The following is a 72,089-nucleotide window of genomic DNA, read 5'->3' on the forward strand; positions in this document are numbered from 1 at the left end:
TTTAAGTTATCTATGGTAATGGGCTGTAATTATTTAATAAATATACTCTTATAAACGCTATTTTGTTCCTTAAATAATAATTCACACCCTATGTAAATAATGCATCTACTATAATATTTTAATTTCTTAAATCATAAAAAACATAACAATTAAACATCTTTAAGCATCATTTTAGCAGGGAATAGAAAATTGTAGGAGATAAGATAACTATGAGCTTGTTTGATAAGCTAAAACCGAGATCACCATGTTCAAGCTAGTACACCTAATATCATGCAAATCAAAGATATGTGAAATCGTTGTAGATTCTTAAAGTCCGACTTAAATTGTATTTTGCTTCGTAGCCGTGAGGCTCAATATGGAGATTAAAACAGCCATAAAAACAATATTTCATGTTTGTCACTTCCTTTCGAATTTCTGCCGCAATAATTTCTAGGTTGTTCATCTGGCAAAAAATGTTGGATGATCTTCTTTGTAGCTTAATCCAAGATTTCAAATGATATATGAAAACATTACAAGAACCTACCCGTAACTTAAAGGGAAGATTTTGGGAATTTGGGCTACGGGTGAATCCACCTGTGAGTACAAGAAGGGAAGTGAAGGAAGTGTGATATACATCATGAATGATATATTCTGCTCATTCCCAAAGGAAGTTGTGCTATTATTGCTTTTTATTGCAATTTTTTCCATAAATTGAGCTATTTTAGGAAGGCATCTTGAATTCTTCAACACTTCCGGTGTCAGAATTAAGTGATAGCAACGAGGTCCTTGTCTCCAAAACATGGAAAACGATATGCAGCACTTTTTACTTCTCGTCGAATTTTGCCATCATATTTGTTTTCATGGTAGTTTGAGCCACTTATGGTGGCCGCATTATAATTTACTGATCAGCAATGGGTTTCTTGAGCCCGAAAACCTAGGAAATGATATATCACACGGCAATATTTGTAGTTATTTTCAAAAATAAATTTATCCAACAGCTATTTTGGCTACCTCTTGGATTTCGGCCATTCTTACGCCCACACATTCTTATGCAGGTCAATCACATTGCCCAACAACTATTTGGCCTACAACTTTCTGCCACTTACACCGGTCCACATGCTTACTTTTCCATCACATCTACTAAAACAGATCCAGAATGGCCATCTCTATAATTCACAACCATCGCCAAACAACTTGTAAAACACTATCAATCTTCATGACAGTCACTTTCCTCTTCCTTAATATCCGATCTCTTCTCACTCACAAAGCAGTTTTTGAACAACTTCTAAAGGAGGAACAAATACAGGCTTTTGCTCTGAACGAAACCTATCTCAAACCTACACACCATGTCTCTTTTCCACAGTTTTAACTACACCGTCATGATTGTTCTCGACCATACCAACGAGCAAATGGAAGCAGTGCAATTGTAATATATCACAATATCCCTGTTCGCACTCATTCTTTTCCAAACCACTTCCCGAATATTCCATAGTCACGCTATGTTTTCGAACCAAAATCATCACTCTATGCACTATCTACATTCGACCAGGCCACCTCATACAATATGATTTTTTTCAATTCATTGACAATACTTTTAGGCATTACATTATCATGGCAGACATAAATATTCATGGTCGCCCGCAGGCTGAGAAACAACAGTTTCACAACTACATTTCTAATATCCTTTCCGCCGATTTTCGTCATCTCCCATCGCCATCTCGCTCCATCAGCAACACCTCCCCAGACATAGCTATCAGTTCTGCATCTCTGAATATTCAAAATCTTAGGGTTCTCCCACCTTCCGGCAGCGATCATGCTCCTATACTACTCGATATTATTCTCCCCTACTCAGCTGAACCACAACCACCACCCATTCACTACTTTGATTATGATCATGCAGAATGGGCTAATTTCCAAGCGGATCTAACCAAAGCGTTGCAACATCTTCAAGAGCCTAACTTGAAGCACGAATTCTATGACCTTGTTGACCAACTCACAGCATCTCTTGACACAGCCACCCACAATAACATACCCTACGTATACGTCATCCACACAAACCTCCGATCCCTCCGCAATATCATTCCATTCTTGCTGCTTCTCGTCGCTCTTTCCGCGACTTTCAACGCACTCATAATCCTATATCCTTAGCACAGCATCGTCGTTGGACTCGCATTCTTCATAATTACCTCACTGTCTATAAAAGAAAACGTTGGATCTCCACCTGCAACTCCCTCTCAACTACATCACATCCTACCAAATTCTTTCAAAAATTCCATCAGTTAACTGGTCAACCTCGACATAAATCATAACCTATCATTTCACATAATCATTCTCTCCAAACCGATACTGATAAAGCAAATGCTTTTGCCTTCTTCTTCCAAGAAATATTTACCCCTACTACAACTGCCACACTCAACTATCACCCGACGTGTCGAACGACTTGCAGATCTGCACTCCTTCCTCCAGAACCCAACATTCACCATCAACTGACCGATTCACCTCTTAATGATCTCATTACTCCTGCAGGTATCTCTTCCTCCATCAAATTGAAACGTACCACGGCGCCTGGCTTTGAGCATATCACTTATAAACTCATAAAAGCCTCTCCTCCCGTCTTATATACACTTCTTGCAGCCATATACAACTTCATTCTGCGCACAGGCTTTTATCCACCACAATGGAAAATCTCAAAAACTCTGCTTTTCACCAAACTCAAAAAAACCTCCTACAGAACTCTCATCTTACCGTCCTATACAATTGACATCAGTACTCAGCAAAATCTTTGAACGCATTCTTGTCAGTCGCCTTCGTACCCATGTTTCTGAACGAAACCTCATTCCTCATCATCAAGCTGGTTTTCACCCAAACATCAGTATTTCCGATCAACTCTTACGCCTCACGACAACCATAACTAATCATTACAATACCTCCAAACCTTTCTGCCTGTTACTGTTCAATCTTGAAAAGGCTTTTGCCAAGTTTGGCATATCGGCCTCATCGCAAAACTTCACTCTTTTCCTCTTCCTTTCTCCTTAGATGTATCCATTTTTTTCCTTTCTAATCGTATGACTTACATTATCATCAACCAATCACTTTCACATCCTATCTTTCTTCACTGTGGGGTTCCTCAAGGCTCTGTTCTTTCCCCTTTCTTTATATATTATACGTAGCAGACATGCTTCCTCTACCACAAAATGTCTCTTTATATCAATATGCCGACTTTACAACTTTTTTCACCACTTCCAACACTGTTCAACACATAAATCGAACACTACAACAAGCAATAGATGCCTTTACCTCCTGGTGTGACAAGTGGCGTCTAACCATAAATCCACTCAAAACACAGGCTATCATTTTTCTTCCACCTCGCTGCCGATCACGAATTTATTGCAATCCTGCTCTTCTTCATATTCACGTCAATGGCACTTTTATACGCCTATCATCACAAGTAACATACTTCGGAATCATCTTTGACTCAAAACTCAGCTGGAAACCCCACTTACAGAAAATCCGATCACAGGTTACAAATCGATTAAACCTTCTCCGGCGGCTAGTGGGCACCACTTGGGGCTTACATACTGACACTGTTATTAAGACTTATAAGGTTTTCCTTCGACCTGCTCTCACACATGGCCATATATGCTGGATCTCTGCCCCTGATGCACTATACACTACACTTGCAATATCCGAACGTCATACTCTAAGCCGTCTTGCTTATTGCATAAGACTATCAGCACCAACTGCCGATCTATATCGTCGTATCAACTTTCCCACCATTTTACAACACTCGGAAACATTCCACACAAAATACATTACAAAAGTCATTGCCGAAGGTAATTCGTTCTTCCTCGACACCTTTTTCACCAGGACATCATTCATGTTACCCCTCCTCATCATCAAGCCACACCTCTTCAACATCTTCTTACTCTTTACCATAACACTTTAGACGATAATGACCCCCACAAGGCCGATTTTGCTATATACCATCCACCTCATCTTAGTCCATGCATTTATCCATCTCTGCACTAGTGTTTCATTAATGTTGTTAGCAGCGGGCTTCATCTGTCATCATCAGCCCTGTGGCGCCCCAGAGCAGAAGATAACCTTTCATTCGTCTACACTAACCATATCCCTGTGTTTGTTGTGGTGTCTATCAGTAGTTCACCTCATCCCTCATTCCACAACCATAGCCCGGCCTCCTTGATGCAATAGTGAATAATAAATGGAACCTACGTAAATTGATGCCTCTCTTATGCCAACTAATGCCTCCAAAGCCATATTGAAGAAAATTAAATAAATGATTACCACAAAGGAATAAAATAAATTAATGCTCCTCAAACTCTCAATGCCCAACTAGCAATAAAAGTAAAACCCTATACCTAGAATTCCTCCTGCCGAAGAAAGGGCGTAACCCTTTGATCGGGTTACCTAAAAAAAAGCGCTATTGTTCTCCGAATCAACTCCACTAAAACACAGGCACTTGTCATCATAAAAAATATCACATAAGTATATACAATTGTACAATAAACTTAGACAGTTGTTACCTATTTTAATATTGCATTTTTTTATTTTAACGTATAATCAGAGATGTGATTGGGAGATTAATACCATTTAGTCCAATTAAGTGAATATATTATATTAATCAAAATACGTGGAAAGGAAGTTGATGCACCCTGCTTTGTTAACCGAGCAGTCTGTTCTCACATCCTAACTAGGTTACCGGATACAGGCTACGATTGGTAGTGGTACCTACGTGATCGGTTAGCGTACCCCTATGAGTTATTACATTGTAACCTAGCAATATTAAACTGTAACACAAGGTTGCGATCACCTTCTCACGTTAACCTTTCTTGCTTGGTTGCTGGAACACATGATTTTGTTGTCCATATATTAACAAACTGGTTACTGTCTACCTTTTCTACCTTTTCCTTGTTTACTAGTAAACTTTCTTTTTTTTTTTTTTTAGCATGTAGTACGATCTCGATGAACTTCCATGTATTTAATTTTCTTAGCTTTTACTTCTAGACCCATATCCCTAGAAGCGTTCAAGACATACCTATGCTTTTCTTTCTTTTGTTCTTCTATTATCCTCTATTATATTTACATTATCAGCAAATGCTATAACCTGGTGATTAGCTTCAGCCCTTGTTGCAGTCTTTGGTTTTTCTTATAACGTATTCCAGAACAAAGTTGAATAATCTTTAAAATCATTTTTAAAAGCAAAACAGATACAATACTCTTTTATGATAATTATTGTATATAGTAAACAGGGGTAAAAGTGGATCTGAAAAGGTAGGGGGACGGTATGTAGCGGCATGATGTCACGCCGTCCCCCTGCTTATCTTCGCCCATTGTAGGTTTTTAGGAACTGGGAGAGCGCCGTACATATTTTTTGAATTTGGGGTCGGCGTTCCCCCTCAGTTTTACCCCTTATAGTAAAATTTTACATCATGATAGAAGGGTACAAAAGATATATGTATGAATTTATATTTTTCTCTTCAATAGCAGAAGATTAAAAAAAAAAGCGTTCTATTTCTAAGACGATCTTCTCATCTCGAATGATTAAAAACGTAAGAAACGAGGCAGCAGGAGACAGAGGGGTATGGGATGCTGGAGATCATGGGAAGAACGAAGGGAAGAAGAGGAAAGGGAACAAACGACATATCAAGTGAGCAGTGAAAAACGGACTCCATTTTTCTTCCCTCATTGAATTAAGAGAAAGATTAACTGCTACGCACACCATTTCTCATCGGAGCCAGTCTCGACAGAAAATGAATGGCCAATATCGAATTAAACAATTAAGAATTCAGATATCAATGAAAAATTGTCTCGACCGTGATGGCAGAAATTTTAATTAAGAAAACGCGTCTCCAATTGCGGTGAACTTACTTATAGGAGTAAGTTCATTTTTTAATATGTATAGCCACTGGGTATATCAATGGCAAATCGTGATTACAAAAAGCTAAATGCAATCTGAGTAATGAGTTGTGTATAAGGATAGAATCTAAAATATACTTTATAGTAAAAAACAATAGAATTCGTAACAAGGATGATAGTCGACATTGCAAAGGAGACAGATGGAACAATTTCCCGTTGAATTTTCACTGAGTAGGGTTAGCCCCGAGACGAGATGTGACATATACACTTTCTGAGACGAGATATCTTTCACTTTTTTCTCGTAACCCTTTTCCTGAGATTTTCAGAGTTTATACAAATACACAAACAAAAACAATTTTTAAACAATAAATTTGTAGTACCACCTATGTATCCTTTCTGGTTGATAGCTTGGTCCCGAGTAGATTTCATGGTCCCCCAGAGAAATTTTATTTTAGTCCCCTCGCCTAAAGTAGGTATATCTACACAAGACAAGAAGCATAGAATTTGTAGGCTAAATTTTCACCAAAACAACAACTTGTACATTGTGGTCACTCATCAATATTAATTGAATTAACGTAAGCATAGCACCTCAGTCTCCAAGTCACGCTATATATATATATATATATATATATATATATATATATATATATATATATATATATATATATATATATATATATATATCGATCATCGATTGTGATAACTGATTATCAGTGTCGCCAACTTAAACAATAAGTTGGTATATCTAACATTTTTGCCATGTTTGTCAGCGACAAAATAATTATAACTTTTCTAGGGACTAAATTAAATAAATTTAGATTTAATTAAACTAAAGAAATTAAACTAAAAAAAAAGATTTAATGAATTATAAACACCCTTTGGTGACAAGAAGAACGTTCAGTTCATAGATAATAGAGGAATTTCGCAACTTTTTAATTGTTACTGGGCTATTTATATAAAGACGAAGTTGGCAAAAATCTGACCATCATTGACGACGCTTGGCCATAGAAGTAGCCTTGTTAGATCCTCTTTAAAATTTCACCAAACCGATGACGTTATTAGCCATAACCAATAGTAATTTACTTCTACTCGCGATAGCTTAAATTTATCAATGTGTTTATATATATTTGTCAATGTGTTTATATATAAATAAATAATCGGCATGGATTGTTGCCTTCGATAGGTTATGAAGTTCCTTCTCTTAAAATTTGAAATCTCTAGCTTGAAATATGTAAGAGAAATCGTGAATTTTCGTGAAAAATAAACAATACATGAGAGATGTGGAGTTTGTATCTGGCAACATTGTGAAAAGTTTAAAAACATTTGACTGTAATGAGACGTAGTAGTTCTGCAGAAGCTAGAGAAAAGGTTGAAGTCATGTGTACCGGTAACATTTGTAATTTTTGAAGACATTCAGTCAATTTGTATGGTTTTGGTCTTGTTTGTAGAATGATATAGTAATGTGTGACGTTTAATGGAAAATAGACAAAAGATAGAAAGTTGTGGTTTGATTCTTAAACAGAAATTGCTTTTATAGACTGTAACATTTTGGCACACCAGCGTGAGGCGGGAAAAAAGGACGAATCATGGGTAAATTAGTAAAGGCTAGGAAACCGGTGCAGATATCGTTTTCAAAGGCTTATAATAGCTTAGTGGCTGAATGTGAAAAAGACAATGTAAATGTGGAAAGTGTCAAGTTATATTTTACGAAGTTGGATAGACTTATAACCGAATTGTCAACCTATGATGAAAATATTCTTGAACTGTTGCTTAGTGATACAAGCAAAAAAAAAGTAAAGCACGTTACAATGAAGAGTACAACAATGTGGAAAGTTACCGGGAAATGTTCGACGAAGCGCGTGTAAAACATGAGAACATTTTGAAAAAAGTAGCTCCTTCTAGCAGTTCAGGTGGTCATACAGGTAAAAAGAAACTTAAATTACCGAAAATTGAGTTGAAAACTTTCAGTGGGGAAATAAGTGAGTGGATAAGTTTCTGGAGCCAGTTCAAGCGAATTCATAACAATGATGAAATCGAGAAAGAGGACAAGTTCCAATACCTGCTACAAGCAATTAGTACCGGTAACAGAGCATGGGACGTAGTGAACAGTTATCCACCCACAACCGATAATTACGATAAAGCTATAGAAAGTTTATGCAATCATTTTGGTCGAGAAGAATTGTTGATAGAGTACTACATACGTGAACTGTTAGGACTTGTTATACAGAATGTTTCGAATGACAAAAATAAGTTAAAATGGTATTCATTATATGATAAACTTGAGTCATATTTACGTGCGCTAGAATCAATAGGTATGACTAGTGAAAAACGTGCAGCTATGTTATTCCCCTTGGTAGAATCTTGTTTGCCTGATGAAATTTTGAGGGTTTGGTTAAGGCATACAGCCAGTGTAAGTGACAATAACGCAAATACGTATAGTGAGAAACTAAAACAGTTGTTACAGTTTCTGAGAAATGAAGTGGAGGGAGAAGAACGCATTGCGTTAGCTCAAGCAGGGTTTAAAGTGAAACAAACTTTCATGGTGAATTTTAAAAAGAATAAAGAAGAAAAAAGGGTGCCTACTGTTAATAATCTGTTTTCTGGACAAAATCAGGTAAAAGAGGACAAACAGTGTGTTTTTTGTGAAGCGTATCATTTACCACAAAAGTGTGAAAAGGCCAAAAGTATGAACCTAGAAGAGAAAAAGAAACTTTTAATGCAGCAAAAATGTTGTTTTCGGTATTTTAAACCTCAAAAACACACTGTCAAGAGCTGTACGTTTAATGTTGTTTGTTTTTTGTGTAAGGGAAAACATTTTTCAGTTTTGTGCTCGGAAAAATTAGAAAACAAAACAAAACAAAATTCAGAACAGCATAACGTAACACTTACGAATCAAAATGGTAGGGATGAGTTTCTTCTACAAACACTTAAGTTAAAATTGAAAACAAACGGGAAAGAATGTGTAGTGCGTGCACTTTATGACAGTGGTTCACAGAGATCATATGTCTCTAAGCGAGTAGCGGAAGTACTGGGTTGTCAACCAATATGTACTGAAACTTTAGAACATAGTTTGTTTGGTGGTGTCAAAACACAAAAGGAGTTCCTTAACAAATATAGTATAGGCTACTTGTAGCTGATGTTAATGACAATCATTCGTGTAGGATGGAAGTTTTAGAGAAACCAGTGATTTGCGGTGAGATACCTTCTCTTAAACGTGGACCGTGGTTAAAAGAAATGAAGAAGAAAAAAAGTTGGCTGTCCGATTTAGATAGTACGGGAGAAATAGAACTGTTAATCGGTGCGGATATGGCTAGTGAATTTTTAACAGTAGATATGTTAAAGTTAGAGTCAGGACTATTTGCTGTTAGAACAATGTTTGGATGGACGATAATGGGTAAGTTACCGTCCAAAAGATGTTATGGTATGTCTGCCAATGTTGTGATCACTTTATTGTCAATTAGTGACCGTATTACGGATTTGTGGAAATTAGATACGTTAGGCATCACTGACCCAATAAAGTTAAGACTAAGAACGAAAACCATGAAGTAATTTTAAGACATTTTGAAGAAACTTTGTGCGTGAATTCAGATGGTCGTTACGAAGTTAAATTGCCGTGGAAGGAAGAACCTATGGAACTACATGACAACAAGGAAATAGCTGAAAAGAGATGTGTGAAGATGATCGAGAAGCTGTGGCAAGAAGGAAGATACGAAGACTATGATAACGTTTTTCGAAACTGGTTGGAAGAAGGAATCATAGAAGAAGTACCGGAGGAGGAGCTGGACAATCGAAGTTACTATTTACCACATAGGGCAGTGATAAAAGAGAATTCCACTACCCCAATCAGGCCAGTTTTTGATGCGTCTTCGAAAACAAAGGGTGCATATTCATTGAATGACTGTTTAGAGAAGGGTCCAAACTTAACTGAAGAAATTCCGGCACTTATGCATAGGTTTAGAGAGAAAAAGATAGGGATTATATCGGACATTAGAAAAGCTTTCCTGCAAATTTCGGTAAATAAAAACGATCGTGATTATTTAAGATTTCTTTGGTGGGAGAATTTTGACGAAAGGAAGTTTAAAACTTTTAGACATATGCGAGTTGTTTTTGGTGGGAATTGCAGTCCCTTTCTGTTGGGGGCCGTGCTTAATTACCATTTAGAAAATGCTCCCCGTTAATATGAAGAAATAGCTAGTTTATTGAAACAATCCCTTTATGTCGATAATTGTGTCACGTCTGTTGACAATGAAGACGAAATGTTTGCTTTGATCGAAAAATCAAAGTCGCTGCTCAGTGAAGGTAAATTCGATTTACGAGGATGGGTATATTGTGGTTCTTCTATAGGCAGTAATGATGTTTACACTCCAGTTCTAGGTATGTTATGGGACACATGTACAGACACTTTATTGTGTGATACAAAGAATTTAGGCAGAGTAGAGGGACCAGTGTCAAAACGAGTTATTTTATCTACTGCTCATAAGTTATTTGACCCTCTAGGATTTCTGTCACCAGTGACGTTGATTCCAAAATTGTTACTTCAAGAAAGCTGGGAAAATAACAACTCTTGGGACACACCAGTTTCTTCAGAAATTTCCAGGAAATTCGACAGGTGGTATAAAAAATTGGCATTCTTGAATCTAGTGATAATATAGTGAATTCATTCCCTATTTTTTGTATCCCGAAAGGAGATAATCAAAGTGTACGTGTCATATATGACTGCTCCCAGTGGACTAAATATTACCGTACAGTTTCACACGTTACGCTTCCAAAAGTGACCCAACTTTCCTCTATGGTGCAACCCACTGACTACCTCATGAAGATTGACCTCCAACAAGGTTTTTATCACATATCTCTGAGTCTCAATACTCGTAAATATTTTGGTGTTCGCTGTGATGGACGTAATTATCGGTTCACACGGCTGCCCATGGGGTGGGCCTTGAGCCCCCTCATTATGCAGCGTTTCGTACTACAAGAACTACAGTTCCACGTCTCTCATTTGGTAAAATACATGGTGTACTATGATGACATTTTACTTATTGGTTCTCCAACTAATTTACGACAAGCCTTGGAAGTGTTGGGACAAACCACCTGGGCAATCAATGTGGAAAAATCAGTTTTAGTGCCTTCTCGTCAGTTACTCTACCTGGGAATCCAAGTCGACCTGGACGCCAATACTTTACAAGTCGACTCCCGATATCTCAACATTATTCGTAATTGCCCTTGGCAATTAATATTACATTCTCACCGCGCTCGCCAGATCCTGGCTGGATATATTGTTTGGGTGGCTCCTGTCTCCACTTTAACATACCCAATGGCATATGCGGTTCTCCATCAGAAGTTTTTCAAGTTTGTAGTGCAAGTTATTCACAATGTGCAATCTCGTCCATTACCTGTTTGGCAAGAATTTGTACCTCATATGCATTGGTATACAGATGCTACTCCCACAAGTTTAGCAGTGGTGGACCAAGAGGGACGTCCAGTGTTCCAGTGGACAGCATTACGCTCGTTTCCCATCTTTGTGATGGAATTTTTGGCTGTGGCTTTTGCCATCCCGGGACTCCATATCCAGATGCCGCAGCAGCCCTTTCGGCAGCCGCCGAAGGCGACGTCCAAGAAAAAGAAGACTCCGAATCCAGCGTCTGCAACCAAGCAGGAATGATACTGCCTTCTCTCCGCCGCCAGTGGACTTCTGGACACCTTTGCCTATTAAGGGAGCACCGGCCAACCCTCTGGAGGAACTTCCACACCAACCGATGCAGCTTCCAGACCCTCTTGCGGACTTGGTCGTTGCTCTGGATCTTCAACCACAAGACATCCAATGGCCTCCACAGGATCCACGCCTCCTATTCTTGTTTTTGGCCGAACAAGAACGCAATATTGATGTGGTACAACATCTCCGCATCCAGGAGCCCTTTTTCGTTCTCCCGGATGACTGGGACTTCTGGCGGGAAGCCATCGAAGCCCTCTCCGCAATGCCCTGGCAGCGAGACCAGCAAGACGACGAACAATCTTCGAGTTTGGACAGTGACACTTCTTCGCTTAGTGATAGTGATAGTGATGATCTTAGTGAAAGTGAAACGGAGGAGGACGAGCCTCCACAATCAGAATCTCTCTTTGCAAATTTTGGTGTGCACCGTGTGTTCCCGCAGTGTATCCATTTCGATACCCCGGGTACTTTCTGTTGCGTCTCGGAGGTTACCCATACTCCACCCCTCCAAGGACAACGACAAATTCGCCGCACACACCACAAATATCGTTCAGTGATCAGTGCTCTTGAAGATGCTGGCATTCTTGAATCTAGTGATAATATAGTGAATTCATTCCCTATTTTTTGTATCCCGAAAGGAGATAATCAAAGTGTACGTGTCATATATGACTGCTCCCAGTGGACTAAATATTACCGTACAGTTTCACACGTTACGCTTCCAAAAGTGACCCAACTTTCCTCTATGGTGCAACCCACTGACTACCTCATGAAGATTGACCTCCAACAAGGTTTTTATCACATATCTCTGAGTCTCAATACTCGTAAATATTTTGGTGTTCGCTGTGATGGACGTAATTATCGGTTCACACGGCTGCCCATGGGGTGGGCCTTGAGCCCCCTCATTATGCAGCGTTTCGTACTACAAGAACTACAGTTCCACGTCTCTCATTTGGTAAAATACATGGTGTACTATGATGACATTTTACTTATTGGTTCTCCAACTAATTTACGACAAGCCTTGGAAGTGTTGGGACAAACCACCTGGGCAATCAATGTGGAAAAATCAGTTTTAGTGCCTTCTCGTCAGTTACTCTACCTGGGAATCCAAGTCGACCTGGACGAGTATTGAGACTCAGAGATATGTGATAAAAACCTTGTTGGAGGTCAATCTTCATGAGGTAGTCAGTGGGTTGCACCATAGAGGAAAGTTGGGTCACTTTTGGAAGCGTAACGTGTGAAACTGTACGGTAATATTTAGTCCACTGGGAGCAGTCATATATGACACGTACACTTTGATTATCTCCTTTCGGGATACAAAAAATAGGGAATGAATTCACTATATTATCACTAGATTCAAGAATGCCAGCATCTTCAAGAGCACTGATCACTGAACGATATTTGTGGTGTGTGCGGCGAATTTGTCGTTGTCCTTGGAGGGGTGGAGTATGGGTAACCTCCGAGACGCAACAGAAAGTACCCGGGGTATCGAAATGGATACACTGCGGGAACACACGGTGCACACCAAAATTTGCAAAGAGAGATTCTGATTGTGGAGGCTCGTCCTCCTCCGTTTCACTTTCACTAAGATCATCACTATCACTATCACTAAGCGAAGAAGTGTCACTGTCCAAACTCGAAGATTGTTCGTCGTCTTGCTGGTCTCGCTGCCAGGGCATTGCGGAGAGGGCTTCGATGGCTTCCCGCCAGAAGTCCCAGTCATCCGGGAGAACGAAAAAGGGCTCCTGGATGCGGAGATGTTGTACCACATCAATATTGCGTTCTTGTTCGGCCAAAAACAAGAATAGGAGGCGTGGATCCTGTGGAGGCCATTGGATGTCTTGTGGTTGAAGATCCAGAGCAACGACCAAGTCCGCAAGAGGGTCTACTAGAAAAGGAAATTATCCAGTTTTGCAGGAAACGATGCTAGGATACGTTGTCGTCGGAAATATGCCTTCAATACCCGAAGAAGCCAACCAGTCGGTAATTTCATGTTTTGTTCAGATGGAGACAGACTTGGATACACAATTGAGAAAATTCTGGGAACTCGAAGATCTTCAGACTAAGATTTACACGCCGGAAGATGAAAATTGTGAGAAGCATTTTTTAAAAAATTCAACCAGAAATGGAGATGGAAGATTTATTGTCAAATTACCAAAGAAGGAAGAGAATGCAGCTTTAGGAGAGTCTTAAAACATGGCACTACAAAGATTTAAGCAGCTTGAAAGAAGATTGCTACAAAATCCGAGTTTCATAAACAATATGCCGCTTTCATGGATGAGTATTTAAGTTTGGGTCACATGCGAAAAGTTACAGAAGAAGACGTGAACAGCAGCAGCAGTTGTTATCTTCCACATCATCCTGTATTCAAGATGGACAGTACAACAACTAAATTAAAAGAGTTTTTGATGCAAGTGCAAAAACGTCTAATGGCAAATCATTGAATGACATTCTTCAAGTTGGGCCAATTGTTCAAGATGACTTGTACTCCATTATTTTAAGGTTTCGGTTGTATCCAGTTGCATTTACAGCAGACTTAGAGAAAATGTACCGCCAAATATTAATTCATGATGAGGACAAGTGTTTACAACGCATCCTTTGGAGAAATACAGTAGAAGAGCCGATCCAGTCGTATGAGTTACAAACAGTGACGTACGGGACTTCGTCAGCATCCTTCTTGGCAACAAGATGTCAGAAGCAAATAGCGGAGGAAAATTCCAAGGAATTTCCAGAAGCAGCAGAAGTAATAAAACACAATTTCTACATTGATGATGTGTTAAAATCGGTACCAAACGTGTCAAAGGCCTTAGAACTACAAAAGGATCTTATTAATATTTTAAGCAGAGCAGGTTTCAAGCTTTGTAAATGGAGTTCTAACAAAGAAGAAGTACTTCAAGGAGTTCCTGAAGACTTCAGGGAAAAACAACAGCCAATCATACTTGGTCAGCAAGACGGTGTTAAGGCTTTAGGAATAGCATGGATTCCATTAACAGACAAACTTATAATTTCGAACAAAATTTGTAAACATGGAACTGCACCAGAAAGTAATGTTGCAATGACAAAAAGACAAGTCGTCAGCATAGTGTCATCTATCTTCGATCCATTAGGTCTAATCGCTCCAATTGTCATCAAATACAAGAATTTCTTACAGAAGTTGTGGAAGACAGGGATGGATTGGAATGACCCATTAGACACAGTCCTACAAGTTGAGTGGAATCAATTAATGTCTTGGTTACCTGCGATGGCGAAGATACAAATTACAAGAAACGTAATGTCTTCGGAGAACGTTAAGGAAATTCAATTACATGGTTTTTGCGATGCAAGTGAAGAAAATTTTGGAGCAGTAGTGTACATCAGGGCTACAGACGAACAAGGAAACATTGAAGTCAATTTACTTTGTTCAAAGTCGAAGGTTGCACCACTGAAGAAGCAAACTTTGCCTAGATTGGAATTATGTGGAGCACTGTTACTTTCGAAGCTAATAGACAAAACGCTATCCATATTGAATATAGAGGTCAGTGGTATACACCTGTGGACAGACTCGACGATAGTTTTGTCATGGATCAAATCACCTCCCAATCGTTGGAAGACATTTGTATCCAACAGGGTGGCTCAAATTCAGAGAATCACATCAATCAATCAATGGCACCACATGCCTAGTAAAGAAAATGCGGCAGACATAGTTAGTCGAGGAGCGGATCCCAATACTCTTATTCAGTCTCGAGAATGGTGGCATGGTCCAGAGTTTCTTCACACAGCAGAATGGCCATGTCAAGAACAAAATGAGCCAGCTAATATTCCAGAAGAGAAGAAAGTCATGATAAGTTTGGTGGCAGTTCATGAAACAAGCTTTATGAAAAGGTATTCATCGTTAAACAAAATGTTGAGAGTAGTAGCATATTGTTTGCGATTCAAACATAATTGTCTTTCCAAGAAATTAGAAAGAAAAATCGATAGTCTTGACGCTTCGGAACTTCGTTTAGCGTTACACAGATGTATCAAGATGGTACAACATACTACCTATCATCAAGAAATATTGAACTTGCAGCAACAAATGGAAGTTTCAACAAAGAGCCCAATCAAGGATCTTTTTCCATTTCTGGACACGGAAGGAATGCTAAGAGTAGGAGGAAGATTGGAACATTCAAACTTGGAGTACGACAACAAGCATCAATTCATCGTACCTGCAGAACATCATTTCACCCATCTGATAGTCAAAGAAGAACATAAAAGGTTGCTTCATGCAGGACCACAGCTTCTTATTGCATCTTTGCGTACCAGATATTGGATTCCAAGAGCTAAGAAGATGGTCAAGGCAATAGTACACAATTGTTTGGTTTGTTTCAAGTGGAGATCAACAAGTTCATCACAGTTAATGGGACACTTACCCAAGGAGAGAGTAAATGAAGCAAGACCATTTGTACACGTGGGAGTTGACTATGCAGGATTCTTTTATGTCAAGCCCACGAGTCGCAGCAAAATTCAAATGAAAGTCTATGCAGCGTTGTTCATCTGTTTAGCCACTAGAGCAGTTCACATAGAAATAGTTTCAGACTTAAGTTCTCAAGCCTTCATCGCAGCATTGAAGAGATTTATTGCTAGGCGAGGAAAATGCTTATCTATCTGTAGCGACAATGGTTCAAACTTTGTTGGCGCCAATCGAGAATTGCAACAATTTTTTGAATCCAAGACTAACAGAAAGGACATCCTTGAACACTCAGCTCAAGAAGGTTTAGAATGGAAATTCATTCCTGCCAGATCTCCTCACATGGGGTCATGGGAAAGTTCAATAAAATCCATGAAGTACCACCTACAGCGTGCAGCAGGAACAGCAAGTCTGACATACGAAGAGTTGAATACGTTACTTATTCAAATTGAAGCCATTCTAAATTCAAGACCATTGACAGCCATTTTCAACGATCCTACAGATCCAATGTATCTCAGTCCAGGACATTTTTTGATGGGAGCTACACTTCTCAGCCTTCCGGAACCAGATCTACTGGACGCACCTATCAACAGACTAGGCAGATGGCAACGGATTCAACAAATGAAGCAGCATATTTGGAAACGTTGGTCAAGGGATTACCTCAACCAGTTACAACAAAGAAGAAAATGGAAGTCAGCTCAGCCTAAACTACAACCGGGCATGGTCGTATTGTTAAAAGAAGACAATGTTCCTCCTCAAGTGTGGAAGTTAGGTGTGATTGAAGAAGTTCATCCGGGCAGTGATAATTTAGTGCGAGTGGCTACTGTGAAGTGTAAAAGTGGCATTTTTCGGCGCAGTGTTGCTAAATTAATTCCTTTACCACTAGAATATTAATTGATTGTGTCCAATCAAGGAGGGGGAGGATGGATAAGCTTGCATATGTGCATTATTTTTATTCATATTCGTTTCATTTTTTTGTATATAGTTTAGTGGTTTAGTGAATTCTTTGTGATTCTTTTAGTGTTTTTTTTCTGGTGAGTTTTAGTGAGTTGTGTTTGCATTGGCTGGCAACAGTGCCTTCAGTGTTCTATTCAAGTTGTGTCTGTGCATTCGACAATGTGTTGTGAAGTGCAACTAGGCAAGCATATTCATTAATAGTTTCAGAAAAGCATATTTATTCATAGGTTTTAGAGAAACACTCATGTTCATTAATATACAAGATTCACATGTTCTTAACGGTGTTTTAGAGTGCTACTCAGTTTATGTGTGATCGAAGACAAAGTATGATGGTTAGCAAGCAACATGTGGTTTAGCTAGCAGCAAGCAACGATTACTGCAGAAAGATGTTAAGATAAGTAATTCATTGTACTAATATTTAAGTATTATATCAGTATATTAACATATGAACAAAGCATGTTATATTTATCATATTAACACATGTACCTTTAAATAAGAATTGAAGCAAGTAACATCTAAAATATTCGTCAAGTCTTACTTCTCGTTCCTTCATGATATCTGGGTGAATCATACAGTTCATTAGCTTTGGATGTGATATGTGTGATTTGTAAATAAAGTACATAAACATATCACCCCTTCATACATCATCACTACCCTCAAGAGGCTGCAATGCTGCAGCGTTACTGAAGAGTAAATGGTGGGAAGGACCTGACTGGTTACGGCAGACGGAAGAATTCTGGCCGAAAACTGATATGAAACAAAATGCGCTTGAAGTAAATAATGAAAAACTGAAAACAGTTGTTTCATTATGTGTTGCAAATGAGCCAAAGTGGTATATGCAATATTTTTCAAATTATGAGAAATTAATACGTATGGTTGCATTGATCTTGCGTTTTATCCATAATTGTCGTTCAAAGGAAAGTGAAAGGTTAACGGGTGAGCTATTGGTATTTGAAATAGAATCAGCTGAGAAGGTTATAATGAGAACTATCCAGAAAGAACGTTTTGTTAGTGAACCAGATCGTTTGAAACAATTGTGCACTTTTGTTGATGGTGAAGGTTTGATTAGGTTAAAGACTAAAATTGCACGTAGACTCAATGAAGATGATTTTCGGAGTCCTATTGTATTACCACCTGAGCATGAAGTTGTGAAGATGTTGATATTGAAGAAACATTTGAAATCATCTCATGCTGGAGTTCAAGTATTATTGACAAAGTTGCGTGAAAGGTTTTGGATTCTTCGTGGGAGAAAAACTATAAGTTCTGTTGTTCAAAGATGTGTTAAATGTAAACGGTACGATGCAAAAAATATTAATGTTACACCAGCTTCCTTGCCAGAAGACAGAGTTAAAGATGCATTAGTTTTCGAAATAACCGGAGTAGATTTAGCTGGGCCTCTCTTCCTTCAAGATGGGAAAAGAAGTTGGATTGTCTTGTTTACTTGTGCCGTTTATCGTGCAGTGCCTTTAGAACTGGTACTGTCTTTATCGACCTCTAGTTTTTTGTCAGCTTTTAGGAGATTTATTGACAGGCGCGGAAGGCCGAAGGTAATTTATTCTGATAATGGAACGAATTTTGTCGGTGCAGATAATCTCTTTAAGTTAATCGACTGGGAACACATTTCTTTGTACTCATCAGTAGAAAGATTCAGTGGAAATTCATTCCACCTACCGCTGCCTGGTGGGGTGGATGGTGGGAGCGAATTATACAAATGATCAAGAAGCTTCTTCGTAGAACGTTGGGTAGAGCGTCTTTAAGTTATGAAGAATTGAGTACAGTGTTGTGTGACATAGAAGCAGTTATCAATGCACGTCCGTTGACTTATTTGTCAGAAGATTCAAATGATCTCACACCCATTACTCCAGCTATGTTTTTACAAGATAATTTGGAGATAGGAGTACCTGATCTGGATCATATAGAGACAGTTGACAAGTCAAAAAGTTTTAGAAGATTGCAGCACATAAGAACACAATTGAGAGATAGATTTCGTAGTGAGTATTTAAGTCAGTTAGTACTGAAGCAAACCGGAAAGAAAATCTGTCAAGAAATAAAAGAAGGAGACGTTGTAGTTGTTGGAAGTGACAATAAGAGAAGACTAGACTGGCCTTTAGGAAAAATTACAAAGGTGTTCCCTGGGAAGGATAATATTGTAAGAGTAGCTAGGATTAAGACTGAGAGTGGAGAAATTATCAGACCTGTTCAGCGGTTGTATCCCTTGGAAGTGAGTTTTGTTCAAACTGAAGAAAGTGTTGTGCAAGCGAAAGATGAAGAGGAATGTCCGTCTAAAAACTTGACTTCAGGTAAAATTGAAGAAAAGGGTGAACGTGTTGTCACAAGAAAAGGTCGAAAGGTGAAGATACCTGTACGATACTTAGTTTGATTTTGTTTTGATTTATAAATCAAAAGGTGAGAGGATGTGGAGTTTGTATCTGGCAACATTGTGAAAAGTTGAAAAACATTTGACTGTAATGAGACGTAGTAGTTCTGCAGAGGCTAGAGAAAAGGTTGAAGTCATGTGTACCGGTAACATTTGTAATTTTTGAAGACATTCAGTCAATTTGTATGTTTTTGGTCTTGTTTGTAGAATGATATAGTAATGTGTGACGTTTAATGGAAAATAGACAAAAGATAGAAAGTTGTGGTTTGATTCTTAAACAGAAATTGCTTTTATAGACTGTAACAGGAGAGATACGAAGACTGTAGTGACATCTATCGATAAAACTTGTCCCTTTAAACTAACCTTAATAATAAACAGCAGTGGTAGAAATATTTAGAAAAGTCATTTGCACTGTACATGGTGATTTTCCTCTGCACTCGCTCAGCCCTGAATAAAAATGTAGACACATGTGTAAAATTATACTTTTATTTCTTCTGTATTTTTACTTTTTTCTTTCTTTTTTTTGTCTTGTTTCTAGCTTTCAGTTCCTAGTAACATGTTTCTATTAGTACGTATTATACTTTTTCTTTAAAGCAATCATTGTAGTCAAAGAGAACCTCTCTCTTTTTCTCTCTCTGCTTGTATTGAATCTTTTCTTTATGTCATCTAGCAGTGGAACTTAACCCATGTTGGTCATTTACCTCCCTTGTGGATTTTCAGTGAAAAAAAAAAAGTACGACAGGCAGCAAATGGTTTCACTTCTACTTTTTTTTTAAAGAAAAAAATACTTTTTTTAACGTTTCAAGCTGCCTTTTTTTGAGGGTAGGGGGTAATAGCCGAAACAGATCACTCGTCGAGGAACAAGTTGGGTTCCCCTGGAAGACTGATGACGCCATACTATGCCATCTGACTTCCGTCTGCTCTAATTAATACTTGTTGTGGACCCAGCGCTTAATTAGCTCAGTGACTGACTGTGTTGAGGAAAAGAGAAAGAAAGGAGAAAAAACTTTCCATTTTACTTTCACTCTATCTATTGCAATTTTTATTAAGCTTCCACCCCCTTTAATCTCATTATTATTTTTTTTAATTCTTTTCCCGTAATTTGATGCAGATTGTGGACTTTGCAGAAAGAAAGAATAGTATGTATAGTCTATTTAATTTTAGTGAATAATTAAAAAGAAAGTTGGTTTTAAAAATTCTACTTTTAACTTTTTCACTTTAATTTTCAGTATACGCCCTCTCTTCCATAGTGAAATTTTTCATACTGTGTATTACCTTTCAAAATATAAAATGCATATTATTCGTAGGTCTATATATTCTGGCCCTTCAGTGGAAGAGCGTTCGCCTCTGGTGCCTGGGGTCCCGGGTTCAATCCCAGCCCCCGCCAAGTGAACTTAGAAATCGGCATTAATTTTCGCGTTTCTAAATAGCTGCAAACGGAAAGTTACTAGGTGACTCGTGAGAACGGTATCTCGTGCAAAATAATATTTTCTAGGGCGCTCTTGTTCTACATTTCGATTATCTTTTATGTATTTGAAGATATCACATAATTACTGTAAAATTAGCGGTATTTTAATTTCACAGTGATTAGGCCCCTTAAGGTGGATCACTAAGTGTTCTCGGTGCTATGCTAAACGCTGCTTGAATAGTGCGGCGTTGCCAGGTAGTGTCGAGTATTTACTGTTGCCAGATAATAAAGGAAGTAATCATGGAATTCTGCTTGAATACTTACTGGAGAAATTAATTTTCGACTCTTACCGCAATTCCGCTTCTCGAACTGCAACGTTAAAATCCAGGAATTAAACGTACATATTTGGCAACAACGTATTATGGCGTTCTGCGCAAGTTTCTTCTCAAAATGTATTTCCTTAAATGTAAATTAATATTTAAATAAAAAGTGAAACATAACACAAAAATCGGTGGAACAATATATCTATTTCGTAATAAGATCGTTACCTTGAAGTACTCTACACATTCAAATAAACATTTCATAAAATTGAGCACCTCTAGTAAGATCTAACAGCAAATGTCATCTTGTGTGCTCATTGTAAAACGAATCAAATATTTTCTTTCATTTGTTACATTTTTCGATATCAGAAGACACAACCAAATAAATTAGTGTCTTGTGTTGTAGCTGAAACATAACTTTATCTTATACTTCAATATTTATAATATGTAACGATTCATTGCACAGTAAATAAGGGAATGAGCTAAAATATGTACTGACTTCCGGGTGATGATCCACCTTACCTGTGCGAATGAAATATCGATACGCGTACCTTTCTACCACTTCTCGATTTAACTAAATGTTTTAAAGATTTTTACAGACCTAATCCTTAACAAAATTGATAAATGCGTTGTCCTTCTCTTTGAAGTTCACACAAGACACTCTAAAAGTATCATAAAATTAGTGGTCGAAGTGAGACGGTATGCGGTGGAATGCCATACCGCCTCTTGTTTTTCAGTGATCAAGACACACCGTCACTGGAAGTGGATACTAAATACCTTCAATAAATCCATTTTTATACACGGTAATTGACGAATAGCTTTGCACGTATAAAAAAGATTTTATTTCTTATGAAGAAATAATTTCTAAGTTGACAACACGGACAAAAATCACGACTCCCGCCAAAATACAAATGACTCCCAAAGAACCATAACTCAGCAGAGAGCAGAAGGAGCCGCAGAGCCTCAATGGTAGCGCTTTCACCTCCGGTGCGTGGGGTTACTGGTTCGATTTTAGCTTGGGCCAAGTGAGCTTTGTGGTGGACAAACACCGTGTGCGTGGATTTTCTCGGGATTGTTTCCTTTCCTCTCACTTTCTTCATTCCAACATTTCATTCATATTTTATCATCACTGTTTCCCTTAACCTCTATGCATAATCGTGGGATCTTAAACTAAATATTTCATTTCATTTCAGTAGAGATGGGTCACAACTCACTTACTCCGGCTCCTTCACGAGCAACACATCACTATCTTGACTGTTAATAACGTGAAAAATGTAATGTATTGTTCACCACATAAAACATCACTCACTTTTTATATCAAGAAATAACTTATGCACAGGGGCGGACTGGCCCACCCTGCTACCCTGCAAATGCAGGGTGGGCCCCCCAAATAGGTGGCCCCCCTCCACCAAATGTAAAAAGATGTGCTCAATTAAACCTACCAGCATCAAAAATATGGCAGGGTAACTCCCGCAAACTTGTGTTTTGCATAAAAAAAGACGTAAAGTTAAACTTTCATGAACAGACCTTATTCTTCTTCACGTTTATCGATTTGAAAATGTTCCGTCTATGAGACAATCAGGCCCTAAAACATTGCGGAGTTTGTGATACAGCAGCTGCTAAAAACGAGCACGTTAACTACTACATTTTTTAATATAAGGAAAACAGTAGATTTCAGGCTGTTATTGAATTTGGATACCATTGCCTACTCCGGTCCTTTTACAAGCCGGTGAGTGGCGATGTTTTAAAGAAACAATAGTTTCGTAGATATTGTTATTGTGGAAAGTGGAGGTGGAGCCGGAACGCTTTTGAACTGCATTGTCCTCAGACCAAGCTTCGAAGAAAGAAATCGGACCAGGCTTTTTTTTTTCAACGCGGTAAAGGGAAAAGAAATTAGTCGCCACTATCAACGATTGTTTTATACAAACCACGAACAATTACTATGAAGTTGCTGCCCTCGGCTCGTGTTTTATTTGTATATTACATCGAAGAGCAAATCCGATAGCCGCAATTCAATTATTGGAACACCAGTTACGTGTCGTTTGTCGTGGAAGATAGATGTGGTTGTGTCAGTATGGATGGTAGGAGTGATTGTAAGATTACTGTAAAGAAAAAATATAAAAGTGGTGCTAAAAAGCGAGAACACAAACGAAGATGTGATTTACAAAAAGCTGCATCTGACCCAAAACAACGTAGGCTATTTGAATCTGTGAAGCCCCAAGAAACAAATGAGCGTGATGTGACTCATTCGGGTACTGCAGGACAGTTGCCAGGTATTTTTTTGTTTTTCTGTCTAAGGTGTTTATAAATTATAATGTATACACCACGTCTTTGGATGATTTCAGTCAATTGTAGCTTATCTTTTATGGCTATTTTTACTTGAAATTGCACAACTTTAACAGGCGAACACGAAATTAACTGAACTGTTTGCTGCTGCGTAGTGCTTTCAAACGGGTCAGATCAGGCTTGATATGATAATGCCAATAAAAAATGATAATGCCAATTACACACTGTATGAGTTACTATTAAAATGTTCCTACTTCAGACTTTTTGTAATTAATGTTTTGCTTTTGTATGAATATATGGGATACTATTTATGGGTTCGAAGATGGACTTTTATATGTAATACATATGAAGAATGCCAAGTACATATTTTACATTTTTATACAGTGGGCCCTCATTTCAGTTTAGCAGGGTGGGCCCTATGGTTGCCAGTCCGCCCCTGCTTATGCATGCAGAACAGCACCAATATTATTACTCTATATCTACTGTATATTATACAAATGAATTTTGTAATATTTTAGTGTTACGTAATTCATAGTATAAAAACTATAAACTGATAAAGTGATTGTGTGAAACATACTGAAGAGCATGTATCAACGTTTGAAGATATGGAAAGCATTACGGTTACACAATATACTCCAATAAGTTTGTTTATTTTATACGTATAGTTCCAAATACAACGTGTTAGCCATTTTTCATTGAAACAGGTATTAATAATAACAGTTGGCTTGAGTACTGTTATGTCACACTCTTCGTGAATCTCTCGTGAAGCGAAAGAATTCTAATAACGTCCAGATGAAATTAAGGAAACAATTCAGGCATAATTTTGTACATACATTTGTATAACGAGAATAGACGGGAAATTATTTGCAAGAATCGAGATAAGAGTAGAAATAATTAATGGAAAATCGACACTAGACGAAACTTCTAGAAAAAATTACAAAAGGAGACGAGAAAACCTAATATCCCGTCTCGCGGTGCAACGCTAAGTGCAGATACTCAACACCATTTAAAGAAACCACGTTTCTCAAGACACGGAATACAGAATCGCTGATGCTGGGATTTACTTCCTTGAGAGATTTATCTAAATAAGTAAAATACATAAAAAGCCTGTATAATCACTCTTAATGTATTCTTACGTAAGAATAAGGATACTTTTTAGAGTTTTGTTTTAGCCTGTCAGTCTTACTTTACAATATTTGGTTGATATAGGCCTTCATGGGAACAGGCTGTTTGAGTTTTAAACTTGAAATAGCGTAAATGTTTGAATTACTCTATTTACAAATACAGTATTATGCAAACTATTTTTAAAAAATCATGATTGACAGTTCTACTTTTGTAATATAAACTACGATAGATTATGGAGTTTTCTTTTTCCTCTTTTTTCTCAATTTTTTTTCATCGAAACTACAAATATTTTAGGTTGATCCGTAGCCAGAAGCCTAAATAGCTGGGCAATGTAAACATAAACAATGGTTCATAAGCCAAACATTAAAAATTATATATGGGAAGGCTTGTTCTACTCAGGTATTTTTAGCGGTGCTTTTTAATTTGGATTACGTTTTTACTTATCATTTTTTCTTTCTATCGAATTGCTTACATTTCAGAATTTGAAGAGTGCTTATTGTTATTCATTGATAAGCAAATTCTGTTATGCTTTTAACGTTTCAACAGTATAATTAAAATTATTGTTATATAAGCGTTTTTTGAGGTGCTAATTAGTACAGCACTTTAAGACATTTTTCCAAGTAATCTAAGAAACTATTCCACCGCACATCTATTAGAAAAACAAGTTTAGGTTCCCCAGCTTCTCTATATAGGCCTACCGCACTCAAAAAGTGATTGTACTTGAAGTATTTTTCGATATTGACTATTTGTTACTTTACATGAGCAGACAATGACAGCATATATAATGAGCAGGTACCGTAAATTATACACATGAGCTGAACAAACGTATAAAATAATATAGATAATTATGCCTTATCATTCTTTTCTATTTCTTTTCGCATCTCATAATATATATGTGTATGTGTGTTACTGTACTTTAAAATGTTAATTAATAATAAGTAACCTTAAATTCAGAACTTTCATTCATTAAGAAATTAAGTAATTATTGTAATTTCAAACATATTTTGTAGCCAAACTACTATTTTGGATTTTAAATACAAACATTGAACACATTCTTCATCTCTAATATTGAGAAATTCGCAAACAAGGCTCCAGAATTTCCGTCACATTTTAGAATTTACCATAAAATAATCGAAATTAAAATGCTATTTGTGTGACCACATACAGAATAGAACTTCAAAAGTTTTTGATTATTACTGGAAATTAATTCTGTCATCCATTTCGAACATGTTAAAAGCACATAGTTTCTAATGTATTGAAATTTCATTTCTTATCGATAGTAATAAAATGTTCTGAATAGTTGTAAATTTCCGTAACTGTTCTCCAAGTGGAACTGTATATCAACAGAAGATAGTTTGGTCAAGCTTAACAAGAAGTCCAAAATAAGCGTGTTGAAAACAGCCTTTATTTGTAAAAGAATGTATAATGATCGCTTTTGGCTGCGGCAATGGTCTGTCCAATCAGCTAGATAAGATAATAATAATAATAATAATAATAATAATAATAATAATAATAATAATAATAATAATAATAATAATAATAATAATAATAATAATAATAATAAATAAATAAAACAGCGTAGCATAACAACAAAAGCTGCTTCTCTTATATCTTAAAAAAAAAAGAGCAAAAGCTTAGTGAGATGAGTATGGGGGGTACCGAATCCTACTTCACCCCGGGCCCCGAAATCTTTAGCTACGGCTGTGTTTCGTTGTCATTATAATGCTTCTTCCACAGTACTACAATAAAACGTTAGCGTTGTTAGGTCTCACAATTTGGTTCAGTTATTTCAGTTGTGGTCTCGGTTCTACAATGGAACACGTTGAATGTTTCCTAGCATGAACTGAGCCGAAGTTTGGCCCATGGCAACGGTCGCCACCCTCGCGCATAATGGCTTGGGAAATCAATCAGAATAAACAGGATATAGGCGACATTGATTATGAAGCAACATTATGGGAACTTATCCGAAATGCACATAATATGGAACCAGAATATAGATTTGATATATATATATAACTAAATTTGCAATACTACCATCGATTGAAGTTTGCATTAACCTTTTGGAATTCAAGAACATTTAATGCACACAGTACATACAGAATGCTACAATAACCATAGGTAAGTAATTAGTTTTACTACATTAAATTTCCATATTAATAGGTTCTTCGTAGTATTTATACATTTTTCTTCATTTGATTTGGCCATTTGACGAATAGGCTAGCATCTTAGTTGATTAGTATGTAGATCTTGTGTAAATATGTATATAGATACTTCTGTAGATATATATATTATGTTCTTTCTATTTCAGGTTTGGCGTAATTATATTTACAGCACTCGCTCAGGAAACCATATTAAAAACAGCGGGGTAAGTATTTACTTAACCTTCATTTCTTCTAATAATCATAATAATATTTCCTACATTTATTCGTATCTCTTTTTTGTATCTTGTATATAACTAAATTCTTTTCTCTTCTACTTTCCTTTATACGATATTAAATTACGTTATTTATTTTTACAGGTACACCAAGCCTCCGCTGCAATGATTAGGCCTACTATTATTTGTTTCTGATTAACACCAAGCGTCAAGCTGTTCTTTGAACCATCTCAGAAGTTGACATCTACAATGGTATTACTACATAGCAAATTCAAGCATTCATTCAACAAGCAATCAAATGTTCGAGATCATATTATATATGAATTTAGATTAGATTCCATGGTTATTCAAATTGTATTCTGCATAGCAAAAGTTAAAGAGGTTAATATATATCATAAAATTTTGACGATTCTAAGTATGTTTTATTTTAGCTCATATCATCTTAAAATAGTGGCAGACATTATAATAAGGGGAGAGAGAACAGAAATCTCTCCCGAACAAACGTAAAACTAGCTCTTCATTATTTATTTTCTCACCTTTAATAACTTCCGACATTTTTATCTTTATTATTTATTTTCGATTCGAAAACATTATTTACTTTTATAAATTTATATATTTTTTTCGATATGATGGAAATGCATTTACACATACGATCAACTTAAACTAATTCATAATGATCATAAGCTCTTAACAGAATTAATAGAAAAACAAATACTATCAAGATAAGACGAAGGCAAAATAACAAGAAATGCTAAAAGAACAAGAAATTATGGTAAAAGAAATATATACATTAGAATCAAATTGGGATAGTAAACGGGAAAATGAAAATGTATCTTTCAATGACGATGACAGCTATGATGAGATAAATTCTTAAGTACCGGTACATATTGTTTAAAATATCTTTCCGTCGTTGGTACTCAGAAACCAAGTCGGTTTTTTCTTCCTTATATGAGAAAGATCTCCTCTAATTCTTTACCTGTGGGTAACATACCCAAAATGGCTGACACGTTCCCACGTTGAACTGCAACACTGATCCGTTAAATAAGGAAAGATTTACATCGTTTATCTCCCGATATAAGCGAAATACGATGGTCGATTTCCTTGATAAAATTAGCTCCTTCTTGACCCCAAGTACCACTTGACTCGATGGCAATTGGAACAAACCAGTATTTATCAACGTGATTAATATATTTATTCCTCTTGTCAGTCTCCTTACGAGCAGCTACGAGACCTGCGCGTGATGATGAATGTGGAAGATTGGAGGGAGCGTAAGTATCTGTGCAGGTGAAGTCCCAAACTAGAGCTTTCTCTTTTTTCCAGGACACTAAAGTCATTCCACTCCATCTGGTCTTTTTCCGTCTGAACGACTGCATCCGTTTGGTTCTCGTACTGATGGGACACCTGCAGATGTGAGAGCTCTCAAAATGATATCGTTCACACTCGAGTGCCGTGATTGTCTTTTTGCGCTGCTTTTGCATGATAAGCCGTGTAAGCCTCTCTTATCGACGAGAGCATTACAAGCACGACAACGGTGTGGTTCGCAAATATCTGCTCCTAACCGTAGAGCTGTAGCTATGCGAAAACTTTCGTTGCTGAGATGTAGACCAACAGAAGATGACGGTAGAGCTTGAAGCCATGCACCGTTTTCAGGGGACGAAATAGCGAGGAATCTGGCCTTGTCTTAGATCTTATGAGTTGATTGTGTTAATGAGGAAAGATGATGTTTTACTATGAGTTCGTCCCAGGCTGATTGAAGATTTCTTTACTCGTTAGCCAGAGGAGCACACCCCACTAAATTAGACCAATTGTCGTTAATTCAGAAACAAATATCAATTTCGATTTCGGCTTTAAATTGGTTGGTTGGATTGGACCCAGCTTCCCTTTCAACGCTGTGGCTATATGATACATGGACTTCTAGTTTAATGTGGAATCCAAACCACATGGAATCCTACCAAAATTGAACCCGAGTCTAACAATTTAGCCGCAAGAGAGCTCCAATTTTTACTCTTCTTTACACAGAGTCAGCGGTGACTCAGTGACAGAGCGCTCACCTCTGATGTATGGAATACTGGGTTCAATCTTGAGCTCTCGCCAAGTTGGTTTTGAGGTGGACGGTGGACAAACACTGTGTGCATGGGTTTTCTGAGAGTTCTTCCATCTCATCTCATTTTATCCTCTTAACCACTACGTTCATTATGAACATAATCGATTTAGCCTCGGAACATAACGTGGGATGTGAAATTAAAACAAAAATTAATATTGACATGGACTTCTATTACTATCATGGTTAGTAGGATCACAACGTTAATTATAAGAATTTTAAAACGTCCTGTATAAATATTCAAAATATCCTAATTTGGATTCTTAACGTCACTTGAAGACAACAGATATTGTTTTTACAAGAGACTTTGCCTAGCCTTTATATTAGTAGCGTAGTTTTTGTTGTAACAAGGAACGTGATTGAAAAAAAAATAACAACTATTTGTGTGCATCTGTAAAAAATAACAAAAACTATTGAATTGTTAGAACAGCATCTTTATTTTAAAATAAAGCTAACTTAATTTCCTGTAACGTATGTAAATTTAGACTACTAGTTCCCTTTAACTGCATTCTAAACGAATGAGAACATTCTGTATCTCATGATAGTGTAATGAAGGCAGTTCCTCATCTTCAGTTCACATAAACAGAAGCCTTTTCAACTTCACCAACAGTTTTTTTTCCTTTTACTTTCTTTTTCTCTATTTGTATTCACAGGAATCCGGAGAGTCGAGGCTCATTCGACTTCATGTAAATTTCAGATTGTGGTGCCTAGACATCGCAGTGCTTTCAAGATGGAGATCGTAGTTTCTCACGAGACTCTTCTCCCGCATTACACATGAATTTGACATTTTCCGTGGCTAAACATTTGCTATCCACCATCAAAAACTTTCTCTTCTTTTCTCGGTTATATTTATATATGCATCTTTTAGTTATCCTGTCATATATGTCATAGCTCATAGTAGGCAGACTTCGTTTAGATAAAAAGATATAAGATTAGTACGAAAAATGGGGAGGATGGATACGGCGACTAATTCTATGAAGCTCAGTGGTTTTCACGTTAGATGATGTAATATTAAAACACTGGATTATCCATGGCCGTACTCTCTTTACACCTGTGTGTGTGTGTGTAAAAAAGAAACATTATGACAAAGTTTTCTCATATTTTCACTCATTTTGCAATATTTCATCTTAGTTTTGCCATCACACTCGAGTCGCTCGCGGTCTCCATTCACTTCTTATTCTGGTAAAAGTTTGTTATTTTCTTTTTAATGATCTAACTACTCAAATATTACAATGTAACAATTCTGAATTGACCAAAAGCTATCATTTTGAAATTTAGTAAAATTATTATTGTGTTTAAACAAAATTGACTAATATTCTTAAAATGAAAAAAGAAAAAATATACTATACAAAATTGGTTAGTTACACGATTTAGGGCATGCCTGTGCCAGATGAGGTTTTACTGCCGAGGTATACCATCATTAAACAGTACAGTGCAATTAGGTTTGAATCCGGACATTCAAAAAAACAAGCTGAAACCTTTTCTAAAATGATCATGATACTCTATTCAGTAACTCAAAGAAAGTCCCAAAAATCCCGCGCCGGGTTTGGTCACTATGGCCGCCATATTGGATAGCCTATTTCCAACGCCAAAAGTTTTCGTGGAAACCATAGAATTCAATTTAACTGGCTATAATATAAGTTGTAAACACAGCAGAGATATAAACCATACACCATTGAAATGATACTTAATTAGTTGTTCTTATTGTGTAAAAAATTGAGGAAATATACATTTTTCCGAAAGGGAAAAAAGGGAAATTCTACAAAATATATCAGAACAGTAGTGAAAAATTGAGTTTTTGGATTTTTATTACAACATTGTAGGGAGAAGAAACAAGAAAACAATCTAAAACCTTTTCTAAAATGATCATGATACCCTATTCAGTAACTCAGAGAAAGTTCCAAAAAATCCCGCGTCGGGTTTGGTCACTATGTCCGCCATATTGGGTAGCCTATTTCCAAAAGTTTTTTTGGAAACCATAACATTCACTTTAACTAACTATAATACAGGTTGTAAACACAGCAGAGATATAAACTATACCTCATTGAAAAGATATTTAACTAAACTAGTTGTTCTTATTGTATGAAAATGGAGGAAATTTTCCCTTTTCGTAGAGGGAAAAAAGGGAAATTCCACGAACTCTCAGAACAGAAGTGAAAAGTTTTGTTTGTTTTTTAATCCTTATTACAATATTGTAGGGAGAAGAAACATAAAATATGTGCAAATTGTTGGATAAACCTTTGTCAGTAAAACGTTTCAAATACACAATGCTGGGATTTTAAACTTAGATTCGCGTAATGCATTAAATTCCCTCTTGTCCAAATATCGTAAAATTTCCACCTGTGCATCCACAAGTTTTGAGTGAAGTTATGAATGGATAGCATTTTAAAAGGCTGCAATATCTCTTACAAACCCCGATGTTGACTGTTTTTGGGAAGGAAAAAGTCCCAAAATTTTAGGGATGTTTGAAAACAATGTTCTATTCTTAGCGAGCCAGATTTGTCGGAGGAATTTGAAATGTGTATATATAATTGTTGAAAAAAAAATCATGTTTGGTAACGTATAAGAATTTTGTAATGTTTGAGCTAGGAAAAGGTCTAAAAAGTACTTCTTTATTATGTAAAGGTTTCAAACTTAGATAATTTTGATTTGAAAGTAACTTACGTTTACCTGAATCTATTCCAGATGAGGATGTTTGGCATCTTGGAATGTCTCTTCTTCGATATCCTTTTCGGGAACTAGCAAATCTTCATACACTTCCACTTCATCTTCTATATTCCTGTTGGTACGTCCATGTCATAGGCAGTACATACACATGATTGAGCACTTTAACATACTTCTCCAGCACTCAGAACTTCCTTCACAGTTGTCGGTACAGGAACAAGAGATAAGATGTAGTAAGTCTTCATGAGCAGCGGAGTTGGTATGGGACGTAGATAACTATTGACTATCTTCAAACCCTAGCGTAAATTTTCTATGTTAACAGCACGCCATTATTGCACTTAATAAAAGACTCGGAGTAAATGCTCACGAGCGGCTCCTGATGTAAGAGGAAGTATAACTAAGTTAAACTGCAAATGTATAGGCTGTTTGGCAATTGTTTTCTCATATAGTTGGTTACATAAAATGTCCAAGTTTCCGATATCTTTTGACCCATACAGGAGAGAAAGATTCACCAGTTTAAGCCACAGCTTCAGTTGACACTCGAGAATTATTAAAAATACTTAGTTTCTCTAGGTTCCTTATTACTCTAACTATTTGTAAGCAGAGATTTTGCCTTTTCGATAAATTGACGAAATTGAATCGCATCTGTGAAGACGTGTACAATTAGAAGAAAGTCCTTCACATCACCTATATCATCTCGAATAGTTCCAAATGGTGAATCTTGCCTGGGCAAATTTTCACTGGACTAGCGTAATTATTTTCAAAGATGTGTCTGGTGGAGCAAGGGCAACTAGAAGAACTAATAAATCTTTGTCTTCACCAATCAAAATAACTCTGAGGCCTTTCTTGGCCTCTGTAATAACCGTGGTTGCAATCAGCATATCAACATCTACCTTGGCCTGGAGTACCTTGTATCCTGATTTGTAGCGATGTTTACTCCAAAGATGGCTGAATCTTATTTTGTTGCTGTGATATAGGAGAAATTCAGTCTGCCCTTCAATAACAGTAATATTGTCTTCTAATTCCATGTCTACGCGGCAAGTGTTTTCTGCACGTCGCAGAGGCTCCTCATCTTCTTCCTTATACCTTCGTTATTTCCATCAAAAACGACGAGACTTTTTCCGTAATGTGTAACAACGTATGCAGTATCTTGCTGACATATTTCTTTGAACGTGGCTGGACGCTGCCATACAACACGATGCAAGAGATGCCCACCATCAACTATGTCGGATACACCCTGTTTTGCGGCACTATTTGTTGTTTTCTGGGTTGAAGTTCAGGACAAAACGGGTATTGTCGATGATTTTGTACCTTTCCTCATTAGACTTCCATCAAATAAGGAGGGAAGATAAGCAGATATTTCATATTTGAAGATCTCAGACAACTGTTCTTCAGAGCTAACTGTGCATATCATGCAATGCAGAAGCTCGTTTGGGTTTACACAGATTGCTTGATTACACACAGTTACTGATCTTGTTAAGCTCTCAAAGACTTGACACTTGGCCCGCGTTTCAGATGAATTTCACTGAATTGCTTTCCCTCACTCTTCCTCATCACAGCAAGTCTAACTTCTAATGCTTTATCATAATTTACATTTTCATCAGCTAGCAAATCAGTACATATTGATGTAAGTTGGGATGATCTCTCGAATGGTTTATGTTCTCGGAGCCAGTTGATGAAACAGAGACCTCTTCGGCGTCACGAGTTTGCCAAAGAGTCTCGCAAGTCAACTTGTTGTTCGGAGGAGGCGGAGATAACATCAGTGGATTTCTCCACAGCTTCCACTATTCTTGAATATGCAGGCATGGAATGAAATCATGTAATAATAGTTGAAGCAAGATTCCTCGTCCCCACGTAAGGCTACCACTATTTTTCATAGCTCTCATCAAATTCTGTTCAATTGTCAGATCATTCCGAATTCCGAACCAAAAGTTCTCAGTTTGTCTAACTATGAAGTAGCTTTGTTTTACAAACTTCGGGAATTTGTTTTAATAAAAGAAATTCTACTTTTAGAGGATCATTAGCTGAATTCATGATAATAATGATGTAGTGTTCTGCCTGAATGCAGGTCTTTAACCCGAAGGTTCTAGAGAAAAGTAAACCCAGGGTGGTTTGCCATTGTTTTCCATAGGATGATAATGACTAAGTGGATGAATAAGTATGCGCTTATTTAAAATTTAGTCAATATTACAACCACTAGAAAAAGTATCAACCTAGGAATTGGATTGACTTTCTGACTAAGAATTAACCAATGCTTGCGGATACATGTTAATTTCTTCCGACTATTCCTACATTCAAGGACTATTACGTATATATATATATATATATATATATATATATATATATATATATAGAGAGAGAGAGAGAGAGAGAGAGAGAGAGAGGTTGGACAAAAAATCTAAAACTTTTGCAAAAGTGTGAAAATCATACCTAGTACAATATGGGGCCTCCTTTTGTGTCCAAAACAGCTTGAATCCGACGTGGAATGGACGTATAAGGCTCCTGAATCACGGTGTGTGGAATTTTGTACCATTATTCCTCCAAAACATGCTCCAGTTCCTTAAGGGATGCTGGTGGAAGGTAATGAGACCGAACACGCCTTTCTAACTCAGACCACAATGGCCGAATGATGTTCAGATCTGGTGATTGTGGGACCCAGGGGAGGTGTGATAGCTCCTGGTCATGCTACTCAAACCATGATTTCACCGTTTTTGCAGCGTGACAGGGTGCCAAATCATCTTGGTAGATGCCATCGCCATCAGGAAACAATATTTGGGCTATGGGTAGAACCTGATCCCCAAAAATGGCCTCATGCGCCTTAGCATTCATCATTCCATGGAGGGCTATGATGGGACCTGCAGAAAACCACGATATCACTGCCCATACTGTCACAGAACCACCCCCATGCTTTACAGTTGGGAGCAGACAATCTGTATCATAGGCCTGTGACGGTGTTCTCCATACGTAAACACAACCGGTTGTTGGAAACAAGGTGAAGGTCGATTCATCGGACCACATTACGTGCTCCCACTGCTCATGAGTCCACGCCTTGTAGTCCTTGCACCACTGGATACGCCTCTTCGCATATACTGCTGTGATCAAAGGTGTAGCGATAGCGGCTCTGGCATGACTTTTCATTTTATGAAGTTCCCGTCGCACTGTTTTCGATGAAACCGGGTTCTGTAGGCCGGAATGAGTTCGGACGTAATTTTTATTGCAGTGGTCTTCTTTTTAGCTGCTACAATCCATTTTAATGCCCTCCTGTTCCTATCTGACACGATTGTCTTTCGACCACTGTTGTGCTTTATAGACGTCGTTTGCCCACGAATTGTGTATGCCCTCGTGACATTGGACACAATGCCTTTCGATACCCCCACAATGTTCGACAATGTTGCCACTGAAGCTCCAACCAGACGGGCACCAACGATCATGCCTCTTTGGAAGTCTGTCAGGTCGCCCATTTTACCACACCACTTTCACACCACGACACTCACAGGTGACGGTTTACTGCTGACGGAAGAGGAAGGTCAGTAGGATAGTTTCCAATCTTCGCCTTTTTTAATCCTTGGGACATGTATACAGGTATATACGGGCTTACGATAGTTTTTATATGGTTAGAGGTACTTTTTTACCTGTTTGTGGACCGATAATGACGTAATTTTACCCATAATTCACCTGATTTTTCATTAAACAAACACAATTCATTTTTTATTTTCCCTGTTCATTTTTTATTAGTCCACAGAAACCCCTATTCATTTTTTATTAGTCCACAGAAAGCCCTGCTCATTTTTTATTAGGCATTAGAAATCCCTATTCATTTTTTATCAGCCCACAAAAGCCCTGTTCATTTTTTATTAGTCCGCAGAAAGCCCTGTTCATTTTTTATTAGTCCACAGAAAGCCCTGTTCATTTTTTATTAGTCCACAGAAAGCCCTGGTCATTTTTTATTAGTCCACAGAAACCCTCTATTCATTTTTATTAGTCCACAGAAAGCCCTGTTTATTTTTTAGCAACCCTTAGAAGGCTCTGTTTATTTTTTATTAGTCCACAGAAAGCCCTGTTATTTTTTTACCAGCGGCCAATGTTTATTTTTATTGCGCATTAGAAAGCTCTATTTATTTTAACAGTACTCAGAAAGCACTGTTTGTTTTTTTATTTACCTTATGACGCGTGTAAGATGTTTCCGCTGGCGCCATTACTGTATAGTTTTGTTACAGATTTTTTTATACATTAGTAATTGTTTGTATGATTACGTGATTACTTATAGCCATACCCGTTTGGATGGCTTTATGGACTTGGAATTACACGACGTGGCGCATATATACGCGGGAACTACGTATTGCTTTACATTGATATATTTATATAATTGAAAATGGTTAATATTAATTAACCTATAATACTTACCATACGTATATACTTACGTATGAAGAATTGAGCTTTGTCACTTGTGGTTTTTGATGGACGGATTTGGTTTTCCAATATAGCGGCGTTGCGTGATCGTTGAATAGAGGTTTCTCCATAGTAGGAGTGTGAAATGCGAATACGCGCGTTTTGCTTGCATTTCCGTATAGATTGATGCTAATTAAATTTGTGAAGAATTTGGATGGGCGAAGTTGCATAGTTTATTACATTATTACAATATATGTTTAATTTATATTAAATTTTGTTTTATCGTGTGTTTAATTATTATAAAGTTGAAACAATAATAATAGATAACGATACATTTTGATAAAGAAAGCGAAACCCCACAGTACTACGATATGTACAACTGTGCTGCCATCTATTGGCAATAATTGCAACACCATTAACAGGCACGTTATATGGGAGACTGATACAGAATGGAAGGAGACTTAAGGTGAATTACATGAGATTTTGATGTACAAGGAAGAGAACAGAATAAAATAAATAGAGAAAATATTATTGTTTATTGAATTGAAGCAACATTTAAGCGTAATATAGTAGTTTGCAATGAGGTTATTAAATTAGGTTTAACTGGATACGTATGCATTCTGTAGGGTAGTTTATTATTTATTTAGGATCTTTTTATTTAATAATATGGTGTGTAGAAGTATACTGAATCATTATACAGTAGAACAAACTTATATTTTATTTTATAGATGCACCTATGTTTATACAAGTTTACAGTTTAGTATTGGTTTGCGTTAGCGTATTTGAATGTGCGGAACGACACGTGATGGATTTGGAGCGGGCGGAGTATTACAACTTTGTATCTGTTGGAGGATTTTGGTACTACGGTTTTGCATTGATGAATATATATGTCGCACAGATTGACGAGATGGTGAAGATTGTCTTTATGCTAATTGGCGCCTACGAATTTCTTTTGAAAGAATTAGATAAATAATAGCTTGAAAATATTTTAAATTGGATTACGGTATGAAGCATAATATTTAAGTATATTGTATTTGCTATGATTGAGAACCGGAAAATATATATGTAATTGCTACTATGGAATTAACAAGTACCAGAGATAAATACATTAGCTACCATTTATTGGGTGCTGGATTATAAGAATATAGTACTTATAATGTTTGGTTTACGTGCTGAGAAGTGTTATATGTTGAATGATTTACTGCAGGAATTGGTTTAACTTTGAAACAACAACAAATACATTTGACAGATATTTGATGTATTTACAACAATTTAAATTCGTACAGAGTGCTTTTATGTAAGTAAAAATAATTATTTTTGTAAAATAGAATTGTTATATATGAATGTAGGCCCCATAGCGTCTTATTACAGACCCTGCGATTTTCAGAAAGAATTAACGATTACATAAAGACGTTACGGAATAGATGCTTTATGTTACATACGGAAACACGACAAGGACTATTTGATAAATTTTGCTAATTAGGAAATAATATTTTACACAAGAAGGTGTTTTTGGATATATCCTACAAGAGAAACAACCAATGTGCTGTAATTATATGACAGAATAGGGCAAACTGCGTACCACTTTGAATGATATGTGTATTTAAGGGGTATGAAATTACTTGCAGTACTTTTTATTGAACTTAGGGGTGATTATAGAGAGCTAAATCTTATAGGTATGGTCGCGTGTCTTATTAGGATATATTTTTCATAACTGTGCATGTACAATGCTTGTTTATTACAAAATTTGTTACATTTTACTGAATTAAAATTGTGCCGCATTTTTAGCAGGTATAACGTTTCCTACCATGGTGCTGATTAAGATAATGGAAAGCTTGCATTTTTTCGTATTTTTTTTTGGAATAATATTGTATACAAGAAGATGCTATTAGATATATTCTACAAGGAAAACAAATAATATGCTGTAATTGTATGACAGAATAGGACAATGTGCGTACTACTTTGAATATTATGTGCATTTAAGTGGTATGGAATTAGTTGCAGTAATTTTTATTGAACTTAGGCGATAATATAGAGCTAAAATCTTACAGGTAAGGTTTGTGCGTTTTACTAGGATATATTTGTCGTAACTGTGCATGTACTATACTTGTTTATTACAGAACTTCGATACATTTTACTGAATTAAAATTGTGCCGCATTTTTATCAGGTATAAGGTTTCTTACCATGGTGCTGATTAAGATAATGGAAAGCTTGCATTTTTTCGTATTTTTGGAATAATATTGTATACAAGAAGATGCTATTGGATATATTCTACAAGGAAAACAAATAATGTGCTGTAATTGTATGACAGAATAGGCCAATGTGTGTACCACTTTGAATATTATGTGCATTTAACCGGTATGGAATTAGTTGCAGTAATTTTTATTGAACTTAGGGTAATAATATAGAGCTAAAATTTTACAGGTAAGATCGTATGTCTTATTAGGATATATTTTTATAACCGTGCATGTACTATACTCGTTTATTACAAAATTTGATACATTTTACTGAATTAAAATTGTACCACATTTTTAGCAGGTATAACGTTTCTTACCATGGTGCTGCTTAAGATAATGGAAAGCTTGCATTTTTTCGTATTTTTTGGAATAATATTGTATACAAGTAGATGCTATTGGATATATTGTACAAGGAAAACAAATAATGTGCTGTAATTGTATGATAGTATAGGACAATGTGCGTACCACTTTGAATATTATGTGCATTTAAGCGGTATTGAATTAGCTGCAGTAATTTTTATTGAACTTAGGGTAATAATATAGAGCTAAAATTTTACAGATACGGTTTGTATGGCTTACTAGGATATATTTTTCATGGTTGTACATGTACTATACTTGATTATTACAAATCTTTGATACATTTTACTGAATTAAAATTGTGCCGCATTTTGGCAGATATAAGATTTTTTCACCATTTGTACGGTTTAAACATGAGAATACATACAGACTTTAGTATTTATAATTTATGTAATACGTTACTATATATTAATTATAGATATAGTGTATGAAGTGTAATGCTGAAGAGGTCTACAACGAAATAATATTAGGATTAGAACTTGTTGAACTGGTGAATAGAAAATGATCAGATATATCTATGTATATATTACATGTATTATACTTATTTGGAAACACATACCGAATTGATTTAAATAATGCTGGCGCATGTATTGCAACGTGAAAGTACATAAGATTTACATTTTTTTATTAGGATATATGTGTACATATTTTAGTTTAATAATAATACAGACTGAATTATTTTTATTTTTTTATATGTCAAAGAGAAGAACCTTACACATGGTTTAGTTGTGGAAAAAACAGAAATGTACGATCGTAGGAAAACTTGCATCAGTATTTTGAACGGATTTACACAATATAGATTTTAATGTTGGACATACTTGGAGATACTTAAAATATGAGATCTATGAGAACGTAGCGCGAAAAATATTGTAGACAGAACTATTTTTTACTTATTTAAAATTGCTGTATAGTTACAAGAGAGAATTTCTGATACCATTTTTATTTTGCTTATGAATTACTAGATATAATATTTTAATTATTTGTGGTGAAACGATAGTAATAACGGTTTTTATGTAAATATGTGGAGCTATTTATTGTACAATATGAAATACATGGTTTGCAATATAGATACAATGCTTATTTTACTTATTTACAGAGAATATACATATGTATTTGGTTATAGTATTATGTTTATATAGAAATACTTTACACTAGAAATAAGCATTTAATTGAACCACCACATTTTTTATTTGGATTTAAATGAACATCGAATGTCTATATAGGTGTACAGAATGTAAGAATTTCGCATTGATTTTTTTACAGACATTTGGTTTTAGCCATATTATTTTATATAAAAACTATGAGTTACTCATTATTTCCATTATATATTAAACTAAACTAAATTAACGGATATATATAATTACGGATCACAATTATGATATAAGAATTCGCGAAATTTATAAGATTTCGATAATAGCTGAAAATATTACAACTACTGGTGACAGTATTTTGTTTAATACACAACTATATATAGTGTACATGTAGCTGGCACACAATAACAGTAATATCTATGGATAATGAACTCTGGATATTTACAATGATATGATTTAGGCGATATTTTTATTAACAACTATCAAATAATTGTTTAGATTTCAAAGCATCACATATTTCAGGCACATATATTTATGAAACTATAATTATGCCTTTAATTTGACTAGTAATATAATGAAGAAACCTTGAAATTATTTGAAGATGTCTATTAAACTAATATAACTTATTATATATAGAAATTTTATTTACTCAGTTTTATTTGATTAGACATATTGAAGATTTAATACTGACGTGTTACTTGGGTAACATTGCTCATTATTTGAAACCACACTTAACATTAATAACTATGAACATGATGCAAACATTGATTTTACTGTGAAATTGTGTATATATATTATTTTCTGGGAGGACTATTACAGTACAACAGGTGATTTTACAATAGTTATTATTTTATGAACAGACTAACCCCTATTTATACATTTTCTGTTTTGTTAATATTATCTAAGCACTTTGACTTGTAAATACTTTGAGTACTGCCATGGGTTGTTTTTTTGACACTTTTATACCTAGTTATGAGACATTGATAGCAAGTACCCACTACTGTTTGCATTATATTTAGTTTACTAAGTAGGGTAAATTTTGGAATGACATTAATTTGATTATGGTAGGTAGTGGAGAGTTTAATGAATGCTGTTATGAACCTTTGAGGATTTATACCACATAGAATTGACTAGTTAAACTTATTTTACACACATTTTACATAAAAAATGTATTGAGATATATTTTATCAACATACAATAAACAGAACTAATGAATGTTGATTATCATTACGAACAAATACCCTTTAGTAACATGACAGTGTATTTCAGTACTTTTTGGCAAGGGCATTAAGTAAGAAATTAGACACAATAGCTCCTAATTGAAGAATGGAACACATATGTTTGAATAGCGTCTTGCAGCGCAAGACATACTACGGATACACTGTTTCAACAGTATATATCGTGGTGGTACCGAACATATTATGGATACACTGTTTAAACAATTTATACCTTGGGTGGTACAGGACATATTATGGATATACTGTTTAAGCAAATTATAGCGTTTGCAGCACAGAGCGTATTATTGATTTGATGTTTTATTACATTGCATATACCTGTTGATACTTCTATTATATAGCCATGTTACAAACTAAAAACAACCAATTTTGTGCAACATGATATAGGGAAAGTATACTTAGTTAGACAAGAGATGCATTTAGACAGTACATGAATTTACTTTATATAGGAAATTGGGAACTGTCATGGTTGGTGGATATGGATATAGAGTTGACTCATTTTAGTAATAAAGATTTGTTATATTTAATGTTGAATATAGTATTTGGTAGTACAGATGCATATATTGCTAAAGCACACAGAACTTTTTTTTATTGAATATATATATATATATATATACATAGCTTGGTCATATTTTAATTATTAAACTTTATATTTACAACAGAGAATGCATTACAGAATGTGCGATAGATATATGAACACAACTTTAATTTATTATGATTAACAATAGTTTAAATTTATTTATTTTGGTTGCATGAAATTAACATTAACAAATTTTTTATTGACAAACGTATATAGATGCACCTTTGAAAAACTAATTTCGTTTATTTATTTATTTATTTTGGTTGTATGAAATTAACATTAACAAATTTCTTATCGACAAACCTATATAGATGTACCTTTGAAAAACTAATTTCGTTTATTTATATAGGGAAATTTTATATATTTATGACTATTTGAAAAGTTTGATACTATACAGAGCAGAATAATTGATTATTGTAGGACAGTTATTGTTTATTCTAGTAAAACGTTTTAAATGATTATAAAAGTACTCAAGCATATGTAATACAATACTGGTAAGTATAATAAGAATAAATATTCAAGTAATGTGCACAGCTAATAATCGTAAAACTAATAAATCTTGTCATACTTATGAAGATGTTTAAATATCCTTGATATATTAATTCGTAATTGTGGCAATGTTGTCATCCTCAATAAGCTATAACCACAAACCTTTCTATAAATTCAATGGCTATTATATATGTCTAAAATAATAATCATACTACCGTAATCATTCTAAGTTTAAAGTCCAATTATTATAATTAGTTCCACAGCTCAGTCTATCATATAAAGTGGATAAGTTTCCGCTATACAATTACACTGCCTAATAAATTTAGTAACAGTAATTATAAATGGCTGATTCTGTTCAATATCACATTAATAACTGAAAATACATAAGGTTTCCATCATATACAATATCAATGAAATGATAAATTGTAAAACAGTTGTGATGTCATAAAATAGTATAAATATGTCATATTTATAGACATGTGTATCTTCCATGAAAAGTTCCTGTTAAAGAATGACCCTTCATAAGACACCGTTCTAAAGGAATTTGCAATATTTTGTTTCCTGCAAAAGTAGTTCGGACTGTATGGGTCACATACCTAGTCTTCAAACGTATAATAAAGGTTTTCAGGGAACAGGCATGCTGGTAACTACAAAGTGTCCAATATCATAATACAAAACGCTGAGTTATTAAAATGTCCTATGTTATTGAAATTATACTTCATTCAATGACAGTTCAATTAGTTCTTTCACAAGTTAGAGTTAATGGGTAGTAACCAAGGAAATTATGCCGTCAACAGAGTTTATAAAATGACTTAGCAGTATCTAAATGAAAACTTTACCATTGCCAGGGAGCGATGTTCTTGGATTTTCTAGGAAAAACAATGTATAAAAAATAATGCTTGTTTGTCAAAAAATGTTCAAAGTACATGTTATGATACAAGCTTACTGTGTTCTCTCCAATGTCTGGTCCCATGTATACATATTCGCAATACGACATTCCGTAAATAGTAACACTGGTTGTACTAATACTAGTGCATTTTGTGTTTAGTAGTATTTCATAAAGTTTCTTATTTTCATAATATTTAAACAATCTGTATCGTCAAAAAATGCACCATAGTCAAAACATTTTGATTACAATAACAGAATCTTGAGGGAAATATCTAAAATTACCGTCAATGTAATTTCTATCCATCCAAATAAAAATGATAAATACTATTATCACTAGTTTCTCACTGAATTCTTTTCAGCAGTTGGAACTCTCTATTCTTACTTATAATTGGCTGGTAAGCACTCGATTCGGCTGCATATGTGGTCCCTAATTCAATGTTAGTTCCGAAGTTAATTTGAAGCTGACAATATTATGATTATTTATTTTTTTCATTTCAACACTTATTCCATCATCATTCACCTCCGTTTTGCCTAAACATGTTCCTATAACGCTAAACTCAATAATTTTATTAATTGATCAACTCTAGTACTGATACATTAAATTCAATCTTTAATTCTTGACGAAGCTATCTGCAAGTAAATATTTTTGTAAAAGTGATTTATTCCTTCTGTGCTGGTATACTATTCAGCTATCAAACAATAACTGTCCTACAATAATCAATTATTCTGCTCTGTATAGTATCAAACTTTTCAAATAGTCATAAATATATAAAATTTCCCTATATAAATAAACGAAATTAGTTTTTCAAAGGTACAACTATATAGGTTTGTCGATAAGAAATTTGTTAATGTTAATTTCATACAACCAAAATAAATAAATAAATAAACGAAATTAGTTTTTCAAAGGTGCATCTATATACGTTTGTCAATAAAAAAATTTGTTAATGTTAATTTCATGCAACCAAAATAAATAAATTTAAACTATTGTTAATCATAATAAATTAAAGTTGTGTTCATATATCTATCGCACATTCTGTAATGCATTCTCTGTTGTAAATATAAAGTTTAATAATTAAAATATGACCAAGCTATGTATATATATATATATATATATATATATATATATATATATATATATATATATATATATATTCAATAAAAAAAGTTCTGTGTGCTTTAGCAATATATGCATCTGTACTACCAAATACTATATTCAACATTAAATATAACAAATCTTTATTACTAAAATGAGTCATAACTCTATATCCATATCCACCAACCATGACAGTTCCCAATTTCCTATATAAAGTAAATTCATGTACTGTCTAAATGCATCTCTTGTCTAACTAAGTATACTTTCCCTATATCATGTTGCACAAAATTGGTTGTTTTTAGTTTGTAACATGGCTATATAATAGAAGTATCAACAGGTATATGCAATGTAATAAAACATCAAATCAATAATACGCTCTGTGCTGCAAACGCTATAATTTGCTTAAACAGTATATCCATAATATGTCCTGTACCACCCAAGGTATAAATTGTTTAAACAGTGTATCCATAATATGTTCGGTACCACCACGATATATACTGTTGAAACAGTGTATCCGTAGTATGTCTTGCGCTGCAAGACGCTATTCAAACATATGTGTTCCATTCTTCAATTAGGAGCTATTGTGTCTAATTTCTTACTTAATGCCCTTGCCAAAAGGTACTGAAATACACTGTCATGTTACTAAAGGGTATTTGTTCGTAATGATAATCAACATTCATTAGTTCTGTTTATTGTATGTTGATAAAATATATCTCAATACATTTTTATGTAAAATGTGTGTAAAATAAGTTTAACTAGTCAATTCTATGTGGTATAAACCCTCAAAGGTTCATAACAGCATTCATTAAACTCTCCACTACCTACCATAATCAAATTAATGTCATTCCAAAATTTACCCTACTTAGTAAACTAAATATAATGCAAACAGTAGTGGGTACTTGCTATCAATGTCTCATAACTAGGTATAAAAGTGTCAAAAAACAACCCATGGCAGTACTCAAAGTATTTACAAGTCAAAGTGCTTAGATAATATTAACAAAACAGAAAATGTATAAATAGGGGTTAGTCTGTTCATAAAATAATAACTATTGTAAAATCACCTGTTGTACTGTAATAGCCCTCCCAGAAAATAATATATATACACAATTTCACAGTAAAATCAATGTTTGCATCATGTTCATAGTTATTAATGTTAAGTGTGGTTTCAAATAATGAGCAATGTTACCCAAGTAACACGTCAGTATTAAATCTTCAATATGTCTAATCAAATAAAACTGAGTAAATAAAATTTCTATATATAATAAGTTATATTAGTTTAATAGACATCTTCAAATAATTTCAAGGTTTCTTCATTATATTACTAGTCAAATTAAAGGCATAATTATAGTTTCATAAATATATGTGCCTGAAATATGTGATGCTTTGAAATCTAAACAATTATTTGATAGTTGTTAATAAAAATATCGCCTAAATCATATCATTGTAAATATCCAGAGTTCATTATCCATAGATATTACTGTTATTGTGTGCCAGCTACATGTACACTATATATAGTTGTGTATTAAACAAAATACTGTCACCAGTAGTTGTAATATTTTCAGCTATTATCGAAATCTTATAAATTTCGCGAATTCTTATATCATAATTGTGATCCGTAATTATATATATCCGTTAATTTAGTTTAGTTTAATATATAATGGAAATAATGAGTAACTCATAGTTTTTATATAAAATAATATGGCTAAAACCAAATGTCTGTAAAAAAATCAATGCGAAATTCTTACATTCTGTACACCTATATAGACATTCGATGTTCATTTAAATCCAAATAAAAAATGTGGTGGTTCAATTAAATGCTTATTTCTAGTGTAAAGTATTTCTATATAAACATAATACTATAACCAAATACATATGTATATTCTCTGTAAATAAGTAAAATAAGCATTGTATCTATATTGCAAACCATGTATTTCATATTGTACAATAAATAGCTCCACATATTTACATAAAAACCGTTATTACTATCGTTTCACCACAAATAATTAAAATATTATATCTAGTAATTCATAAGCAAAATAAAAAATGGTATCAGAAATTCTCTCTTGTAACTATACAGCAATTTTAAATAAGTAAAAAATAGTTCTGTCTACAATATTTTTCGCGCTACGTTCTCATAGATCTCATATTTTAAGTATCTCCAAGTATGTCCAACATTAAAATCTATATTGTGTAAATCCGTTCAAAATACTGATGCAAGTTTTCCTACGATCGTACATTTCTGTTTTTTCCACAACTAAACCATGTGTAAGGTTCTTCTCTTTGACATATAAAAAAATAAAAATAATTCAGTCTGTATTATTATTAAACTAAAATATGTACACATATATCCTAATAAAAAAATGTAAATCTTATGTACTTTCACGTTGCAATACATGCGCCAGCATTATTTAAATCAATTCGGTATGTGTTTCCAAATAAATATAATACATGTAATATATACATAGATATATCTGATCATTTTCTATTCACCAGTTCAACAAGTTCTAATCCTAATATTATTTCGTTGTAGACCTCTTCAGCATTACACTTCATACACTATATCTATAATTAATATATAGTAACGTATTACATAAATTATAAATACTAAAGTCTGTATGTATTCTCATGTTTAAACCGTACAAATGGTGAAAAAATCTTATATCTGCCAAAATGCGGCACAATTTTAATTCAGTAAAATGTATCAAAGATTTATAATAATCAAGTATAGTACATGTACAACCATGAAAAATATATCCTAGTAAGCCATACAAACCGTATCTGTAAAATTTTAGCTCTATATTATTACCCTAAGTTCAATAAAAATTACTGCAGCTAATTCAATACCGCTTAAATGCACATAATATTCAAAGTGGTACGCACATTGTCCTATACTATCATACAATTACAGCACATTATTTGTTTTCCTTGTACAATATATCCAATAGCATCTTCTTGTATACAATATTATTCCAAAAAATACGAAAAAATGCAAGCTTTCCATTATCTTAAGCAGCACCATGGTAAGAAACCTTATACCTGCTAAAAATGTGGTACAATTTTAATTCAGTAAAATGTATCAAATTTTGTAATAAACGAGTATAGTACATGCACGGTTATAAAAATATATCCTAATAAGACACACGATCTTACCTGTAAAATTTTAGCTCTATATTATTACCCTAAGTTCAATAAAAATTACTGCAACTAATTCCATACCGGTTAAATGCACATAATATTCAAAGTGGTACACACATTGGCCTATTCTGTCATACAATTACAGCACATTATTTGTTTTCCTTGTAGAATATATCCAATAGCATCTTCTTGTATACAATATTATTCCAAAAATACGAAAAAATGCAAGCTTTCCATTATCTTAATCAGCACCATGGTAAGAAACCTTATACCTGATAAAAATGCGGCACAATTTTAATTCAGTAAAATGTGTCGAAGTTCTGTAATAAACAAGTATAGTACATGCACAGTTACGACAAATATATCCTAGTAAAACGCACAAACCTTACCTGTAAGATTTTAGCTCTATATTATCGCCTAAGTTCAATAAAAATTACTGCAACTAATTCCATACCACTTAAATGCACATAATATTCAAAGTAGTACGCACATTGTCCTATTCTGTCATACAATTACAGCACATTATTTGTTTTCCTTGTAGAATATATCTAATAGCATCTTCTTGTATACAATATTATTCCAAAAAAAATACGAAAAAATGCAAGCTTTCCATTATCTTAATCAGCACCATGGTAGGAAACCTTATACCTGCTAAAAATGCGGCACAATTTTAATTCAGTAAAATGTAACAAATTTTGTAATAAACAAGCATTGTACATGCACAGTTATGAAAAATATATCCTAATAAGACACGCGACCATACCTATAAGATTTAGCTCTATATAATCACCCCTAAGTTTAATAAAAAGTACTGCAAGTAATTTCATACCCCTTAAATACACATATCATTCAAAGTGGTACGCAGTTTGCCCTATTCTGTCATATAATTACAGCACATTGGTTGTTTCTCTTGTAGGATATATCCAAAAACACCTTCTTGTGTAAAATATTATTTCCTAATTAGCAAAATTTATCAAATAGTCCTTGTCGTGTTTCCGTATGTAACATAAAGCATCTATTCCGTAACGTCTTTGTGTAATCGTTAATTCTTTCTGAAAATCGCAGGGTCTGTAATAAGACGCTATGGGGCCTACATTCATATATAACAATTCTATTTTACAAAAATAAATATTTTTACTTACATAAAAGCACTCTGTACGAATTTAAATTGTTGTAAATACATCAAATATCTGTCAAATGTATTTGTTGTTGTTTCAAAGTTAAACCAATTCCTGCAGTAAATCATTCAACATATAACACTTCTCAGCACGTAAACCAAACATTATAAGTACTATATTCTTATAATCCAGCACCCAATAAATGGTAGCTAATGTATTTATCTCTGGTACTTGTTAATTCCATAGTAGCAATTACATATATATTTTCCGGTTCTCAATCATAGCAAATACAATATACTTAAATATTATGCTTCATACCGTAATCCAATTTAAAATATTTTCAAGCTATTATTTATCTAATTCTTTCAAAAGAAATTCGTAGGCGCCAATTAGCATAAAGACAATCTTCACCGTCTCGTCAATCTGTGCGACATATATATTCATCAATGCAAAACCGTAGTACCAAAATCCTCCAACAGATACAAAGTTGTAATACTCCGCCCGCTCCAAATCCATCACGTGTCGTTCCGCACATTCAAATACGCTAACGCAAACCAATACTAAACTGTAAACTTGTATAAACATAGGTGCATCTATAAAATAAAATATAAGTTTGTTCTACTGTATAATGATTCAGTATACTTCTACACCATATTATTAAATAAAAAGATCCTAAATAAATAATAAACTACCCTACAGAATGCATACGTATCCAGTTAAACCTAATTTAATAACCTCATTGCAAACTACTATATTACGCTTAAATGTTGCTTCAATTCAATAAACAATAATATTTTCTCTATTTATTTTATTCTGTTCTCTTCCTTGTACATCAAAATCTCATGTAATTCACCTTAAGTCTCCCTTCATTCTGTATCAGTCTCCCATATAACGTGCCTGTTAATGGTGTTGCAATTATTGCCAATAGATGGCAGCACAGTTGTACATATCGTAGTACTGTGGGGTTTCGCTTTCTTTATCAAAATGTATCGTTATCTATTATTATTGTTTCAACTTTATAATAATTAAACACACGATAAAACAAAATTTAATATAAATTAAACATATATTGTAATAATGTAATAAACTATGCAACTTCGCCCATCCAAATTCTTCACAAATTTAATTAGCATCAATCTATACGGAAATGCAAGCATACCTTACCAAGAAACCTAACCTCTCTTGTGTCAGTTACTGTGCCAGCGAGGACCAAGTATTGCATACGTACTTGCGAGCATAGCGCAAATACAGCACTTAGGGGTCTGACGAAAGTTTTCGCTTTCGGAGGGTGTCTTGTTTTTTGAACTTCATCTTACATCTTTTCATCTTATTCATTATCATTTGGGCTTCGGCCCTCGGCTCTTCCATCACGATGACAGACTTTGGCGAAGATACCGGAATTTCGAATCTCGGTCATGATTTAGGATCACTACCTCTTAACATCGGGCCTAACGGTCGCCAGAAAACGCAGCCACGTATTGTTACGGGAACATCTCGTTCAGACCGTAACACTATTTCTCCATCTACCTACGCTGACTGCGTAACTAAAGGACATCGGATACGTTCTCGATCTCTCTCTGATGGCGAACAAACCCTCGATCCCAAGAAGTAACGAATTACTCCCAACGTTAGCCAGACTACACCTCCAACTGCTAGCCATACTATGGATTGGACATCCACTTCAGCCGATAATCAACAGCAACCACGTCAATCAGAACCTGTATACAACTTCTTACTAACAGACTATGATCCGAAGTATGACACTGTTCGTGCTGTTTTCCAGCAATTAACAAAGTATGTCCCTCGTCCTGAGATTCGTGAAATTGTTAAAACACGCCGTGGCATCATTTTGAAATCTAGTAACCCGAATTTCGCCACGCATGTCCGTAACAAGGCAACGTATGAAATTTTTGGGACGAAAGCAAAGATTTCCACTTTGCAACCGAGTACCCATAAAACTCCTCCTCCACCACGGCGACCTCCTATGTTGTCTGTAGTGATTCGTGGTGTAGAACCCGATCTTACTGATGACGAAATTCTTGCTGAACTTCATCAGGAAGGGCTACATATAAAACGCTGTATTAGGATCAAGAACAACCAGGGACCAACCTATCTCGTTCGAGTGCTAACAGATCAACAACAGTTGATTGATCAACTTCTCTCCAAGGGCGCCTATATATATCGACGCCGATATAAGGTCGAGCCATCTCGCACGCCAGCACCTATGCCTGTTCGATGCGAGAAGTGTCAACAGTATAACTCACACCCAACAGCAGAGTGCACAAACACCATCAAATGTGGTTATTGTTCCCGCGAACATCCTACTAAAAGCTGCCCAAACCTTCAAGAACCACCACGTTGTGATCGCTGTTCTGAGCGTCACCCAACATACAGCTATAAATGTAAAGCTAAGCCTCAGCCTGATCCAGCTAAGCCTGAACTTGTTGTTCCTATACGTTCGGTCGATACACCAACTCCACCAGCAAATTCATTACGTCATCCAGTTACTGTAGAAGATCTACTCCGTTTTCTCACTATTTCATTACAGAACATTCATCCATTTCTTCGAAACCATATTCTAACTCAAATAATGCACGCAGCCAAACTATTGTTTAATTTACAACTACATGCAACTTATTCGGGACCAACAGTGCACTTTCAAATCCAACCACTTGAGGTTTATGTTTAATATGGATAATTCAACCTATTCACTTATATTCTTTCTCATTATGAGTTACAACTTACTTTTTCTTAATATACGATCTCTGTTGACACATCAAGTACTCTTCACCCAGCTCCTTCAGGAAGAACAAATTGCCGCATTTGCACTAAATGAGACTTACCTTGCACCATATCTAACGTGTTATATACCAAAGTATCATCTACTTCGCCACGACGCTCCAACAGGCCCACGTCTCTACGGAGGCACAGCTATTGGTATTCGGCACAATCTTCCTTTTCGTGCAGTTACGGTTCCACCTGCATTTCACCTTCCCGAACACAACATCACGACGGTCTATTTTCGAGGCCGCACAGTTACCCTTGTCACCATTTACTATCGTCCAGGACGAGCTATTAATTATGATTTCTTCCGCCACATTGATTCCAATTTCCGGCATTACATTATCATGGCCGATCTAAATTTTCATAGTCGCTCACAACGTGACAAGGACAACTTTTTAGATTTTGTTCGGAATGAAACAGGAGCTGAATTCCATAATTTACCGAAACCTACGCGTCCTATCAGTAACACTACTCCTGATGTAATCATAACCTCATCTTCCCTCTCTCAGTCCATCCATATAACTGTGCTTGACTCCATAGGTAGCGACCATGTTCCCATCAAAGTTGAACTTCACTGTTCTCCTAGCACTCAGCCTAAGCCCTCTCCTCAGAAGGTCTACTGCTACCGTAGGGCAAATTGGGAGCAATATCGTTCCGACTTAGACGCTGCAGTAACTTCATTCACTACGCCTAGCACACAACACGAACTCGATAGGACAATAACTGATCTAACTACAGCCCTTCAGGACGCAGCACAACGTTCAATTCCAACAATTGAAGTTCAGTTACATAAACCTAAGCTACCTCCGCAATACCTACCATTTATTACAGCCTCACGCAGAGCTTTCCGTGAATATCTAACTACGGGCAACCTAGAAGCACTTCGTCTGCATCGCCAATACTTAAGGATAACTCATAACTATATCGTTGCGTTTAAGAAACGTCACTGGATCGAAACTTGCAACACACTTGCTAATGAAGCACATCCTACAAAATATTGGCGCAAATTTCATCAACTAACTGGTAGAGTTTCTCGTACGCCATACTCCATTGTTCATAACCACCAAGCAGTTCTTACGGATACGGACAAGGCCAACATATTTGCTTCCTATTTTCAAGGCATTTTTACACCACTACCTGGTTGGTATACACCCGACCGCCTACAGTCAGCTATCAACCGACGTACTGATGCAACATCTGCTTCCTTTCGCCCATCTGCTGATCATACTTTAGAACCAAATAATCCTCTAACCATGGAAATTCACCCCGAAACTATTAGTAATGCACTTCCAGGCAAACGGAATACTGCACCAGGCTTTGACTCTGTTACATATGTTCTCGTCAGACAGGCGTCTCATTCTTTCCTCCTCTTTCTTAGCAGCATTTATAACTTTATTCTACGAACAGGATTTTTTCCGCTCGACTGGAAGTACTCCAAAGTTCTTCTTTTCCCTAAACCAAAGAAACCTCCATCAGAAGTCACATCGTACCGTCCTATTCACCTCACAAGTTGTCTATGCAAAATCTTGGAACGAATCCTTGTACGTCGCATGCACGACCATCTCAATTCACATAACCTTATTCCAATTCATCAAGCTGGATTTAGGCCACATTTTAGCACTCTCGATCAATTATTCCGTCTCACCACAGCAATTTATAATCAGTTTAATACAGGATATCCTTCTTGCCTTGTAACCTTTGATTTAGAAAAAGCTTTCGACAAGGTTTGGCACCCTGGTTTACTATACAAACTTCGTAACTACCTCCTACCAACCTCTTACATCAGATTCGTACATTCCTTCTTAATGGGGCGAATAGCTTATATCTCGATCAATGGAACGTTATCTCATCCCATCTTCTTACAATCTGGGGTACCGCAAGGCTCATCTTTGTCTCCTTTATTATACTTATTGTACGTCGCGGACCTAGTCGTTCCTAATACTACCACAATATTTCAGTTTGCGGACGACACTGCATTTTTCACAACTGCCCGTACTGTACGATCTCTTAATAAAACCATGCAAGTAGCTATTGACGCATTCGTGCGTTGGTGTCATATATGGAGGTTGAACATTAACTCTTCAAAAACACAAGCCATAGTTTTCTTGCCACGTAGACGCCGCTCTCGAATACATCGAAATCCGAATCTACTTCGTCTTCAGGTTGATCTTACGCCTGTACCCGTGTCAACCACTATTACGTATCTCGGTGTCATTTTTGACACTCATCTTACATGGATTCCACATCTTACCAAACTCGTAGGCCAAGCACAAAACCGACTTAATCTCCTGAAACGACTAGTTGGCACAACCTGGGGGCTTCGAGCACGTACCGTAATCAATACATATAAAACATTCATGCGGAGTACGTTAACATATGGACATACAGCTTGGATATCTGCACCGTTAAAATTCTACCAAAAACTTGCTATCCTCGAGCGTCATGCTATACGCCTAGCATATCGTATAAGACTGCCGCATCCAACGAGATTACTTTATGAGATGATAGACTTTCCGCCATTACTAAATCATCTTGAACAACTTCGTATACGTTATATCTGCAAACGATTTGCTCAGCACCATCCCCTGACGCTTGAAATCCTCCGCTACGACCGTGATAACGATGCACTGCCCAATTTCGTTGATACTCCTCTTCAGCACTTCATGACACTATATCATTTACAGTTAGATAACGATATGCTGGACCCCGAAATCTTTGCAATTTATCGCCCGCATGAATTTTCATCTCATATCTATCCATCATACGCACCGTAAGAACCTACTAACAAGGGCCTCCTCTGTCAATCATCAGTTCCTGAATCGCCCCAGGAACAGAAGATAACCTCATTCGTCTAAACTAACATAACCTAGTGTTGTGACGTCTAGAGCACTTCATTTCATCTATTTCATCAACTCCATTTGCACCTTTATTATTATTATTTTTTTTGAGTCAAATTTACCCTTTATTCCATGCTTTGTGTTAATGTAATACCTGACAATGCTAACATGTTCATTTGTAGCACTTAAAATATTCCTGTTCATGTACGTGTTTTTCAATTTCTGAATAACTTCACTTAATCCATGTTAATATAATGAATGAATGAATGAATAAAGAAATAATAAATATGAAACCTCTTAGACCACCTATATTTCCTTCAAATCAATAAATCAAATTGAAGCACTTACCCGAAGAAAGGGCACAACCCTTTAACCGGGATGACGGACAAAAACAAAAAAAGAAATGCAAGCGATACCTTACCAACAAACCTATCCTCTCTTGTGTCAGTTACTGTGCCAGCGAGGACCAAGTATAGCATACGTACTTGAGAGCATAGCACAAATACAGCACTTAGGGGTCTGACGAAAGTTTTCGCTTTCGGAGGGTGTCTTGTTTTTTGAACTTCATCTTACACCTTTTCATCTTATTCATTGTCATTTGGGCTTCGGCCCTCGGCTCTTCCATCACGATGACAGACTTTGGCGAAGATACCGGAATTTCGAATCTCGGTCATGATTTAGGATCACTACCTCTTAACATCGGGCCTAACGGTCGCCAGAAAACGCAGCCACGTATTATTACGGGAACATCTCGTTCAGACCGTAACACTATTTCTCCATCTACCTACGCTGACTGCGTAACTAAAGGACATCGGATACGTTCTCGATCTCTCTCTGATGGCGAACAAACCCTCGATCCCAAGAAGCAACGAATTACTCCCAACGTTAGCCAGACTACACCTCCAACTGCTAGCCATACTATGGATTGGACATCCACTTCAGCCGATAATCAACAGCAACCACGTCAATCAGAACCTGTATACAACTTCTTACTAACAGACTATGATCCGAAGTATGACACTGTTCGTGCTGTTTTCCAGCAATTAACCAAGTATGTTCCTCGTCCTGAGATTCGTGAAATTGTTAAAACACGCCGTGGCATCATTTTGAAATCTAGTAACCCGAATTTCGCCTCGCATGTCCGTAACAAGGCAACGTATGAAATTTTTGGGACGAAAGCAAAAATTTCCACTTTGCAACCGAGTACCCATAAAACTCCTCCTCCACCACGGCGACCTCCTATGTTGTCTGTAGTGATTCGTGGTGTAGAACCCGATCTTACTGATGACGAAATTCTTGCTGAACTTCATCAGGAAGGGCTACCTATAAAACGCTGTATTAGGATCAAGAACAACCAGGGGCCAACCTATCTCGTTCGAGTGCTAACAGATCAACAACAGTTGATTGATCAACTTCTCTCCAAGGGCGCCTATATATATCGACGCCGATATAAGGTCGAGCCATCTCGCACGCCAGCACCTATGCCTGTTCGATGTGAGAAGTGTCAACAGTATAACTCACACCCAACAGCAGAGTGCACAAACACCATCAAATGTGGTTATTGTTCCCGCGAACATCCTACTAAAAGCTGCCCAAACCTTCAAGAACCACCACGTTGTGATCGCTGTTCTGAGCGTCACCCAACATACAGCTATAAATGTAAAGCTAAGCCTCAGCCTGATCCAGCTAAGCCTGAACTTGTTGTTCCTATACGTTCGGTCGATACACCAACTCCACCAGCAAATTCATTACGTCATCCAGTTACTGTAGAAGATCTACTCCGTTTTCTCACTATTTCATTACAGAACATTCATCCATTTCTTCGAAACCATATTCTAACTCAAATAATGCACGCAGCCAAACTATTGTTTAATTTACAACTACATGCAACTTATTCGGGACCAACAGTGCACTTTCAAATCCAACCACTTGAGGTTTATGTTTAATATGGATAATTCAACCTATTCACTTATATTCTTTCTCATTATGAGTTACAACTTACTTTTTCTTAATATACGATCTCTGTTGACACATCAAGTACTCTTCACCCAGCTCCTTCAGGAAGAACAAATTGCCGCATTTGCACTAAATGAGACTTACCTTGCACCATATCTAACGTGTTATATACCAAAGTATCATCTACTTCGCCACGACGCTCCAACAGGCCCACGTCTCTACGGAGGCACAGCTATTGGTATTCGGCACAATCTTCCTTTTCGTGCAATTACGGTTCCACCTGCACTTCACCTTCCCGAACACAACATCACGACGGTCTATTTTCGAGGCCGCACAGTTACCCTTGTCACCATTTACTATCGTCCAGGACGAGCTATTAATTATGATTTCTTCCGCCACATTGATTCCAATTTCCGGCATTACATTATCATGGCCGATCTAAATTTTCATAGTCACTCACAACGTGACAAGGACAACTTTTTAGATTTTGTTCGGAATGAAACAGGAGCTGAATTCCATAATTTACCGAAACCTACGCGTCCTATCAGTAACACTACTCCTGATGTAATCATAACCTCATCTTCCCTCTCTCAGTCCATCCATATAACTGTGCTTGACTCCATAGGTAGCGACCATGTTCCCATCAAAGTCGAACTTCACTGTTCTCCTAGCACTCAGCCTAAGCCCTCTCCTCAGAAGGTCTACTGCTACCGTAGGGCAAATTGGGAGCAATATCGTTCCTACTTAGACGCTGCAGTAACTTCATTCACTATGCCTAGCACACAACACGAACTCGATAGGACAATAACTGATCTAACTACAGCCCTTCAGGACGCAGCACAACGTTCAATTCCAACAATTGAAGTTCAGTTACATAAACCTAAACTACCTCCGCAATACTTACCATTTATTACAGCCTCACGCAGAGCTTTCCGTGAATATCTAACTACGGGCAATCTAGAAGCACTTCGTCTGCATCGCCAATACTTAAGGATAACTCATAACTATATCGTTGCGTTTAAGAAACGTCACTGGATCGAAACTTGCAACACACTTGCTAATGAAGCACATCCTACAAAATATTGACGCAAATTTCATCAACTAACTGGTAGAGTTTCTCGTACGCCATACTCCATTGTTCATAACCACCAAGCAGTTCTTACGGATACGGACAAGGCCAACATATTTGCTTCCTATTTTCAAGGCATTTTTACACCACTACCTGGTTGGTATACACCCGACCGCCTACAGTCAGCTATCAACCGACGTACTGATGCAACATCTGCTTCCTTTCGCCCATCTGCTGATCATACTTTAGAACCAAATAATCCTCTAACCATGGAAATTCACCCCGAAACTATTAGTAATGCACTTCCAGGCAAACGGAATACTGCACCAGGCTTTGACTCTGTTACATATGTTCTCGTCAGACAGGCGTCTCATTCTTTCCTCCTCTTTCTTAGCAGCATTTATAACTTTATTCTACGAACAGGATTTTTTCCGCTCGACTGGAAGTACTCCAAAGTTCTTCTTTTCCCTAAACCAAAGAAACCTCCATCAGAAGTCACATCGTACCGTCCTATTCACCTCACAAGTTGTCTCTGCAAAATCTTGGAACGAATCCTTGTGCGTCGCATGCACGACCATCTCAATTCACATAACCTTATTCCAATTCATCAAGCTGGATTTAGGCCACATTTTAGCACTCTCGATCAATTATTCCGTCTCACCACAGCAATTTATAATCAGTTTAATACAGGATATCCTTCTTGCCTTGTAACCTTTGATTTAGAAAAAGCTTTCGACAAGGTTTGGCACCCTGGTTTACTATACAAACTTCGTAACTACCTCCTACCAACCTCTTACATCAGATTCGTACATTCCTTCTTAATAGGGCGAATAGCTTATATCTCGATCAATGGAACGTTATCTCATCCCATTTTCTTACAATCTGGGGTACCGCAAGGCTCATCTTTGTCTCCTTTATTATACTTATTGTACGTCGCGGACCTAGTCGTTCCTAATACTACCACAATATTTCAGTTTGCGGACGACACTGCATTTTTCACAACTGCCCGTACTGTACGATCTCTTAATAAAACCATGCAAGTAGCTATTGACGCATTCGTGCGTTGGTGTCATATATGGAGGTTGAACATTAACTCTTCAAAAACACAAGCCATAGTTTTCTTGCCACGTAGACGCCGCTCTCGAATACATCGAAATCCGAATCTACTTCGTCTTCAGGTTGATCTTACGCCTGTACCCGTGTCAACCACTATTACGTATCTCGGTGTCATTTTTGACACTCATCTTACATGGATCCCACATCTTACCAAACTCGTAGGCCAAGCACAAAACCGACTTAATCTCCTGAAACGACTAGTTGGCACAACCTGGGGGCTTCGAGCACGTACCGTAATCAATACATATAAAACATTCATGCGGAGTACGTTAACATATGGACATACAGCTTGGATATCTGCACCGTTAAAATTCTACCAAAAACTTGCTATCCTCGAGCGTCATGCTATACGCCTAGCATATCGTATAAGACTGCCGCATCCAACGAGATTACTTTATGAGATGATAGACTTTCCGCCATTACTAAATCATCTTGAACAACTTCGTATACGTTATATCTGCAAACGATTTGCTCAGCACCATCCCCTGACGCTTGAAATCCTCCGCTACGACCGTGATAACGATGCACCGCCCAATTTCGTTGATACTCCTCTTCAGCACTTCATGACACTATATCATTTACAGTTAGATAACGATATGCTGGACCCCGAAATCTTTGCAATTTATCGCCCGCATGAATTTTCATCTCATATCTATCCATCATACGCACCATAAGAACCTACTAACAAGGGCCTCCTCTGTCAATCATCAGTTCCTGAATCGCCCCAGGAACAGAAGATAACTTCATTCGTCTAAACTAACATAACCTAGTGTTGTGACGTCTAGAGCACTTCATTTCATCTATTTCATCAACTCCATTTGCACCTTTATTATTATTATTTTTTTTGTGTCAAATTTACCTTTTATTCCATGCTTTGTGTTAATGTAATACCTGACACCATGTATATTAACATGTTCATTTGTAGCACTTAAAATATTCCTGTTCATGTACGTGTTTTTCAATTTCTGAATAACTTCACTTAATCCATGTTAATATAATGAATGAATGAATGAATAAAGAAATAATAAATATGAAACCTCTTAGACCACCTATATTTCCTTCAAATCAATAAATCAAATTGAAGCACTTACCCGAAGAAAGGGCACAACCCTTTAACCGGGATGACGGACAAAAAAATGCAAGCAGGAACTGGCCACCTGGAATCTCTAACCAGGTAAAAAAATAGGGTATTCGTAGCTGGCGAAGAAAAATAACCAAGTCACTTAGGCATTCCATCCCCATTGGCTTATTTTAGTCGCGATCTTCGTATATACGGTTGGATTACTTACCTCCTAGAGGTGAAGGAAACAACCGTCGAATTATATTGAATACCTCCACGGAGGTTAACGCACCAAATTGATATTTTCTGTTGACGACCTTGCTATTCCTCTTGGTTTAACGATTTATTTTGGTACTCTCCTCTTCGGAGGTAGAGATAACTGAAGGAAAAAATAGTTGACGACTTTGGCACTTATACCGGCGAAAGATTAGTAGTGCTTCCTCTTCGGAGGAAAAGCACCTTCTCAAATTAAAACAGAGCACTGCTCTAAGATCATATCATTTATTGGGAACGCCATTACCCTTCTTCTAAGCTGGCGCCCTCCCCCACTCTAACAATAAAGATGCTTTCTCAGAAAACACCGATCAAACCAGAGAAAAAAGCACAATCTACTAAAATTCCCGGTACCAGGGGCAAACTAATAAGAGCGACATATAAACCGGAAGACTTCCTTCTGCCTTTAGGTAAAAAGGGCCAAACAACCACACCAGCAAAGCTGAAAATGAAAACACCTACACCCATGCAGTCAAGAAACTCACAGCCATCAACTTCAAATAAGCCTGAAGACATGGATTTCACAGTAGTGGGAACACTAAAACGACGTAGGTCTTCTTTGGAAAATCTGGACAAGGCAGAAAAACTAATCAATAAAACCCCAGAATTTCCACCTCTTCCCACTAGTAATAAGTTCGATGTACTGTCATCGGAACAAATGGACAATCCTAGTTTCAGTAACAACACCCCACCGCCTAAAAAACCCTCCAGTTTCAAGCCGCCTCCGATTTTCATATACGGGATTACCAACACGTATACCTTTATAAAGACCCTGTCACGTGCATTGAAGGAGCCTCCCTTAGCACAGCCCAACAAAGAGCGCATTCGGCTTCAAGCGGCTAACAAAGACGATTATAACTCTATTAAGACTTACTGTGAACAAACGAAGACTCAATATGCCACAGGAGTAGCAAAAACTGAAAGGCCCATTAAGGTAGGTGTTCGAAAACTGCCTATTGATACAGAATTAGACGACCTGAAAGAAGATCTTATCAGATTGGGCTACAAACCGACAAGCATCCATCAAATGTCCCGCAAAAGTAAGACGGATGGCCAGAAAATACTAATGCCATTATTCTTGGTTGCTTTGGAGAGAACTGCAGCTGTTAAAGAGATCTATGCAATTAACAACTTACTACATTACAAGGTCCAAATCGAACCCTATAAGCCTCCCTCAGTGCTACAATGTTATAGGTGCCAACGTTTGGGGCATTCGCAAGATACCTGCCAAGCCCATCCTCGGTGTCTCAAATGTGGGAAACTGCATTTTACACAGTCTTGCAGTAAACCAGATACATCCACACCCGCCACTTGTGCAAACTGTCAGGGAGATCACCCGGCAAATTACCGCGGTTGCCCGGTATTTAAATCTTACTCTGAGGCTCTAAAATTGCCGGCACAGCAGCCGAAGAAACATCCAGATAAAACCAAGAAAAGTTCCCACGATCCATCAGATCAGGAAATTCCCACTATTGTCAATGTCCAACCTGTGGCTACGGATGGTGCTGATGCTAAAGCTTCCACTTCATCCCACACCGACTCAGCTTCTACTAAACAACAGGAGAGCCCTAACGAAGACCTGGATATAAAGTCCGTTCTTTCATTCCTCAAGGGCTTGCATTTCCGCAAAATAATAACACACATAAAACGTGGTATTACACGTTTCCGACAAGCTGCAGACTCAGCTTCCAAGGCTGCAGCAGTCATCGAAACAATAGCGGAAATGGTTGACGATGGCTGTTTCTAAATCCAGCGTCCTACAACACACACTTGTCCTCGCTACGTGGAATGCAGATGGACTAGAGGGGCAGAAACAAATGCTGGTTAGATTTCTCACACAACACAGAGTTGATGTCATGTTTATACAAGAAACACACTTTACTGCTCGTATCACTACTTGGAGACTACCCAATTACATTGTGTATCGACAGGATAGAGTGGGCAGACAGAAAGGAGGATTACTACTTATCGTCAAAAAGGCATTCCCAGTCAAGTTGATTACAATACCACCCCTACTTACTTTGGAGGCACTTGCTGTTCAATTGATAACTCCAGGTGTTCCATTAATATTGGTTACCGGGTACAGGTCCCCGGCCACTTAACTAGAGCCCACAGACTTTGATGTCATTGCTAACTTAGGGCCAAAAGTCATCTTAGCTGGAGATCTTAATGCTAAACATGGAGAATGGAACTCGATTACTTCAAACAATGCTGGAGATGATTTACATCAATATCTACTTACCTCCAACTTCATCATCAGTGCTCCACCTGACCCAACTCATTATCCAAAATTCGGCGGACAACCCGATGTTCTTGACGTCGCTCTTTGCAAAGATGTATCATTTAGTGTTCATCCTTATGTCATTTCAGATTTAGATTCTGACCACGATCCAGTCATTTTTCACGTCTCGCACCGCAGCATCGCTCATTCTGCCCCTATCATCAAGCAAATAGAAACTCACTGGCATCTTTTCAAACAAGAACTAAACACTATGATCGATCTGCGAGATCGGCCCGCCACCATTGAGGACATCGACCAAGCGGTCTCTCACGTCACGTTAGCACTTCGCACAGCAGAGGCAGCGAGCTCCACCTCCATAATCTCTCCAACCCAAATCCGTCAATGTGACAGTTTTCACCTACAACTCTATATTCATCTAAAACGTTGGGCTAGACGTCGATGGCAACATACACTACATCCAGCATACAAAACGCTGTGGAATAAACTGCGTGCAAAGCTCAAGTGTCTGACAACACGACAAAATCAACAATACTGGGAAAACACTTTTCAAAATGTCACAGTAAATGACCGTAAAATTTGGACATACTGCAAATCATTCCAACGTGCTACAAATGCTTCCAAAGCTAGAGTCATACAAGGACCTCAAAGACTGACACAAGATCCTCAGTCGCAAGCGAACATTTTCGCTGACTCTCTGGAAGAACAGTTCCAGCCTAACAGAGCACGCCTCGATCCCTATCTCAAACAGCACATCCGAACCACATTATATAGCATCAGGTCACAAAACCCAACACATGACATCACCATAGTAACACCTCGTGAAATAGAAAGACACCTAAAATGTCTGCCAAGAAAGACAGCATCTGGGCCCGATGGGATTCGATCTGAAATCCTAAAACATCCAACTAGAAAACTACTGGTCTTTTTAAGCTATTTATTTAACGCCATATTTCAATTATGTTACTACCCCAAGACTTGGAAGGAAGCTCGTGTGATCACCATCCCCAAACCTGGAAAGAATCCACTGCTCCCGGAAAACTATAGACCGATAAGTCTTCTGTCGCACTAGAGTAAACTCTTTGAACGTGTGTTACTCTCGAGGCTAAAACAACATGTAGTTAATAGAGACCTCCTACCTTTCCATCAGTTTGGGTTTCGTGCCGAACATAGCACTACTACACAACTCGTACGAGTGGTGGACCACTTAACAGCGGATTTTCACAGGAAACAACACACTCTTGGAGTCTACCTAGATGTCTCAAAAGCCTTTGATAAAGTCTGGTTATCAGGACTATTATATAAGATATACACTCAAGGTTTTCCGGATCGTCTTCTACTCTTACTTCATTCATATCTCATGGGCAGAAAATTTCATGTGTCTGTTGACGGTGTCAAATCCACGTCTAGATCTATCAAAGCAGGTGTTCCACAGGGCGCTGTACTTTCACCGCTCTTATATAATCTATACACGGCAGATCTCCCGACCTTACCGCATTGCTTTTTCGCAACATATGCTGATGATACTGCCTTTTTCACGAGCAGTAGTTCACTTGCGCAGTGCAACGACAACTAAACGCTTTTCAGGAATGGGCAAGACGTTGGAGGATTAAAATCAATGCAGACAAAAGCTGTGCTGTCATTCACAGTAAGAGACGCATCCGTGTTCTACGAAATTTAACCTATGAGAATGCTCGTATCCCTCACGCTCTGCACGCCAAATATTTGGGTGTAACCTTAGACCGTGGTTTAACGTTCGCCGCTCACATCAGGGACATCAAACAGAGGGCCTTACGAAAAATTTCAGCGTTATACCCCATCTTTCGCTGCAGTTCACTTTCCCATGAGGTTCGAGTTCACATCTTCAAGATGATAGTCCTATCTACAATCTATTATGCATGCCCTGCCTGGCAACATGCTTCACCCAGTCATATCCAAACACTCGAAAGTGTACAAACTCGAGCTGGTCGTATAATCACTGGTCACGACAGATACACACGAAACAGTCAGATTCTGGAAGATTTAGAGCTACCCACTGTTAGAGAAGTTCTACGGCATTTGCACAGTAAGTTCTGGCGTACTCTACCCAGACATATTAATTCCGCCATAGCTAACATCGGCACTGAAGGCACTCTCCGGAACGTCCATCGTACGCCACGTCTTTAATATCTTTCCAGAACTCGTAATGCACTCATAATCAGCTACTCTGCGACAGTTGCAGATGTAGACTTCCATCCATCACAAAACAATAGTAATTTCCAACTAACTATCAACACATCTTTATGTATTTTTTATCCAGTCCTACTCATGGAGTCAGGGGCTAAGGCCCGATACTCTATACAAAACTACAACATTACCGTGACCGTGACCGTGACCGTGCAAGCAAAACGCGCGTATTCGCATTTCACACTCCTACTATGGAGAAACCTCTATTCAACGATCACGCAACGCCGCCATATTGGAAAACCAAATCCGTCCATCAAAAACCACAAGTGGCAAAGCTCAATTCTTCATACGTAAGTATATACATATGGTAAGTATTATAGGTTAATTAATATTAACCATTTTCAATTATATAAATATATCAATGTAAAGCAATACGTAGTTCCCGCGTATATATGCGCCACGTCGTGTAATTCCAAGTCCATAAAGCCATCCAAACGGGTATGGCTATAAGTAATCACGTAATCATACAAACAATTACTAATGTATAAAAAAATCTGTAACAAAACTATACAGTAATGGCGCCAGCGGAAACATCTTACACGCGTCATAAGGTAAATAAAAAAACAAACAGTGCTTTCTGAGTACTGTTAAAATAAATAGAGCTTTCTAATGCGCAATAAAAATAAACATTGGCCGCTGGTAAAAAAAATAACAGGGCTTTCTGTGGACTAATAAAAAATAAACAGAGCCTTCTAAGGGTTGCTAAAAAATAAACAGGGCTTTCTGTGGACTAATAAAAATGAATAGAGGGTTTCTGTGGACTAATAAAAAATGACCAGGGCTTTCTGTGGACTAATAAAAAATGAACAGGGCTTTCTGTGGACTAATAAAAAATGAACAGGGCTTTCTGCGGACTAATAAAAAATGAACAGGGCTTTTGTGGGCTGATAAAAAATGAATAGGGATTTCTAATGCCTAATAAAAAATGAGCAGGGCTTTCTGTGGACTAATAAAAAATGAATAGGGGTTTCTGTGGACTAATAAAAAATGAACAGGGAAAATAAAAAATGAATTGTGTTTGTTTAATGAAAAATCAGGTGAATTATGGGTAAAATTACGTCATTATCGGTCCACAAACAGGTAAAAAAGTACCTCTAACCATATAAAAACTATCGTAAGCCCGTATATACCTGTATACATGTCCCAAGGATTAAAAAAGGCGAGGCGAAGATTGGAAACTATCCTACTAAGGTCTACATGACACATTGAAAACAAAAAAATGATCGGCAACAGCATCACGCCTTGTACAGTGGAGGGCCAAACTTACGGTCCTGTGTGAAGTGTTTTTAGATTTTTTGTCCATCCCCTATATCTATCTATCTATCTATCTATCTATCTATCTATCTATCTATCTATCTATCTATCTATCTATCTATCTATCTATCTATCTATCTATCTATATCTATCTATCTATATCTATCTATCTATATCTTTCTATCTATCTATCTATCTATATATATATATATATCCCTCAAATTATCGGAATTTTTCCCGTTGTTCCTTTCTCCAAAGAAGCCAATATTAAGGTTTGTAGAGGTTATTGAAGCCTCTGCAAATACCTACCCACTGATAACTTCACCCAAAACTTGTGGATGTACAGGTAAAAATCTTACAATATGGATCAAGAGGGAATTTAATGCATTATATGAATCTTTAAAATCCCAGCTTTTAATAGAAGATATTATATAATATTATGTATTTTTTAATGTTTTACTAAGAAGGGATAGCCAATATTTTTTTATATATAATTAATGTTTCTTCTCCCTACTATGTTGTAATAAAAATCCAAAAACTCAATTTTCACTTTTGTTTTGAGAAATATTGTAGAATTTCCTTTTTTTCCTTTCTTGAAAATGTAAATTTCTTCAATTTTCACACAATATGAACTCCTAACTAATTATCTTTTTAACGAAGTATGATTTATGTCTGTATTGTGTTTAAAACCTGTATTATAGTCAGTTAAAGTATATGCTATAGTTTTCACAAAAACTTTTGGCGTTGGAAATAGGCTACCCAGTATGGTGGCCATAGTGACGAAACCCGACGTGGGATTTTTTTGGATTCTCTCTGAGTTACTGAATAGAGTATCATGATCATTTTAGAAAAGGTTTCGGATTTTATTATTACTATTATTATTATTATTATTATTATTATTATTATTATTATTATTATTATTATTATTATTATTATTATTATTATTATTACTTCTCCATACAATGTTGTAATAAAAATCCAAAAACTCAATTTTTCACTTCTGTTCTCAGAGATTTCGTAGAATTTCCCTTTCGGGAAAATGTAAATTTCCTCAATTATCCTCAAAAAAACTAATTAAATATCTTTTCAGCGATGTATGGCTCATATATCTGCTTTATTTACAACCTGTATTATAGTCATTTAAAGCGAATGCTAGCTCTCCACGAAAACTTTTCGCATTGGAAATATGTTATCCAATATGGCGCCCATAGTGACCAAACCCGACGCGGGATTTTTTGGGAATTTTTCTGAGTTACTGAATAGGGTATCATGATCGTTTTAGAAAAGGTTTCGGCTGATTTTTTTGAATGTCCGGGTTTTGCCCTTTTTTGGTCTAGTTGCACTGAAATATAGTCTCACATGATACAGAGAAACTTAGTCCGTGATTGTTACTGATATCCTTAAACGCCCTCTCCGCTGGTCTAATTAATAGCGCGAGCATCTATGTTGCACAGGGTTTCGGGTTCGATTCTCGACTAGAGAGCCTTGAAATTTCAAGGCTTTACGGTGGTTCGGATTCTGCCTTAAACGGTAATAACTTCGTTTCATAGAGTCGGTACTGACAAAGAACTATTAAGTCGAAGCAACTAAGCAATATCCTAAAATGGATATATTTCTATCTTTATTAACATCGTTAGATCCGTCTTTGTCCAAATTACCAAGATCTATTGTGTCTAGAACCGACTTCGTAGTTTTTGCCAAAGAAAGTTTCAATTACCTATCTGTTGGAAAGTACAAAGTTCTTTTGACGTTCGCTATCAAATCAGACCGAGTACTGCTCGGAACTGGAAGCAACATTGAGGATAAACTGATCTTGTCTACTAGTTGAAATTTATATCTCATGCCAAGAATATCTCTTAAATTTTAAGTCTTTTTTCTTAAGATTTACTAAAAATAAAGTTATAAATAATGCAGTAGTTTATTTTAGAGTTAGTTTTTGTTATTTCTTTTCTCGGTTTGCAATTCTGGCAACTTTGTCTTAGAAGTTTATTCAGAATTCATGGAAATATTTTAGAGAGAGACACTTGAGAAGTTAGATGAAGGCACTACGAGTGATCGATGACTGTTGACCTTTTGCATAGCACTCATAGAGCATCTATCATTTCACTCTGTTGTAACATTATGGAAACATCACACTGGCTTTATTATCAAGTTAAAATAGATTCCTTCATGGTTATCTTCAACAGTGAATATCGTAAGTTCTTGTTAATCTCAAGTCTTTAAGCTTCTTCTCTTCTTCTTCTTCTCCCTGTTCTTCTTACACGCGAGTACGCTTTCTCAGTGGCGGAGCGCTCATTTCTAGTGATAGGAATCCTAATTCGATCCCATACCCTGTGAGTTTTCTGCTGCGGCACGTAGAGAGTTCTACATGAAGGGAACCACATTGGCACTAGCGGCAAAACGCCTTGGCTCCTGCTCCCAAAGATGGAGTGGCTCATGGGTCAACTGAGTCAAGATTTGGGTGAACAGGACAGGATTCACTGTAACCCATCATGACCCACCAACCTACTTTGACCCACCGATCCACTCTGTTCAGTGCATGGTAGACAACATCTTCTGAACACTGGTGAATTTGTCTACGTTTTACTTTCTAGGTCTCCATTTTCTTCCTTGTCCATTTGTTTCTATTTACTTACCTGAGATATCTAAGTGGAAAAAAACTTCAGATACTTTTTGGATATTGGTATTTACAATTGTAATAACAGCAATAGGACTTTCTATTTGGTTTTTAAGACATAATCGAACTTTACACTGTTTTATTTTCTTTACGTTGCCCTACTTTACTTTGATATGACACTTTCAAATTTTATTCTATTTTCCACTAAAAAAGTATCTGTAATTCAACAAGGAAATAATTATATATGATAATTAAACTAAAATTCATCGTAATATGGCCCATGACAAACTCTTTACCATTTTATATTGTAGAGGTAAGATCCACCGGTAATTGTAACAAAGTGGTACTTGAGCAATTGACTAGAAATCAAACTCCGATTAGAGATAATTTCACAGCCTTGTTTTATTACAAGTGTAAACTCTTTAGTCAGTGGAGAGGAGGTCAGAGTTGGATCATGGGTCAGAGTGGATGACGATGGGTTTTGGTGGGTCAAAGTGGGTCATCGTAGGTCGTGGGTAACGGTGGATGATGGGTCAATGGTTAATGGGGCAAGTTCATTGATCTACACCATGGCTGCCTCCTAATCTAAATCACTCACCCACTCTGGCTTTGGGACCTCCAATGATTTTTTCTAATTGGCTTGCTTTTCTCTGTTACCCCTTGCTGTATAAAGAATTATTCCTTCCTTGCACAGCTTCCGTTGAAATACATAAGTTACACAGCCTTAACTATAGCAAGCCAATTAGCTATAGAAGTGTGAGTTAAAGGATGTGTTGTAATATTTAATTTGTAGATTTTTAATTTTTATGTTTTCCTAAAATCATGTACTTTATAGTGTTATTTGTTCCAGAAGTATTATGGCTCCAATTTTTAGCGGTTTTCCACACATCTGGCGTCATTTCATCTGTCTTTTAGCGTCTTCTGTATCAACATTTTGGCAACACTTCACCTCTGGTCAATGGTCGAACAGTTGTGGATTTGCTGTCTGGCCATATAAACTTAAACTAGATAACACCGACACTGTGTTTCCCCTTCTTTTCATGCTTTTCCCATCGACTCTTTTCTCTTACTTATGGTAGGGGAACCGAATATGGCTCACCTTGACTTTGTTCATTTTTTCCGTAAGAGAAACTATTTCTTCATACGAATTGACTGAACTATCAATTTGAGTGATTATTTGAGCGAATTAGAATAAATAGTCTGATTCCGAGCAATGACGTATACAACTTTTAAAATTAAAAAAAAAACTAAAATGTTACAAGTAGGTTACAAATCGCTTGACGCTAGTAACACTTTGTACGAGACATACACTTCCCTAATTGAAATAAATCCTGCTATAGACAGAAAAGGGAACCACGTAAAACTTACTTAAATCCGTATATCCACCGTTAAATTCACCGTTATCTGCGAAGATGTTAACGCATTGATTGCATTATAGGCTTATATATTTGTACAATTAAATTTTAATGACAATGATTACAGAAGTACGCTTATCCCTTGGTCTTATAATGATATTGGAAGCAACGAACTGCGTTTGGAGTGGCCGGTTCAATTTGAAAATGTTGTAACTAACTTATTCATATTAGCTTTGCTGGTTAGAGGGAAGCAAACTGGGCCCCATGTTTTTTCGCTTGATTCTTGTAGTGTGTGACGAGACAAACACGACGGTACCAAAATTATCGAAATTGCACCGGGGGAACGTGGGTAATTTGGGTAATATTGTTGTAAAATGAAGGGGAGGGAGTAAACTGGGCCCCATGTTTTTTCGCTTGATAATTGTAGTATGTGACGAGACAAACACGACGGTACCAAAATTATCGAAATTGCAGCTCACTGCCTGTCGCCTACGTTAGTGGCCTAATATTACAAGAATAAATGATAAGTTTCTTTTAAAGAACCATTCTTTAATGTTTTATGTAAATAAATAAGAATTCATAATTGTTTGTATTTACATTCCTAATTCTTGAATCGATGGGTCTTTACAAAAGACGGTGTCAAATTGTATTTAGGTTCGTTGGTCTTATAACGCGAGGCCCTGGGTCATCGCCCACCGTTTGCGACGCCATTGTCACAACAAATGCATCACAACTATTAAATAATAATAATAATAATAATAACAATAATAATAATAATAATAATAATAATAATAATAATAATAATAATAATAATAATAATAATAATAATAATAATAATAATAATAATAAATTATTTTCAAATTCTAATGCCTGGTTTAATATTAGAAGAAAGCACAAGTTCTTATTATATTTCTGAAATAATCATTCTTTCTGTTGTTCGGATGCCAATCTTTTAAGAAACATAATATACAGAGCACTAACAACATGTATTATGTGCTATCGACACTGCCTCTCCCTCTCGATTACTTTCTGGTTTTGTCTCTAGCACTTTAATTGGTTAGAGGGAAGCAAACTGGGCCCCATGTTTTTTCGCTTGATTCTTGTAGTGTGTGACGAGACAAACACGACGGTACCAAAATTATCGAAATTGCACCGGGGGAACGTGGGTAATTTGGGTAATATTGTTGTAAAATGAAGGGGAGGGAGTAAACTGGGCCCCATGTTTTTTCGCTTGATAATTGTAGTATGTGACGAGACAAACACGACGGTACCAAAATTATCGAAATTGCAGCTCACTGCCTGTCGCCTACGTTAGTGGCCTAATATTACAAGAATAAATGATAAGTTTCTTTTAAAGAACCATTCTTTAATGTTTTATGTAAATAAATAAGAATTCATAATTGTTTGTATTTACATTCCTAATTCTTGAATCGATGGGTCTTTACAAAAGACGGTGTCAAATTGTATTTAGGTTCGTTGGTCTTATAACGCGAGGCCCTGGGTCATCGCCCACCGTTTGCGACGCCATTGTCACAACAAATGCATCACAACTATTAAATAATAATAATAATAATAATAACAATAATAATAATAATAATAATAATAATAATAATAATAATAATAATAATAATAATAATAAATTATTTTCAAATTCTAATGCCTGGTTTAATATTAGAAGAAAGCACAAGTTCTTATTATATTTCTGAAATAATCATTCTTTCTGTTGTTCGGATGCCAATCTTTTAAGAAACATAATATACAGAGCACTAACAACATGTATTATGTGCTATCGACACTGCCTCTCCCTCTCGATTACTTTCTGGTTTTGTCTCTAGCACTTTAATTTCCTAGCGCTTTAAACTGTTAGCAACTCTCAGAAAGTACCTGTTCTCTGATATAAACAAAACGACACTACCGACCTCAAGAAAAGGGAGCCAACGCTTGGTTGCAAAGTACTTAACGATCCCCCGCAGCTCAGTTGTACAGCGTAGCCGTAGCATTTGGGAATTCGTGAATTCGATACCACCGACAACGGATTATCCTGACTTAGGGTTTTCCAGGTTTGCCTTCAGCCACACCAGGCAAATGCTGGGATGGCACTTTCGACACAGGCCCTGGCAGACAACTCCCTTAATCCTTTCCGTCACATACTACAAGAATCAAGCGAAAAAAGATGGGGCCCAGTTTGCTTCCCTCTAACCGCTTTGGTTGCTATTTTAAATAACCTAAACTAGAAATACAAATCACTGAAAAAAAAAACAATGTTTATTTAAAAATAATAACTGTATAATAGTTTCGCTAATTAACTGAACATAAAATAAACGTTGATTTATTCAGCAATTTGTATTTCTAGTTTATGAAAATGCTGATCTTCAACTAATAATGACCGTTATGAACCATTATGAATCTGTCATATCTAAGAGGGAAGAGCTCTCGTACATTAAATCAGGGATGCAAATAAGCAACAAAATTTTACTAGCCCAATAAACAAAGGTACTAGCCCACATCCCACAATAGAAATCATTTACTTACCTTCGGTACGATATTACTCGCCCGCACTGATGAACCACTAGCCCCGGACGAGTGGTTACTTGCATCGCGGCATTAAATGTTATTGATATGCGAATAACATATTACTGGATGGTCTACAAGAAGGACGAAGACTTGAACACCATTTTAGAAGAGCTATACAGTATACGTCAAAAATAAATTTCATCTCGGACATGGGAAAAGATAACAAAATAAATTTCCTAAACATTACCATTTTTTAGAAAAGAAAATACATTCCATTCCAACATCTATGGCAAACCAAATTCCTCAAACGTTTATATTCATTATAAACAGCAGCTACTGCATCGTCACTATTTATCCTAGGATCATGGTTTATATCTCATTCTCTTCAGAATGGAGCTGGGTTTCAAATGGTACCACTTGCATGCTCATACCATATACCAGGAGAGGGAAAAGTGATGTCAAAGGGAAAATTTCGAGGGATATTTTCTTCACACTTTGGGCCCCTCTTGAACGGCCCTGTGTGAACGTAGAGATCTCAAAAAAATCTGATAAATAGTACTTGGTATATTAAATGTGTG

At 36.5% G+C, this 72,089-nt stretch overlaps 4 protein-coding genes across 4 annotated transcripts; all 4 read left to right on the forward strand.

Annotated features, from left to right (window-relative positions):
- Positions 1–7,699: 7,699 nt before the first annotated feature.
- LOC145661423 (uncharacterized) lies at positions 7,700–10,034 on the forward strand. The gene is made up of 3 exons (XM_081726728.1): positions 7,700–8,595; positions 9,018–9,250; positions 9,445–10,034. The coding sequence occupies exons 1-3, from the start codon at positions 7,700–7,702 to the stop codon at positions 10,032–10,034; spliced, it is 1,719 nt and encodes a 572-aa protein (XP_081582854.1).
- Positions 10,035–15,674: 5,640 nt separating this feature from the next.
- LOC145661424 (uncharacterized) lies at positions 15,675–16,880 on the forward strand. Its single transcript, XM_081726729.1, has one exon. It carries the CDS (start codon positions 15,675–15,677, stop codon positions 16,878–16,880), a length of 1,206 nt encoding a protein of 401 aa, XP_081582855.1.
- A 935-nt stretch (positions 16,881–17,815) lies between these two features.
- On the forward strand, positions 17,816–18,658 carry LOC145661425 (uncharacterized). The gene has a single exon (XM_081726730.1). It carries the CDS (start codon positions 17,816–17,818, stop codon positions 18,656–18,658), a length of 843 nt encoding a protein of 280 aa, XP_081582856.1.
- On the forward strand, positions 18,655–19,323 carry LOC145661426 (uncharacterized). Its single transcript, XM_081726731.1, has one exon. The coding sequence runs from the start codon at positions 18,655–18,657 to the stop codon at positions 19,321–19,323; it is 669 nt and encodes a 222-aa protein (XP_081582857.1).
- The last annotated feature ends 52,766 nt before the right edge of the window (positions 19,324–72,089 follow it).

Source organism: Thermobia domestica, chromosome 10 (assembly GCF_964235325.1).
Source record: "Thermobia domestica chromosome 10, izTheDome1.hap1.1, whole genome shotgun sequence".
Lineage (NCBI taxonomy): Eukaryota > Metazoa > Arthropoda > Insecta > Zygentoma > Lepismatidae > Thermobia > Thermobia domestica.

Excerpts from the sequence above, each read along its gene's own strand:
- LOC145661423 (XM_081726728.1), top strand. The coding sequence starts at position 7,700 with ATGTTCGACGAAGCGCGTGTAAAACATGAGAACATTTTGAAAAAAGTA. Across the intron at positions 8,596-9,017 it reads CAGCAAAAATGTTGTTTTCG|GATGGAAGTTTTAGAGAAAC; the intron begins GTATTTTAAACC and ends TCATTCGTGTAG. Across the intron at positions 9,251-9,444 it reads GTTTGGATGGACGATAATGG|ATGGTCGTTACGAAGTTAAA; the intron begins GTAAGTTACCGT and ends GCGTGAATTCAG.
- LOC145661425 (XM_081726730.1), top strand. The coding sequence starts at position 17,816 with ATGGTTGCATTGATCTTGCGTTTTATCCATAATTGTCGTTCAAAGGAA.
- LOC145661426 (XM_081726731.1), top strand. The coding sequence starts at position 18,655 with ATGATCAAGAAGCTTCTTCGTAGAACGTTGGGTAGAGCGTCTTTAAGT.
- LOC145661424 (XM_081726729.1), top strand. The coding sequence starts at position 15,675 with ATGCTAAGAGTAGGAGGAAGATTGGAACATTCAAACTTGGAGTACGAC.